This window comes from Pleurodeles waltl, chromosome 4_2, assembly GCF_031143425.1.
Source record: "Pleurodeles waltl isolate 20211129_DDA chromosome 4_2, aPleWal1.hap1.20221129, whole genome shotgun sequence".
Taxonomy (NCBI): domain Eukaryota; kingdom Metazoa; phylum Chordata; class Amphibia; order Caudata; family Salamandridae; genus Pleurodeles; species Pleurodeles waltl.
The window spans coordinates 334535109-334607197 of record NC_090443.1 but is presented as its reverse complement, the minus strand read 5'-3'; the positions used below and the strand labels follow the sequence as shown (position 1 = coordinate 334607197).

Below are 72089 nucleotides of genomic sequence, written 5' to 3'. Positions count from 1 at the left end.
ATCTCCAATTTTTATTTTAACTACACAGATCTCAGTTTTATAGCTAGTTACAACTGCACCACACTCTTACAGCCCACCAGGAATCTCTTAAACAGATAGATACCTGCCTGGAGCCCTCATGAAGCGAACATTCTCATGAGACTCCTAGGGATGTCTCAAACATACAACACACTGGATGTTAATTATTGGGAAGAATGGTTGGGACCGCTGGACTAAATAGACTGGGGGGATGCATGTATTTGTCCACAGGAACTGCTTATCTCATCACATCTCGAACTTATCCAGCTTAAGTACCTACGTATGACTTATTTCACACCTCTGAGGTTGTGGCGAGTGAACAGGGTGCCTGAACCTATTTGTTTCTGTTGCAATAAAAAAAAAGTGCCGGTAATCAGTACCGGCCCATTTAAAGCACTGCCAATGGGGAAAGGAGATTTTTTTTCCATGCGGTATTGGGATGCCTTGTTATTGCAGTGTATGGATGGGGGCACTTCAGCGCACCCCTAAGGGTTCTCTGAGGTGTGCTAGAACCTTCTTCTTGTGTTGCTCTGTTGTGTATTCTGGAGGACTTGGGAGGAGGCTGTGGTGACCGCACTTTGGTTTGAACCATGCTTGCCAAGAAGGACATTACCACACCCTGGAGCTCGGCAGCCTCCCCTTCCCTGGCAGAATGGCGATCAGGAATTGAAAGGTGAGCAAAACAAGAACAGCAGATTTATGTCTCTAGGGGTTTCTCTCGGAAGAATGTTTGGGGGAAGTGTGGGCATACTATGATTTAGGATAAGGCATAATTGGACTTTTAATATGTGTTCCTCGATGTGGAAGTGCTCCTACTGTGATAGAAGTGTGCATACAGTTTTAAAAAAATTCTGGATATAAATAAAACCATCAATAAAGTCACATCAAGCAATCAGATGTGTTTTCCCTGTAAGTCAGAGGTACGGCAGAACTATTTATAGGCACCACAGTACAGTGACATTTGAAAATGAACCACAACATTTCTTCGTCATTTGGGCTGTTAGCAAACCCTTGGGCTCAAACTTGAAAACTATATGGAAAAGGAGGTAAAGGCCTCACGGGTATACTATCATTGGCTGTGTGGGTGCCACAGAAGTGTGGCAGGTTATCCGACTTCCGGCTGGCTAAAAAAATAAGTGCATAATAAGACATGTGTGCAACCAGGTGCTCCATAGGGGTACAACTTTTCAGTATTCCATAAGAACGAGTGGGATGTGTTAGCACGTGTGAGCTATGCATTCCAGCAGGATAGCTTATGTTGAGGTGGAGAGAAGTCAAGCAGCTAAAGGTGAACAGACTGTGCCAGAGGAAGTGGTGCACCAACAGTACGAAGAAGATGCGAAATTGGAGCATTTTGCTACATATTGCTGGCACTGCGTAAAGGTTGTGACCTTTGGAGAAACAAATAAAGCACTGTTTTCCGTGGCCATGGAAGATCATCTTAAGAAAAAAAAACAGCACTTCTGGAGAAAAAACTAAATAAAATAAAAAAAATATGTTATATAAAAAATATTTTAAAATGTTTTTTTTTAATCTACAACATTGAAACAGTATTTAAAAACTATAAAGGCAAAACTCTGCGCCCAATGTTCTCTGTATACAATCACAGGTTGCGTCCCTAGACTGTTAGGTTGGATGCTCAGAGTTGGGTACATCTGGAAAGAGACCAGACCTTGTGACCAACCCTCAAGTGCATATGGCCATATGCAATGTGCAGTGGGGCATCCCATCTGAAAACAAAATCTACATATACCACAGACCTCATCCAACTTACTTAACAAAAACGGAAAATCACTGAAAAAAAAAACAAAGGTAAAAGTGACATTATAGTTATGTGACCAAGTGAGACAACAACTAATGTTTAACAGTCAAAAAACTAAGGACATTTGCTAGTTATAGATTATACTATACCTTGCGCTCCCTCAAATACACACCTTATCACCTCACGTTTTACATCACTCGACATGTTAAATGTCATCAATGATGACATCAGTAATGACAACTCAAAGAGTATCATAGATGATATCATCCAATGATTGTGACAGTGTGCTTGCTACAAGTTTTATCGACTGAAACTAATTCAACATGCTACACCTATTCACTGTTTTCTATCACCAATCAAGTGATAATTGATTAATAGAGAGTTTGTTCTCTGTTCACCTTAACAGCATCATCCTCTTAAACACATCAAATGTTCTGCAGTTGAGTCAATAGGTTGAAACCAAAGAGTACACTGTTCCAGAACACAAAGCAGGGAAACCTAGCTCTCAGGAGCAAGAGCCCTCACACACCCGAATGGGTGTCATGCTTCATGATTGGGGGTGCTCCTCGTCAGACCGGCACTGCAATATCTGACGGGCTCCCCGAAAGGGGGCTCTTTGCCAGAGTTCTTTTGTGTGGCTGCCGTAATTGGATATGGTGGACAATGCCCAAAGGCAGACACTAATATGAGAGAAAAAAGCTAATAAAATTGACTCAGCACCCACAATGACAACACAAATTCAATCAGCTAAAGTAAGGTGTAGGCCAAGGTTAAAAATAGACCGAAAGTGGAAATTGAGTAGTCATGCTCAATCACTTTCAACAAGAGATACATAAGAGGTCAAAAACAATTTAAAGCACCTCTAAGAAGGGGTCAACATGTTTCGCGTCTAGTGGTCCAGCCGGATCCTTCGACACTTGATCAGGACCAAAATTACTTCTCCTATCACCAAAGAAAATTATTTTACTAATATGGTTATCCTAGTTAATACACTCAAAAACAGTCACTTACTTAAGATAACTGTACGTCCGGTCAAAGCTCAACAGTGTTGGTCGCCCATCCCCAATTAGGAAATGTAGCTCCTTGGGACAGCACACGCCTTGGACAGATGCTTGTATTATAAACAGAGCATCCGGTCCACGTTGTTAGACCTACCCTCCGGGAGCGCCGCTGGCAGGATTAGTGTCAACATTTTTTATGCTAATCCTGCAAAGCGCCAGACTAGCATAAAAAGTGATGATGCTAGTACCCCTGACTTCTGCCATGGTGCACCATATTTTAAATGCGGTGCACACATGGTGGCGTTAGGGGGGTACCAAGGGACTCAAGAAAACTGACCCTGCACTAGGTGCAGCGGAAACTTTCATATATCTGCCCCTATATATTTTAAGCAGAGGGGCTAAGGTTCCTTTTCCTCTTACCCTTTGAAAATTAAGGATTGCTCGGGCTGAACTCCTCATTTTAAGGCATGAGCTGGATAACTGGTACTGCCAGGAGCCCAAAGAGGTTACAAAATTACTCCCAAGAAGCAAAAAATGTTTACACTGCTCGAAGACTGACCTCGAATAATAAGCCTTTAAGAAAGAGTACTGCTAGGACCACAGGCCACGATCTATGATTTACGATAGTTTGTTGCTAAATTTAGGCTACTTATGAACTGAATAAAATGAGCCACCAACGTTCGCAGAACATTGGGGTCAGGGCTAACAAAACCGCATCATCGGTGTACAATAATGCAGGTACCTGTCTGTCTGCAACTTTGGGGGTATCAACAGGACTAGTGGTTAGGTAAGAACAAATGTCATTGATGTAGAAGATAACTAATAAGGGGGCCAGGGTACAGTCTTGGCACACTCCGCACATTTTTTTTACGCAAATCTGGCGCAAAATTAACTCCATATTTATACTTTGGCACTAGACCCGTCTAGCACCCAATTTATGGAGTTTGAGTAATTTTTTTACTGTGGAAACCTACCTTGCCTGAACGAGATGCAAGGTAGGCGTTCCAGGGCAAAAAATGACTCTAATGCCTTTGTGCCTTATTTATACTCCTGTGCAAAAATGACGCACAGGAAGGAGAGGCCCTTAAAAAATGACTCTAAAGCAGTTTAGAGTCATTTTTTAATGCATGGGTCAGGGCAGGCATTACAGGACCTGTGGGCTCATTTCCATGGTCTCCGACCATGGAAGCAGTCCACAGGTGCCCTTTCCTGCCCCTAGGGACACCCCCTGCCACCCTCGCTCACCCCTGGAGGACACCCATGGATGGGGGGACTCATCTACGGTAAGTAGAGGTAAGTTACTTTTTAAAGTGGCATAGGGGGCCTAACTTGGGTCCCCCTACATGTCATTGTGCCCAATGGCTATGGCCAGATGACAGAAGTCCCCTAGTTGTAGCCATTGGGCAGGGGGGGCAAGACTCCTGTCTCTGATAAGACAGCAGTCATTTCCATAGGGGTTGTGCATCAAAAAATGACGCCAGTCAGGTTTGAATCGATATTTTTTACTCTAACCTGACTTGCACTATTCTTTGACGCACAACCCCCATTCTTCCCTATGCCTCCGCTGCCCGGTTAGACTCATTTATTTTGATGCTAACTAGGCCACAGCGCCGGCTAACGTCATTCCATAAATAAGGAGCCCGTCTGGCACGTTGGAATGGCGTTAGCCGGCGGTAAACTTTTTGACACAAATCTGCACTAGCACTGATTTGCGTCAAAAAGTATAAATATGGGCCTTTGTCTACCAAATCATTATGCAGATTAAACAACAGATTCACCACAGGTGTATCAATGCCCATGTCCAACAGCTTCAGCCACAGCTTGGGCACATTAACTGAATCAAAAGCTGTTGAATGATCCATAAAGGCCAGGTAGAGAGGACAGTGTCTAACCCGGGCATACCTGTCAAAGTTTAAGCTCAGGCTAAGACACTGCTCTACTGTACCCAGCCCAGAGCAAAACCCAAATTATAATTGGAAAAGAATGTGTTGCTCTTGCACCCATTCAACCAGACGATTGTAAATCACCCTACTGATGATTTTGACTGTACTATCCAATAAAGAAATTGGTCTGTAACAGTTATGGTACATGCAATTGCCTTTTTTTAACAGGCATTTGTAATGCAATAGGGTCTTGTATTTCTCCGAGTAAGAGCTATTAGCAGTTGCAAACTCCCAACTGGATTTTTCTTGCCACATAAAATGGAAAAAAACAGAGCAATCGCGCTGCTACAGTTCACTCGTAGTGAAACCTATCGGAAAAATTGCAATTATCTACGTAACCAGCAAAAGTGCAATTAACTATGTAACAGGGTCGATGTTATGCAAAGAGCTCGACTCCTGCCAAGCGAGATCGATCTGCGAAAAAAGGATAAAAAGTAGTCCACAAACCTGACGGGAAACAGCAAGCCTCGCATGTTTTAGGTACTTGGGTGTTGCGCTCAAGGAGGGCTAACCACCGGAAAAGGTATGATGGATGCCTACCTCCCACTAATGAAAGCAAGCAGATTTTAACAGGCAAGCCCATGAACCAATGAAAGACACTGATGTGACATGGACGGGGCTCCGAGCCCATTTCTAACTCCTAAAGCGTCTCGCAAGCGCATGCAACACAGGCTCGACCCTAAAAATGGGCACAATAGTTGAAAGTTTCCAAGAACTAGGAATTTGTGTGTTCAAGGAACTTTTGAAAACGTTGGCAATCAGGGGATCCCCATAGGGTGATATTGCACCTTATTAGATCGATTGGGATCCTGTCAGGACCTGGCGTCTTACATCCTGTACGCTGGCTTATTGCAAGTTCCAATTCTGACAGGAGTGCTACGACTGGTGATGCATTATTTAACCTCCTACATAGAGAGTTGATCAGCTCAGTATTCTCCTCGAGGTGATGGTTCGCTGAAAAATGTGCCTCCCAGTCAGAGCCTAAGATGTTACATTAAGGCAGAGGGCTTTCAGGGGCGTTCCAAGCTAGAATTCTATTGACTACGCCCCAAAATTATTTAATATTACCACCCATTGCTACAGATTCCAGCATTTCCCAATCCAATTTATGCCGGGTCTCCTTCCTAGTTTTAAGGGTGAAGTTATATGCCTGTTGGACAGCTCTTACCTCAACAGGCATTCTTGGGGAGGCAGCCAATGTGCGCTGTTGGTGTAGATTGGCTACTGAATAAGCCCAATCAAACCACCTTGGGTCTGCTTTATTTGCCCGCAAGGGTTTGAGGAGGAATTGTCTAATGGCTTGATTTAAAGTGTCAAAATGGGCCATTAAAACGTTGCCACTAGCAGCTGACAAGCAATTAAGGAATAATCTCTGATGTTGGTTCAGAAGTAAACCCAAGGTTGCTAGAGGGTCTTTAAGGTGCCAGACTAACCTTAACCCATCTGTAGAGTGCTGTGTAGGGATAATATTGGAGGGGGAGTCTAATCCTGCTTATAGGTAAATGTCAATAGCAATAGCAAACAAGTAATTATGGTCCTCCCACCCAGTCTGAACAATCTCCTCGCTGATGAACTGCTGTATCAGGTTCCTACTTACAAATACATAACTGATGGTGGACGGGTATCTGTGTCCCCTATAAGTTGGCTGAGGATGCTCTATGGCACTTGGGGTTGTGATTAAATTAATAAAATCATACTTGGCCAAGTAACTCACCAGCTCTACTCCCCTCGCATCCCTCAGATGCTCCATAGTTTGCCCCTCCTGAGCTCCTCCCAACCACACAGGACCTGGCAGTTTGGTGTCAAAATCACCACATAACACAACCAGAGCCTGGGTCTTAGAACTCCCCTGCAAATTGGAAAGGTAAGTAAACAACTGCACGAAGAAAATACAGGACAAAATCACAAATTCATTATTATAAAAATTGACCAAATATAAAGTAAAACGTGAGAGGCTCAGTGTCCTCAATTTGCTGTGCTTGTAGGCGGCACACCCAGAAAAGATAGGCAAAGAAAAGATAGGAAAAACTTTCACACCTAGAGTAACACGAAACCAGGTAGCAAGACTTCCCATAGCCCTTCCACGGGAAGAGGGAATTAATTGACTGTGATAACACGCATACCCCTCAAATAGGATGGAAGAAGTGGGCCAAGTCTCCTGAGGCTCAATGGGTGTGTTGCTGCAGCCCTTTCCCCCCCTGCTTGGACTCTAGGGTTGCTGACTTGCCTGGGGTGGGACTACATCCCTCAGGCTATACTTCAAGGAGACGGGGCAACTGGATAAGCACTTTAAAGCGCTGAAGAGTCCCATAGCGCACGTGTGTTTCTGCCGCTCCCTTCCCTTCTGCCTGGACTCTGGTGCTGCTGACTTGCCTTGGGTGGGATTGTGTCCACCTTGCTACAGTGCAGAGAGGTGGAGACATTGGATAAGAGCTTTAAAGTGCATGCCTGAGCCAAGACTGGGCCAAGACCGGGCCTGTCTACGTCTGTCATCGGCTGGAAGAGACTGGGCTGGACCGCGACTTTTGGTTTTTCTCCCTACAAGGTACAACCCTGTATATTTACTTTTGAAATCCATGAAAGCGTCCTTCATTAGTAGCAAGCTTTTGATTAAGCTTCTGTGCCTTTGGTTGCCACTTTACAGCAAACTCTTTTCAGCTAACCCTCATTCTTTAATAACAATAGAGAAAAAGAAGAACACCGATAGCTGGGCCAAGGCTCCATATGTAAAAGCAACTCTATTGATAGCATGTTGGAGAGTGCTGTAAATGTCATTAGCACACCAAAAGAAGATTGTCCTTATGCACCAGCACTACCCTGTTTGGTGGCATGAGTCCTAGCTTGTTGGTCACTACCCCCAAGGCCAGTTAATTTGCCCCCTGAGTGGACACGCAAGGTAGCTTACGGGTCATTCACCAATGCCATCCACCTTGCCGACCACAGCAAGTTCACACCCCACATGGAGTATGGATTTACTTGCTGCACCCCAAAGAAAATCTAAGCATGCCATCTATCATAAGCAGTCTAATCCCAAGGCAGTCACAAAGGCCGTAAATAATGACTTACTTTGAGCAGCTTTGCGTCTGTCTCATATCTGAGCTTTCACCACTGGTGACTCGCCTAGAAGCACTGGAAGCTAAGATAGTGTCACCTCTATCACTTCATTGACTCTCTGAGCCCATGCATAATAGTGCTGCCTCTCATTCCAGCTTTCGCTCACACTCGAGCTCAAACTCATTTCATGAAAAGCCTCCCAAAAGCCATAGCAACATCAAGTTCAGAGGTGTCTATGGCCCTAGTTCCTAATAACGAAATTGTGAGAGTGGAACAGATGTGCCTGAATCAGGCAGAGCGTCAGTCTCTTGGGGAAGGGCCCGGGGAAGTACATGGAGGTGTGCTGCCAGTCACATGAGCTTCACCTGCATTACCTTTAAAATCACCAAATGATTCTGCAGCACTTGATCTGTATCCCAAAAGAGACATGGTGAACCTCGTGCCTGCCACAACCCCCCACGTGGCTGTTTTCTCTTTGGGGTTCCTCTCTTGTGTAGGCGCCAGAAGAAACCCTATGTGGAGCTCTTCAACAAAACTTTGGATTGGTTAGTGTGGCACAAAGGCTTCCCAGTGGTCTCACAGAGACATCTTAATGATGCGTAGGTGTGCTTGGATCGGAACTGATCCCGACGACCATATAAGTGATTGTATCATCACAACTGTTAGATTTCTGTTTTTAGCCCATAACCTATTGTTTGCTCTGCACACACCTTGTGTTCCGAGGAGCGGTATTAGCCTGGTCCCTTGGGTCATTTCTATAAACCTTCGTATCATTACTTGGGGAACAGTTTCCACATCCAGGAAGGCCCTACTAGTTCATTCAAAGGTAGTAATCATCATTATCTTGCCCCTCTCACTTTATGGAGGATCATGGCCCTACAGCCTTTCCCCAGGGGTTGGCCTCTCCCTTCACCATTCCTACAGTCAACAGATTTGAAGCCCTCACGGATATAAATGGACTTTGATCAGCAGAAGGACCCATTTGTGTTACCACCACTCAGCAAAGCTCTGTTTTTTGTGAGAGTGATATCGCTGGCACTAAAACAGCCCGCAATTATGCTCTGCTGAGCAGGAACATAGCAAGTATGAAAGGAAAAATAGACAATCCAGACTGTGGGACATTTATTCACAAGCAACAATTATGTCATTTCAGATGTAAGCAATGATGTCATCATTGATCTCCATTAACATGAGTGAGGAAATATATAAGATCATATGCAGTAGAAGGGGGGTGCACAAGTTATAGTCTTTTGACTAAACTTTGGCAAATTTCTGTGTTTTTTCAGTTTTTAAACATTAGTTATTGTCTCACTTCATCACATAACTATAAAGTGTTTTTTTTAGTGAATTTCTGTTTTTTTTTAAATGTCAGTCTTTTATCTATAACTAACCATATCAACAATGGAACCTTTATTTTTTCAGTATATATATCTATATATATATATAGATATATATATATATAAAAAAATCACTGACAAAACAGAGGCTAAAGGTAGGTGAAAGGTAGGTAAAACTGTCAGTTAACATGCTTTTTAAACTAACAAAACCTCTGAAATTCACCAGTTATAGTTATCTCAAGTAACTATAAGTCATTCCCTGGAGTAACTTTAACTTGTGCCCCACCATGCACATTGTTGTCATTGATGATGTTATTTCTGATACTGCATTGATGTTATCAATGATGCCAACAGAGCATGTCTATGAGTCACGTAATATGTGAGGTCAGAAGCGGTGCATGGCAAGGGTGCAAGCCATAGTTACTTTAGGGCACGACTTATAGTTACCTGAGATCACTATAGCCAGTGAATTTCAGTGGTTTTACTAGTTTAAAAAATCATGTTTTAACTGACATTTTCACCTAGCCATAAAGTTTCATTAACCTGTTTTTTTCAGTGAATTTCTAAAGGTTTTTTCAAGTAACGTAACATATTATAATTTCTATCTATACCATCCCTTTAACCTTTGTTTTTTTTCAGTGAACATTTATGTTTTTTTCAGTACAAAGATATTCATAGCCGTGCGTAGCGTGAGGTTGGGCACAAACCTGCCAATGGTGATCAGCAACTGCACATGGCGTGCAGTCAGAACCTATGCCCAACCCACTGCGGGCTCCCGACCCAATGTAGCGCCTTTGGCTGTGCGCAGGGGGAAGATTAACATAGGGCCTAACAACAACCCCCTGCCATGCACAGTAGGGGTTTGGGCACAAGTAGTGGCTGACTTTGTTTACATTATAAAGGGTCTTTTTTAAGGAAAGCAGACCTACTGGCTTTATCAAAAGGTAAAAATGAACAAGTTACTTACCTAATCTAGCTGCAGATTCCTCAACCTTAGAATAATCCACAGGAATCAAGCATGGATCCGGAACATTTTGTTGAGCAGTACCTCATGCGTGCTGGTAGGTGGCGTCATTCGGCTTCATGTGGCGCCATCATCCTTGCAGGAAGTGACGTCAGTTTCTTTTTTCGAATTTCCATGCCAGAAGCATGAAGCCTAAATGAACACTGGCCACTGGTGTGCATTTCTAGGGCCCTATCAAAGTGGGGAGGAGGGGAGGGTCGGTAAGGAATTTGTGACTTAATAGAGTTCCTACCAGAGAAGGAGTTACCAAAGGTAAATAACTTGTTCATCTGATAGAGACTTCTAGACGCAGATTATTCACCTTAGCATAGATACCCAAACAATACCTCCACTTGCGGTTGGGCTGCGAAATGGATTATACCAGAAAATCCTGCAGGATTTAACTGGTGAAGTGCCCACCACAACAGACCTGACTGTCTAGAGTTTGTGAACTTCTGCAAAGATGCCCACGTTGCTGCCTGACAGATGTCCAGGACAGGGACTGCACAAGCTAACAAAGTGACTGCAATTTTGGCTCTGGTGGAATGAGCACACAAGCCTTCCTGGGGTTGCTTCTTGGCCAATGCATAGCAAATTTAGCTGCAGAGTACTATCCATCATGATCTGGTACATCCTGCACCACCTTTCCTTTCTTAGCCCCGACATATCCTACAAAGAGTTGATTGTCCACTTGGAACTCTTTAGTCTGATCATAGTAGGACAAAAATACTCTTTTTGGGTCCAGGCGGTACAGTCTTTCCTCCTCTTTAGTAGGAGGTGGTGGGTGTAAAAGGTAGGCAGAGTGATGGACTGACCTAGATGGAATGAAGTTATCACCTTTGGCAAGAAGGATGTTCGAGTCTTAAGGACTAGCTTGTCTGGATACAACAAGACATATGGAGAGTTAGCAGGCAGTGCCTGCAACTCACTGACCCTCCTGGTGGATGTTATCCTCAAAAGGAACACCATCTTGCTGGTGAGGAGTCTGAGTGGGTAATTGTGTAGCTCAAAAGGATTTCACAATAGGAATGTCAGAACCAGGTTGAGGTTCCAATGAGGCATAACAGAGGGCATCACTGGAAACACAGGTGGAAGACCTTTCAAAACCTATTTACAGTAGGGAACTTGAAGAGGGATGGCTGATTTGGCAACCCCAAAAAGGCAGAAATGGTAGAGAGGTACCCTATGATGGTGTCAAAAGCCGAGCCCTGCTAGGCTAAAGAAAGAATTTAACAAGAAAACTTGAGAAAGAAGTGCAGATAAGGGATCAACTTTGTTCTCTGTACACCATGTCACAAACTTGTCCCAACAGGAGGAGTATACCGTCTAGATGGACGCATGGCTACTGCAATAACATTGCAGACTTTGGGTGGCAGGTCAAAAGCTTTCAACTGTTGCCGCTCAATCTCCACCCATGAAGGCAGGGCATTCACAGTTTCAGGTGCAGCATTCTGCCCTGTTGCAGTGACAATGAGATCCACCCGAAGAGGCAGCCTGATCGGAGGACCAATGCTCATACTCAGGAGTTCTGGGTACCAAACTGTCCACGCCTAATGCCAAGCCACAAGGATGACTTGAGAACTCTGGGCAGAAGTGGCACTGGTGGAAAGGTATGCAGGAGGCCTGAGTTCCATTTGAGATGAAAAGCCTCTCTGAGCAAGAGCTGCCTTGGAAACTTCTGCACACAAAACTACTTACTTTGCGCATTGTCAGCTGTGACAAACAGACCTAACCAAGGCTCTCCCCACTCTTGAAAGAGGCCTTGTGCCACCTCCGGATGAAGAAGCCATTTATGATCTGCTAGGCCATGACAGCTGAGTTTGTAGGCTCTGGCTTTCAGAGAGCCCACCAGGTATTGAACCACTAGGGACATTCCCTGCCATTCCAGCCATGTGCAGAGATGCACATCTAGTCAAAGGGTTCACAACCCCACCCTACCCTGTTTTTTGCAGTACCTGAAGGCGGTGGTATTATGTGTGAACACATGCACCAGCTTTCACCTCAGAGAAGGAAGGATGGCCTTCAATGCAAGTCAGATGGCCCGAAGCTTCAGAAGAAGGCTTCTGATCTCTGCCTCTCCAATGTGGTTGCCCCAGCCCAGGAGTGACTGATCTGTCACTAGTTGGGGAATGGAGAGTGATCTACCACTGACTCAATCACAGTTCTTCAGCCACCACTGCAGATCTTTGCAGTTCCCTCCAAGATCTGGGTCATTTCAGAGAGATTTGACGGATGCTCCCCCTCTGGAACTTCAGGTCTCGCTGCAGAGGCCATGTATGCCCAGGGGCATAAGTCACTAGCATGATGCAGGAGGCCATGTACCCAGCAGCCTCAGAGTCAGTCTCACTGAAACCCAGGGTAGAGGCTGAAACATTGGTATCATAGCATGGATATCCTGGACTGGCCATTCGGGCGGATAGGCCCGAAACTGCACTTTGTCCAGAATAGTGAAAGGGAGTGCCTGAGTGACTTTGTCACATTGATTGTGAACCCCAACGAGTGCAGAAGGTTCGCCACAGTCTAGATGTGTGAGACAAGTGCCTGAGGCGAGCTTGGCTTCGACAGCCAATTGTCGAAGGAGGGGAAGGCTGGAACCCCTGGCCTCTGCAAGTGTGCTGCAACCACCGCCATCACCTTGGTGAACACCTGAGGTGTGCTGGTAAGGCCAAATGAAAGCACAGCAAACTTTTTATGTATGCGTCCTGCAAGTCCAACACAACCATCTACTCTCTCGAATCCAGGGCAGTCACAACTTGAGCGAGAGTGAGCATCTTAAACTTCTCCTTCTTTAGGAAGAAATTGAGAAGGCGTAGGTTGAGGATAGGATGGAGGCCTTGTCCTTTTTAGGTGCTAGGCGGTAGTGGGAATAGCACCCACGCTCTACTTTGGATGCCGCCACCCTCTCTATGACTCCTTTGGCCAAGAGAGGCAACACTTCCTGAAGCAAAGAAAGATGGTTTTCCTCAGCTATTCATAAGTGGGTGACAAGGGTGAGAGGGGGTATCCTGAAAAGGCAGGGAGTGGCCCTTTTGAACAATTTGCAAAAGCCATCGGTCTCATGTTATTGGCCGCCAGTGGTGCAGGTTATAGCGTGTCCTGTTTCCCACTGTGTGCCTATGGTGATGAAAGGGCAAACTAAAGAGGTTTGGAGGCTGCGGCTTCTGGGGTTGCGGCGGACCAGCTCAACCTCAGGCTGGAAGCCTCACGAAGTCTGTGAGGACCATGTCTTTGCCATGGGAAGGTTGGGAAACCTGTTGGCTGTGGTGGTTGGGCTGGTAAAGATGGGGTTGTAAGCCCCATTATTGGTCATGAAAAGGAGAAAAGGTGGACTGAAATTGACAAGGGACCATGGAAAGGCTCAAGTGCCTGGCAGTAGCCCTACTGTCCTTGAAGCCCTCCAGCGCCGAGTCTGCTTCAGTCCTGAAGAGATGAGTGCCATCAAAAGGCATATCCGTGAGAGAAGCCTGGTCATCCCCTGAAAAGCCTCTGGTTCTCAGCCAGGCACAGTGGCTCAATGCCACTGACTATGAAATTGCTCTGCCCAGGGAGTCAGTCATATACAGTCCACATCTAATGTTGAACTTTCCTGCATCTCTGCCATCTGCAATCACCTGTGACCAGGGCCGGCTTTAACACTGGTGGCGCCCTGTGTGACAATCTTTTTGCCACCGCCTCTCATGACCTCTTGTAGTATTGTGTTTATTTCTAGAACAATATTGTAGGCAGTGTTTTGTTATAGTATTTCAAAGTAGGATCGTATTGTATGTTTTAGGAGTATTTGTATTATTTATGATCTATGTGGTATCTCCCAACTTCACCTGTGGCATTTGGTATCCTCCTCTGCTGGACAGTATTCCGTGCTGAACAGTTGATGGTGCTGGAGGCTTGAGTGAAGACTGGAGTTCCTGTTTTATTATTTATGAATGATAACTGAAATAAATCTGATTTCAACTTCATCTGCGTGGACCTACTCTCATCTTCAAGACTGATACTACATTTTGGCGACGAGCTGGCGAACTCCATCCTACAACAGGAAGTCAAGTTTATTTTGGTCCTGGTATTGTTGGAATCTTACCTACTACTAATTTTCCTTTTGTACAATACTTACTCTGTGTACTTCTTTCATCTATGCCTTCTTATATCTTGACGTCTTTCCTAAATTTTACTCTCATTGTGTTTATTTCTGTTTTATTTTTATTTATTTTTTCTTCTTTTCTTTTTCTTTATCAGTTTTGTGTATCATTTATTGATTGTAGGCTACATTAATTTTATTTTTTCCCCGTGTGATTTCTCCGTTCCCCCTTTATTGTTTAATATCGCTGTTCCTATTGTTGTAATTCAAACGTTTTATATAACGCGCTTCATTTCGTTGCTTGGCCGCGTGTACGGTCACTAAGCAACAAAAGACACGTTATGTTTCCTTAACTCTGCGCATGTGTTCGTGCCGCCAGAGTAAACACTTAGGTCCGAGTGCGTTGTTTTGGTCCCGTTGCTTGGCGGCGTGTCGGTCACTAAGCAACGTAGGACGCTTACATTCTCCGGGCTTCATTTCTTTAAATTTCCTCACGTGTTTACTCTGCGTTAGAAAGCATTCTGGTGCGCATGTGTTCGTGTGCACATTACCATTTCTTTCAAATGTGTGCTCTTCAGGTGCTTGTAAATTCACACACCTGGATTGGATAATCAGCCAAGTGAGCAATTTTAAGTGCCATATACGTTACATTTGGTATCCTCCTATCCACTTGTTTTTTTTAAATAGAAGATCTTACAATAATCTTCTATAGCCATACTAAAACCGGGTTTTCTGCTTTTATTGGAATTTGCAATGTTTGATTTTATTGTACTTGGACATTATTAAGAGATTGTTAACCGGATTTCAGTACAATATTGTACTGTTTTAAATTTAGGATAATAGAATATTTGCTAGTATTTTCAGCTTTTTTGTAAACTATTGGCACTTTAGTTTATTTTTATTTTCTCATTGTCGCTTACTGGTTCGTCTCTTTTCATTTATTTTTTTTCTTTTCTTTAATTATCTTATTTCTCACTTACGTTCTATCCTCTGTATATGATATTCTTATCATTTTTTTTCTTTCATTATGCAAAATATATCTCTCCTCCTCCTTTCTTCTTATCTTCTCCGGGTGAACCAACAATTCCTTGGCCAAAATGGAAAAAAGTTTTCTTAACATATTTAAAAGTTTGTGGTACAAACTTATCAATTGAGAGGAAAATGTCACTTCTTCAACACTGTTTAGGTGCGGAAGGGCAAGAAATATTGGACACCTTACCTGCTGTGTCAAATTTGGATGGAGCAGTTGGTGATGCTCCATTGAATGACTTTGATGAAACCCTTCTTCGTCTTGACACACATTTCTTACCTAAAGTATCTATTATTCTACAAAGGTTTTATTTTGGAAAAAAGCAAACAGATGGATGAAGAATCAATTGAAGATTATATAACGAAACTTCGCAAATTAGCTTCTCTTTGCAACTTTGGTGCTAACATTGAGGAATGCATACGAGACCAATTTATGTTAGAATGCAAATCTGATAAAATCAGGGAAGCTCTATGGTCGAAGAGTGATCCGTCTCTCGATGAAGTATTGAAAGTTGCTAAACAAATTGAGCATTCTCAATCCTGTATTGAAACGTTGAAGAGTTCTAAAGTTTCTTCTTCCTTAAACAAAATAGATTCCAAACCTAAAAGCTCCGTCAACGTAAAGAACAAAACTAAAACATTTTGTTTTAGATGTGGTTCACCTTCACATTTAGCAAACTTTAAAGACTGTCCGGCTATCCAAGTTGTCTGCAATAGGTGCAACAGAAAAGGTCATTTCGCTAAATGTTGCAAGTCTGTTAACAAGAACAATGCAAAAATTAATGAAGTTACTGATGACAACGATAATCAACCTTTCATTCTACAAGTAGTAAATGATGTTAATTGCATCTCCACCATTCATTGTGAGTACCCAAAAGATCTTGTAATGATTAATGAAATTCCTGTCACTATGATGATGGACTCTGGTGCAAAGTTGTCTCTAGTGTCTGTACAAGATTATGTGACACTTTTTGAAGGCAAAGTTGATCTACTGACACCTGATGTTTTGCCTTTTTCGTATGGTGGCAAACTTATTGAATTAAAAGGATATTTTAAAGCGAAGATTAGTTTCAAAGGCAGTGAAATAAATGGGAAAATATATGTTCCTGTAGTTGGAGATACCATTTTAAGTTGGCCCCATCAGAAAGAATTGGGAATAATTTTGAATCCTAATGCTGTACCGCTAGTTATGGTCCAAGAAGTGTCTGATCTTGAACGTCAATTGTGGAATGAATATCCGGAGGTATTTAATTCCAATGTAGGATGTATAAAAGGCTACAAGCATCAGATTGTTTTGAAAAAAGATGCTCAACCCATAGCTTCCAAAGTGTGGAATATTCCCATAAATTTAAGAGGAAAAGTGAAGCAAGAACTTGAAAGACTTAAGGACAGTGGGATTATTCAAGAAGTAGGTCGCTCCCCCTGCCGCTGCAGCTCCTCCAAGTTCCCGAGTTCCTGTGTTCCTGAGACCCACCTAACTGTAAGTACCCCCCTCCTCCCAGCCCCTCGCCCTGCCCTGCGCCACTCACCTTCTCTCCTGCTCCTGCTTCTTTTCCTCCTCTCTGTCTCTTCCTCCTCGCTCCCCCTCTGCAATCTTCTTCTGTGTTCTTCTGTTCTTCTCTTCTGTTCTTCTGTTCTTCCCTTCTGTTCTTCTGTGTTCTTCCGGTCTTCTGTGTTCTTCTTCTCGTTTCTTCTGTGTTCTTCTGTGTTCTTCTGTGTTCTTCTGTGTTCTTCTCTGTTCTTCTGCTCTTCCTGTCTTCTGTTCTTCTGTTCTTCTGTCTTCTGCTCTTCCGGTCTTCTGTTCTTCTGTCTTCTGTTCTTCTGTCCTCTGTTCTCCTGTCTTCGGCTCTTCTACCTCCTCCGTCTTCTTCCCCCGAGCCTGCCCTCCTGCTCCTTCCTCATCCCCCTCCCTCACTCGCCTCCCCCTCTCTCACCCCTAGCTAACCCGTTCGCTATCTACCTCCCTCACTCCTCCTATCTTCCTATCTCTCTAGCTCCCTATCTCACTATCTAACTCCCCCACTCTCCACCTCCTCCTACCTACCTATCTGTCTATCTATCTATTTCCCTATCTATCGACTTCTCTATCTATTTTCTCTATCTATTTCTCTATCTCTCCCCCCCTCCCGCCACCCCCTCTACTACCTATCTCCCTATCCTCTCACTCTACCTCTCTCCCTCACCCACCTCTACAACCCCCCCTCCCCTATCTTCACAACCCTACTCCTATCTCTCTCCCTAATCTCCAAACCTCCTAACACTCACCCTCCTCCACCCTAAACCCCCTCCCCCAGCTCCTCTCACTCTACCTGTCCACCCCCTCCCTCGCGCTTTCCCGCCGCGACCTCCTGCACGCCCCGCCCCCCAGCTCCCATTCGCCCCCAGCTGACCCCTCCCCCCCCCCCTCCTACCTCTTATGGCGGCCGCTGCGCGACAGTGGTAGCGACCCTTGACCCAAGGGTAGGTCGCTCCCCCTGCCGCTGCAGCTCCTCCAAGTTCCCGAGTTCCTGTGTTCCTGAGACCCACCTAACTGTAAGTACCCCCCTCCTCCCAGCCCCTCGCCCTGCCCTGCGCCACTCACCTTCTCTCCTGCTCCTGCTTCTTTTCCTCCTCTCTGTCTCTTCCTCCTCGCTCCCCCTCTGCAATCTTCTTCTGTGTTCTTCTGTTCTTCTCTTCTGTTCTTCTGTTCTTCCCTTCTGTTCTTCTGTGTTCTTCCGGTCTTCTGTGTTCTTCTTCTCGTTTCTTCTGTGTTCTTCTGTGTTCTTCTGTGTTCTTCTGTGTTCTTCTGTGTTCTTCTCTGTTCTTCTGTTCTTCTTGTCTTCTGTTCTTCTGTTCTTCTGTCTTCTGCTCTTCCGGTCTTCTGTTCTTCTGTCTTCTGTTCTTCTGTCCTCTGTTCTCCTGTTTTCGGCTCTTCTACCTCCTCCGTCTTCTTCCCCCGAGCCTGCCCTCCTGCTCCTTCCTCATCCCCCTCCCTCACTCGCCTCCCCCTCTCTCACCCCTAGCTAACCCGTTCGCTATCTACCTCCCTCACTCCTCCTATCTTCCTATCTCTCTAGCTCCCTATCTCACTATCTAACTCCCCCACTCTCCACCTCCTCCTACCTACCTATCTGTCTATCTATCTATTTCCCTATCTATCGACTTCTCTATCTATTTTCTCTATCTATTTCTCTATCTCTCCCCCCCTCCCGCCACCCCCTCTACTACCTATCTCCCTATCCTCTCACTCTACCTCTCTCCCTCACCCACCTCTACAACCCCCCCTCCCCTATCTTCACAACCCTACTCCTATCTCTCTCCCTAATCTCCAAACCTCCTAACACTCACCCTCCTCCACCCTAAACCCCCTCCCCCAGCTCCTCTCACTCTACCTGTCCCCCACCCTCCCTCGCGCTTTCCCGCCGCGACCTCCTGCACGCCCCCGCCCCCCAGCTCCCATTCGCCCCCAGCTGACCCCTCCCCCCCCCTCCTACCTCTTATGGCGGCCGCTGCGCGACAGTGGTAGCGACCCTTGACCCAAGGGTAGGTCGCTCCCCCTGCCGCTGCAGCTCCTCCAAGTTCCCGAGTTCCTGTGTTCCTGAGACCCACCTAACTGTAAGTACCCCCCTCCTCCCAGCCCCTCGCCCTGCCCTGCGCCACTCACCTTCTCTCCTGCTCCTGCTTCTTTTCCTCCTCTCTGTCTCTTCCTCCTCGCTCCCCCTCTGCAATCTTCTTCTGTGTTCTTCTGTTCTTCTCTTCTGTTCTTCTGTTCTTCCCTTCTGTTCTTCTGTGTTCTTCCGGTCTTCTGTGTTCTTCTTCTCGTTTCTTCTGTGTTCTTCTGTGTTCTTCTCTGTTCTTCTCTGTTCTTCTCTGTTCTTCTCTGTTCTTCTGCTCTTCCTGTCTTCTGTTCTTCTGTTCTTCTGTCTTCTGCTCTTCCGGTCTTCTGTTCTTCTGTCTTCTGTTCTTCTGTCCTCTGTTCTCCTGTCTTCGGCTCTTCTACCTCCTCCGTCTTCTTCCCCCGAGCCTGCCCTCCTGCTCCTTCCTCATCCCCCTCCCTCACTCGCCTCCCCCTCTCTCACCCCTAGCTAACCCGTTCGCTATCTACCTCCCTCACTCCTCCTATCTTCCTATCTCTCTAGCTCCCTATCTCACTATCTAACTCCCCCACTCTCCACCTCCTCCTACCTACCTATCTGTCTATCTATCTATTTCCCTATCTATCGACTTCTCTATCTATTTTCTCTATCTATTTCTCTATCTCTCCCCCCCTCCCGCCACCCCCTCTACTACCTATCTCCCTATCCTCTCACTCTACCTCTCTCCCTCACCCACCTCTACAACCCCCCATCCCCTATCTTCACAACCCTACTCCTATCTCTCTCCCTAATCTCCAAACCTCCTAACACTCACTCTCCTCCACCCTAAACCTCCTCCCCCAGCTCCTCTCACTCTACCTGTCCCCCCCCTCCCTCGCGCTTTCCCGCCGCGACCTCCTGCACGCCCCCGCCCCCCAGCTCCCATTCGCCCCCAGCTGACCCCTCCCCCCCCTCCTACCTCTTATGGCGGCCGCTGCACGACTGCGCAGCGGGCGCGCGCAGCGGGCACGCCGCTGGCGCGCCGGAGGCGCACCAGAGGCAAGCCCGTCTGCGCCCGTCCGCGCCTGGCCCGCGCCCAGCGCCACGACCCCTGGTCCCCAGCTCCCCCAAGCCCCGCTGATCCGCTACGACCCCACCACCCTCCACGCCCTCAACCCAGGGCGCTCCAAAACCTGCTTCCTAGCTCACCCCAAACGCACCCATGGACCCTTCGCCTGCAACTCCTGCAAACGCATCTTCCACCACGCAACTACCACGACCACAAGCCCACGCGCCATCAACCACCTCAAGTGCATCCTGGTCAACGCTCGTTCCGTCCACAAGCACGCCGTTGAACTTTGGGACCTCCTGGACTCCACAGCCCCGGACGTCGCCTTCATCACGGAGACATGGATGAATGCCTCCTCTGCTCCAGACATCGCTACCGCCATCCCCGAAGGCTACAAGATCTCCAGAAAAGACCGCACCAACCAAGTAGGAGGAGGTGTCGCCATCATCTTCAAAGACTCCATCAGCGTCACCACCTCCACCGAAGACCCCCCCCTCGCCGCTGAACACCTGCATTTTCAGATTCGCACCGACCCAAGGACCACCCTCAGAGGATCCCTCGTCTACCGTCCTCCCGGACCTCGCGCCTCTTTCAGCGACGCCATCGCCGACTTCATCTCCCCGCACGCCCTCGCCTCACCGGACTACATCCTCCTAGGTGACCTCAACTTCCATCTGGAACAAAACAACGACCCCAACACCACCACCCTGCTCGACAACCTCGCCAACCTCGGCCTCAAACAACTGGTGAACACTGCCACCCACATCGCCGGACACACGCTCGACCCTATCTTCTCCGCCAGCAAACACGTCTTCTTCAGCCACACCTCTACCCTACACTGGACCGACCACAGCTGCGTCCACTTCACATTCCGACGCGAGACCTCCCACCTCCGCACTCAACCCATCCCTCGTCGACAGTGGAACAAGATCCCTGAAGAGCAACTCTTCTCCGCTCTCGCCGCCAACCAACCCACCCTCACCACCGACCCCAACGACGCAGCTCTCAACCTCACAAACTGGATCTCCAACTGCGCTGACAACCTTGCTCCCCTCAAACGCACGCATCGACAGACCAACACCAAAAAACCTCTCTGGTTCTCTGACACCCTCAAAGAATCAAAGAAAACTTGTCGTGCCCTTGAGAAGGCCTGGCGCAAGGACCACACCGCTGACAACATGACCGCCCTCAAGAACGCTACACGTGAACACCACCACCTGATCCGCACTGCCAAAAGGAACTTTTTCACCGACAGACTAGACAAAAACAGCCACAACAGCAGAGAACTCTTCAGCATCGTCAAAGAGTTCTCCAACCCCAGCGCCAGCGCCAACGCCGTCACGCCCTCACAGGATTTGTGCGAATCCCTCGCCACTTTCTTCCATCGCAAGATCAGCGACCTCCACGACAGCTTCGGACACCAGACCCAACCATACACCACTGAACCCGCTTCCCCGGACATCACCCTCAACAACTGGACCCACATCAACACAGAAGAAACCAAATCCATCATGAACTCTATCCACTCCGGCGCCCCTTCGGACCCCTGCCCGCACTTCATCTTTAACAAAGCCGACGACATCATCGCCCCGCACCTCCAGACCGTCATCAACTCTTCTTTTTCTTCTGCTACCTTCCCCGAATGCTGGAAGCACGCTGAAGTCAACGCCCTACTAAAGAAACCTACGGCTGACCCAAGCAACCTGAAAAACTTCCGCCCCATCTCTCTTCTACCTTTCCCAGCCAAGGTAATAGAAAAGACCGTCAACAAACAGCTGACCACCTTCCTGGAAGACAACAACCTGCTCGACCCTTCACAAACCGGATTCCGAACCAACCACAGCACGGAAACCGCCCTCATCTCAGTCACAGACGACATCAGAACCCTGATGGACAACGGTGAAACAGTCGCCCTCATTCTCCTCGACCTCTCGGCTGCCTTTGACACCGTCTGTCACCGCACCCTAATCACCCGCCTACGCTCCACCGGGATCCAAGGCCAGGCCCTGGACTGGATCGCCTCCTTCCTCGCTAACCGCTCCCAAAGAGTTTACCTCCCTCCGTTTCGCTCAGAACCCACCAAGATCATCTGCGGCGTACCTCAAGGCTCATCGCTCAGCCCGACACTCTTCAATGTCTACATGAGCCCCCTCGCCGACATCGTACGCAAGCACGACATCATCATCACCTCCTACGCCGACGACACCCAACTTGTACTCTCCCTCACCAAGGACCCCGCCAGCGCCAAGACCAACCTACAAGAGGGTATGAAGGACGTCGCAGATTGGATGAGGCTCAGCCGCCTAAAGCTGAACTCTGAAAAAACGGAAGTCCTCATCCTCGGCAACACCCCGTCCGCCTGGGACGACTCCTGGTGGCCCACGGCCCTCGGCACCGCACCGACCCCCGCAGACCACGCCCGCAACCTCGGCTTCATCTTGGACCCTCTTCTCACCATGACCAAGCAAGTCAACGCCGTGTCCTCCGCCTGCTTCCTCACTCTCCGCATGCTCCGCAAGATCTTCCGCTGGATCCCCGCCGACACCAGAAAAACCGTGACCCACGCCCTTGTCACGAGTCGCCTGGACTACGGCAACACCCTCTACGCCGGGACCACCGCCAAACTCCAAAACCGCCTGCAACGCATCCAAAACGCCTCGGCCCGCCTCATCCTCGACGTACCCCGCAACAGCCACATCTCCGCACACCTGAGACACCTGCATTGGCTCCCAGTCAGCAAAAGGATCACCTTCCGTCTTCTCACCCACGCACACAAAGCCCTCCACAACAAGGGACCGGAATACCTCAACAGACGCCTCAACTTCTACGTCCCCACCCGCCCCCTCCGCTCCGCTGGCCTCGCACTTGCTGCCGTCCCTCGCACCCGCCGCTCCACGGCGGGTGGGAGATCTTTCTCCTTCCTGGCGGCCAAGACCTGGAACTCCCTCCCCACCAGCCTCAGGACCACCCAGGACCACTCCGCTTTCCGGAGACTCCTAAAGACTTGGCTGTTCGAGCAGCGATAACCCCCCCTTTCCCCCCTAGCGCCTTGAGACCCGCACGGGTGAGTAGCGCGCTTTATAAATGTTAATGATTTGATTTGATTTGAAGAAGTAGAGGCAGCACAATGGATAGCTCCTATAGTAGTTGCGACCAAACCTTCTGGAGACATTAGACTGTGTATTGATCTACGCAACTTGAACAAAGAAGTGGTGGAGGACAGGTTTCCTTTACCGAACATCAATGATATGATAAGTACATTAGGAGATGCAAAGGTTTTTTCCACTCTTGATCTTACTTCTGCGTACCATCAAGTACAACTGACTGAACACTCTAAACTTCTTACCTCTTTTATTACTCCGTTTGGAGTTTTCAAATTCAATCGTATGCCTTTTGGTTTATGTTCAGCGGCAGCTGTTTTTCAAAGACTAATGCAAGATATTTTAGGGGGTTTGAAGGGGGTGTGTTTTTTCCAAGATGATGTTCTTGTATTCACTAACACTCAAAAAGAACATGTTACGAAACTGAGAAGTGTACTTTCGTTGTTCAAAGCCAAAGGTATCACACTGAAAAAAGAAAAGTGTAAATTTGTCCAGTCTCAAATAACATATTTAGGACATGTTATATCAAGTGAGGGTGTTAAGCCAAAAAATGACTTAGTACATACTATCATGGGTTTATCTACTCCAAGGTGTAAGAAAGATATTCAAGTCTTTTTGGGGATGGCAGAATTCTATGCCAGGTACATTCCAAACTTTGCTAAAAGATCACTCTCCATTAGATCCCTGCTCAGGAAGGGTAGTGAGTTTATTTGGTCCACAGAGTGTGAGATGGAATTTCAGGACCTTAAGGAAGCCCTGACTTCTGCTCAATCCCTAAGTAGCTTTCAACCTGGTTTTCCATGTTATCTTATTACTGATGCATCTGATAAAGGTTTAGGATGTGTACTGAAACAACTAAGGAATGGTGTTTAAACTACCGTTGCGTTTGCATCTCATAGTCTACATGGTGCAGAGTTTAATTATTCTACTATTGAGAAGGAGGCACTGGCAATTTATTGGGCTATTAAGAAGTTTAGACAATTTCTTTGGGGAATTTCCTTTGAGGTACGATCCGATCATAAACCTTTACAAGAGATTTTTAGGAAGAAAGGTTTAGACAATGTATCTTCTCGCATCTGTAAATGGATAGTTGGACTCCAAGACTATCAATTTACGGTAAAATATGTTCCGGGTAGTGATAACAGGACAGCTGATTACTTGTCTAAGTTAGTTGCGGATGATGTGTTCGATGAGTGTGATAGCTTGTCGTGGTGGACAGAGGACGAAGTACAAGTTTGTACTTTAACAGATGGGTGTGTTTCAGAAAGTGAATGGCGTGAGGAGTTAAGTAAAGATGATGATCTTTCTAAAGTGATGCATTTGTTGTTGTCAGAGGAATTGAAAGATTGTCATGATATTTCACTTTCTCCTTACAAGAAAGTGTGGAATGAATTGTGGTCACATGAGGGTTTGTTACTAAGAGGTAACAAACTTGTTCCTCCGTTATCTCTACGTGATCGGCTCCTTGCTCTATCACATTCTGGCCATCCTGGTATAAGCAAAGCTAAGGAAAGAATGAGGGTATCGTATTGTTGGCCAGGAATGGATATTGCTCTAGAAAGGAGAGTACGGGATTGTTATGAGTGCTGTTTGGCGGACAAGACACTTAAGGTGAGGACTCAACCGTTAATACTTAAAGAAATACCAAATTAAGCTTGGGAAGAAGTTGCCATTGACATTATGGGACCTGTATCATCAAGGTCTAGTCCTAAGTATATTATTGTATTAATGGTATGCTTTCTCGTTGGCCGGAGGTTTGCATAACCTCTGAGATCACTTTGAAGGTAGTTGTGGATTTTCTTTCTAAAGTTTTCAGCAGAGAGGGTAATCCTGCTGCTATTCTGTCTGACAATGGTGTTCAATTTACATCAAAATTTATGAGAGATTTTCTTTCTTCTAGGGGAATTGTTCATAAAAAATGTGCACTCTATCATCCAGAAACCAACGGCATGGTGGAACGTTTCAATAGAACATTGAAAGAAACGATACAGTTGGCTAAAGTAAATGGAGTTAGTTGGGAGAGTTGGGTGGAAACGAAAGTGGAAGAGTACAGATTCACTCCACATTCCAGCACGGGTCAGACCCCTTTCTTATTGTTTAGAAAACGTGTGCCACATACTAAAATTGATCCTCCATGGCTTAAGAAACATCTTTCTTATGTTATAGATAGAGAGACTATTGAAAGCAACGCTAAGAATAAGGATGAACACCACCAACTAAAAAGAAAGGAAATCTATGATGTTCGTAAATCGGTGAAACAAAATATTGTATGTATTGGTGACAAAGTTAGAGTTAAATTACCTGGAACAAACAAGTCTAGCACATCTAGGTTCAGTCCTATATATGAAGTTGTTAAAATATATAAAGGGGCTGTCAAACTTGATGATGGGCGTATTTGGAACTTGAATAGAATTGTTGTGGTATAATTTGTGTGGGGAGGAGGGTGGTGTAGTATTGTGTTTATTTCTAGAACAATATTGTGGGTATTCTATGTTTTAGGAGTATTTGTATTATTTAGGATCTATCTGGTATCTCCCAGCTTCACCTGTGGCATTTGGTATCCTCCTCAGCTGGACAGCATTCCGTGCTGGACAGTTGATGGTGCTGGAGGCTTGAGTGAAGACCAGAGTTCCTGTTTTATTATTTATGAATGATAACTGAAATAAATCTGATTTCAACTTCATCTGCGTGGACCTACTCTCATCTTGAAGACTGATACTACACCTCTTTTTTGGATTACCGCACTATCGACTGGAAAAAGTGCCGCTCATCCCTCCATAGCCCCTTACTCCCATACATATTTTGTTTTAAAGCTCTGGTAAAGGCTGGCTTTCATAATCCACTCAACTAGCCACTTAAAATACAGATCTGTTTTTTGCAGCAGGCATTTCAACCCTCTGCGCTACTTTATGTTGATCAAAACTGTCACTGGACGAAACTCCATCTCTCTCTCTCAGGAGCTTATAAGAGTTATGTTGACATTTTTATTGTTGCCTGATAGCTGCACATGGAACTTTGCTTCAGGTGCTTTTAAACTATAAGTTATTGCTAAACACAGCACCCCTATCCCTTAGGTCAGCGCCCCCTCCAGGTCAGCGCCCAGTGCGGCCGCACCAGTCGCATTCCCCTAAAGTCGGCCCTGCCTGTGACCATATGGCTTGGGCCTCCTCTGAGAACATTGGAAGCACCTGCGCAACTTAATCCCAGATCATGTGGGTATATCAGTCCAAAATGCGTGCAGAGTTCACCGACCGCAATGGTAGGCTGGCGGAAGAGAAAACCCTCTTACGAAAGGTGTCCAGCCACTTGGATTCCCTCTACAGTTGAGTGGAAGAGAAGGCGCCAAGGTTAACTTGGGATGTGGAGGCCTGAACTACCAGGCTCTCCAGGGTGGGATGCAGGATGAGGAAATTTGGACTCCCCTGCAGAGCAGGGCAATGGTAGTAGGCAACTGTCCTATTCACAGGAGCCCCTGTACAGGGCTTGGATCAGGCCTCAAGAAGGACATCTGTAAGTGCTTAATTAAAAAGGGGTAAAGGTTTGGATGAGGTAAATCCCAGCTGAAGTACTTCTGTCAAGATGTTTCTCATGTGCGCAGTCCCTAGTCACAGTTGGGAACCCTACTGCAAGCGCCCCAGTTAATCTTCCTGAAGGGCGGGTGCCTGTGGCTCTGGATATGCCTTTATCCTCTATGCAGGCGTCCGACTACTCATTGTTGGGGACAGAATGGGAGCGTCTTGTCTCCGCTAACCTCATGGGCCGGCATCCACAGCCCACGCCACCCGTCGGCATCCGCTCGTGCCTCTGCATGCCATATGAATTTATCAGGTGTGGCCTCCCCCCCTCCACCTCCATTACTCAAGCCCTATTGAGGCCCTGTGTTCTGGCTGCCGGGCCCCAGCAGAGTGTGGCCACTGCCCACAAGCCAAAAAGCAGAGGTGCAGGGCATTATTCCCGTTTCACTTGCCGGGGTAGCAGATGGCATCAAACGGGATCAGGATGCAAACTTCACGCTCTGCTGGTGAGGGGTAGTCCCCGGCACTCCTTATCAGTGATTTGCAAGGGAGATAAAGATGGATAAATTAGTGCAGTGGGTTGGAGAGACTGCCCTGACCGCCACCTTGGACATGCCCCACATATTTTGAAGTTATAGTGTTTGATGAGGAGGATTAAAATTCCTTTTAGTGTGCACGCAAAAAAGTTTGCAAAAAATACAAACTGCAACAATGTCTGGGCTAACTTTGCACCACTAGGGTTTAGGCACATAGTTGCACTACTACACTGTTCCAGAGGGAAGGTTAACAAATTACAATGGAGCCAACTATAGATCATTAGAAAATAGCCGTTTCCCAATAAGTTGTTACAAACAATAAATGAAGTTCAATACCAGGAGCTGTCTGCTAAATAGATTATTGTCTTAATGTTGGCTTTGTAAATTTGTTTAGGTCTATGGGTAGGCTCCCATTTTCTGAGGTCGAGCATACAAGCGCTTTCCCCTGTTGTAAGTATTGTGGGCTTTTAACCACGTCCACTGCACGCCCATCACACTCACTGGGCTTGCTTTTCAAACACCCTTTGTTATCATTGGTAAATGTTTTACGTTTGTCCTTCCTTGGGGAGGTTTTGTTATCGCCTTGCAGACTAAACCTGTTACATGGATAATTGCACGATTGCCAATATGTTTGACTGTAAGTGAACTCCTTTTGTGTCTCTCCTTCACGCTCATGCCATGACTCTGAATCTGTTCGCTTATGTCAACTAATGTTTTACTTTTCATTTTCAATTTATGTGGCAAGAAAAGTCTACTTAGAAATTTATAGTGACAATAGCTCTAACAGGAGCAAATGCGAGACCCATAGCATTGCAAATGCTTGTTTAGAGAAGATGTCTACCCTAAATCTCATAGGTCCTGCAGCTGACCTTAATTTAAGACAAGATGCATAACAATTTGCTTATTTCACATCGCCTTCCTACACTTCCATAAGACAAAACTGCAACAAGTTGTTTCTCATGCAATACCTTTACCAGTCCATGGCACCTGACCACTTATCATCAACTGGACAGGCATGGGGTGACGGAAGAGATCTGCCACATACCCCTGGCTTCTGGTGGACTGTCACACAGTCCGCCACTGCGGACCCCACTAACTATACCCGAGGACTCCTCGAAATAGATATAATCATCATGTAAGGGATGACTTTAAGGCAGACTATCCTGCCAGACATCTGACCATCCCTCCCTCTCACTTAGTCTTCTAAGTGTCATTAAACCCCAGAATGGACGACCCCGTGCGATAACCAGCGTAGACGACGTGAACCTAGAGAATACCTTAGACGGGCCCGGAGAACTGATCAGAGCCTCCACCTTATTGCCAACCACACACTGCACAGCTATCTCTCACACTTCCTTGTTTATCCCATAACACGACAACCACTCCTCAGTGGTCATCGAGCTTGGCATGGAAGCGTCTCACAGGCATAATAGGCGCTATGTAAATGTGGCAATACTGGGCGCCTCTCTGTCCTATGCTGTTGCATTACTTCTAATCCATTCGGCGCTATTCTGTGGGGTTTTATGCGCTCCTGCACCGTGGTACCTCCTACGTTACTTATGATATGCTGTGTTCACCCTATGCAATGTCCAGTGAGGAATGCCCCTCAAGCAGCGGCGGGGGGGGGGGGGGGGGGGGGAGGGGTGGAGGGGGAGAGAGGCGGGTTGGGCCAGAGGACAGACACTGTGGAGAGGGGCTGGCAAGCCTGTGAGGGGAGGACGGGAGGCTGGGAACTCGTCCTGCAGCTGGAGAACATCTGGACCCAATCCTTGGAGCCCCGCAGCGGACAAGCCGAAGCAGTGAACGGGACCTTACAAGCAGAGAGGCACGAGCCGGAGCAGGCAGAGAGGTATGTCGAGATTGAGACAGCAAGAGGCCGAGCAGGCAGAGAGATAAGGTGAGAGAGGGCAGGCAGCGAGGTAAGAAGAGAGACGAAGAAGCAGGCAGAAAGGAAAGAAGAGACAGGACATGGTCGGAGCAGGCAGTGGTAAGCGAGCGGTAGGGGCATGTATCAGGCACAGGTACAGACAAGACAATGGGAGAGAGGAGTCTAGGAGCAAGCAAAAGGTAAGGACAAAAGTAAGGGAGATGCAGGCGCACTGGAGCAGGCAGTGGAAAGGGGAACAAAGAGCCCCGAAGCACGTATACTGGTGAGGGGCGCAGGCAAACCTTTTTGGGGTATGAGAGGAAAGGCAAGAGCCGCTCCTGTAAATATGTGTGGAGAGGCCCGAATGGTGAATTTCTACCCTCAAAACATGACACGCCGTCGGTGATGCAGAGGTGGGGATTTTCGCCACCTCAACACCTGATAGACCTAGGAGGATGTCCCTCCGAGGTTGGGAGGGGCAGGTTGCAGGTGAGGTCAGGAAACAGGGCAGGCAGGAGCTGCTGATCTCTCCTCAGGCAAGAGAGTCTGCGAGGAGAGGAGCGTGGGAGGAGGGGGGGCGGGCAGGTAGAAGTTGGTAGAAGGACAGCGTGTAACAGACGGAAAGAACGGTGGGCGGAATATTACAGGGTAGATAATGCGGGAAACGAGAAAGAGAGACGGAGAGAAATCGGGGTTTGTAAAAAGACAGGACAAACGCGCGAGAAACTGACGTGGCGAGAGAGAGGAGGGGAAGAGGGACGGCAGAGAAACGTGCTGAATGAGAAGGGAATGAAATTAAGAAGAAAACGGAAGAACATTAGAGAGAGAAGTGACAAAGAGACAAGACTGAGAGGGGGAGAAAGAAAGGGGGAACGAAAAAAGAGCGAGAATAAAGCAGGAACGCGGAACAGGGAGCGTGGCACCAGACAAGGAGTGCACTGGAAGCCTGGAGACACCAATTTGGAACGGAGGTATAGAACGAAATCGTGTACATTTCAGAGGGGCAAACGCTAAGAAGAGTGAAAGAAGTTAACAGGGTGAGGAAGGATTTACAAAAGGAGAAAAGTGAGACAAGGTCGACGTGGCAAAGGAAAGAGTGAGCAGCCCAGGCCAAGAAGAAGGGCGAACAAAACAGAGATAGAGCGAGAGGGGAGGAGGTGTAAGAAGAGATCCTGGGAGAGGAAGAGAGCGCTGGCGCAAGGAACACGTGGTGAAGGATGTGTGGAGGAAGATCAGGCCTGGCTCCAGGATTCTGGACACAGCAGGGCTATGAAGAACCCTGGGTGGACCATGAGGATGCATGGGTCGAGCAGGCAAAACCACCATAGCACGTTTTGTCATCTGCTGTTTAGACTCTGACAAAATCTGCCCAACAATATAGACATGTCTAAGAAACTAGGGGAACAGGTCGTTAGTAATGTTGGATTTAGAGGGTTCAATCAGTAGCCACGTCCAGTGCCTTTTTTTTCTCTCTGACGTCTAATGGGAGCTTGCATTCTCTGTCTTTAGTTGTACTGGACTGCTGTGGCATACCCTGCTATTCATTTGTGAATGGGTGATGGATGACTTAACATCAAAGTTCCTCCTCACTGAACTCAGCTTTATCCCACAAGGACGCTAGCCAGGTTATTTTGTGAGGTCATGGTGAAGACTACTTGCCGGATTTATTGTTGCTTCTTTGTGAAATGTTTGTGCCAAATTTTTCCACGTTAATCGAGTCAAAGATGAGAGCATGTAAATAAACTTTTTTAGGAGTTCTCTTTGGGAACTTTTGGAAACAAGAACGACTAATGGAGCTTTTTAGAACAGTGTGGGTAATAATGATCAAAGCAAAATGTTATGTTGTTATAGGAAGATGGGTCCCCCTAAGGAGTTTTTGGTAAAACTGGTGAATAGTGCATTTTAATGCATAGTGGCATAGTAAATGTACTTAAAATCCAAGAGGAGTTAAAAAAAAGATTGCACATGGGACTTGATGTTTCCCTCTAATAATTACTTAAAGAAAAGGCACGGTGCTTCAAAGCACTTGGGATAGTACCAGTGGTCAGCACGTTAAAAGGAGGTGTGAGGAAAAAGCACAAACTAGACTGATTTTAATATTCACTTAGAAATAGGGTGATTTTTTAAGAAGTTGGGATGTATGGAAGCAAGGGTAATTTGGAACTCATTCAACCACATATAGAATGGCAATATCATTGAAGTATTTCCTGACGTGATTGCCTTTGCCATGCCCTATAAGCCTTTTAGAGACACCATCTGTAATGAATCCATACCATTACTCATCAATGGTGTTGTAGCACCTCTGTGGTGCTTTCCGCACCCCTTATTGCGGCCTCAAGGGGCTCTCCAACTGGTCTCCTCGGCAGGACTCAATCTTCCAGTCCACAGGTGTGGATGGGTGTTGGTTGTGGTGTCATCTGAAGAGCAGAGTGTTCATGTCATGCTTGAGGGCCCTGACAATGTGCTTCAGACTTGTCATAGCAGCATGAAAATGGATCCCACTCATAGGGCATTATACAAAAGTGAGTGTGAGTGTCTTTCAAGGTCATCTGTATTGCTTTTCAGGAGTCACCTCTTTGTTGCTGGTGTAAATAACAGTAGCTTTGACGTTTATTATTCTTTATGGATGAGAGAACTAATGTTTGTGTAGCAGGACACGATAGGGCGCACCAAGAAGGGGATATTTTTAGAATTGGCCTGGAACAAAAACAGCCTTAAAGAAGTGTTAGTCCAACAGTAAACAATTTATGCAGCCTAACAAGTTGCAAAAGAAGGCAAACATCTGGTGGCACTGTTATATCACCAGTAAATCACTGTGTGGAGTCCCACCATGAGCCATAAAACCCCTCCCACTGAAGACCCTTTCACACCACCAGTAGGCCACTTCATGGAGTCCACCCAGTGGCAGTTGAAGAATGCAGCCTTCTCCTGCTACAGAGATGCGGAGGGTGAAATCTTTGCACTGCACCGTGCTGTGTCACTTTTCAGAGAGTGTCAGAGGGTGTAATTGAGTCCTTATGTGCTTCTTCTGGGTGCACCTCCCTCTCCTCTGTTCTCTCACATAAAACCCTTTTATAAATGACAAATCATACACACATTGCTGAAGTCGTTACATGACATTTAACTAATAGCTTCAGCGCCTTGATAAGGCCAGTAAGCATTATACGCGTTCCCGTACCATACCATCTCCACCTCTCTGGGGGCTTGAACCTCTGCAGTTCTTCTGGTGAGGGCACTCGGGGCGCCTCGAACGCCACGTGCCACCCCCTCTGGGGTGTAGCTGGGTGGCTGGCTCCATCTCTCAAAGTCCTTGTAAACCTCAACCGACATCATCCAACTCTTCCGCCTGGGCCGGGAGCCCAGAGAGCAGCTGCGCTGAGAGATGCTGCGCCAGACCAAAGGTCTCCTTACCTTCAGGAAACTTCTCAAGACCTGGCTGTTCAAGCAGTAGCAGCACCCCCCCCCCCCTCCTTCTACCCCCTCCCTTCCTCAGCACCTTGAGACCCTCACTGGTGAGTAGTGCGCTTTACAAATCCCTGATTGATTGATTGAAGGACGGAGGGGAGCGGAGGGAGGGGTGAAAGGGAGACAGGAAACGATGAGAGGAGTGAAATGAAAAGAGAGGGGTGTGGGAGAGGAGTGTATGAGAAGAGGAAGATATAGGGAAGGGTGAGGAGGAAGGGCTGAACTGTTAGTAGGAAGGGATTGAAGGGAAAGGTAAGAGAGAAGTGGGATGGGTGAAGAAAGGGTGTGAAAGGGAAGGCGAGAGAAGGAGAAGGGTACGATGAATCGGAGGGAGGGGGAAGAGAGCTAGGAGAGAAGGAACGAGGAAAGGGGGAGGAAGATGTAAGGGAGGGACAGAGGCTTGCGCACAAAGGAGGAAGGGATTAAAGGAAAGGGGAAGAAACAGAGAAGTAATAAACAGTGCTTGAAATGGAAAAATAGAAGTGCCGGTACTCTCCCTCTCAAAATAAAAAAGTGCCGGTACTCAGTACCAGACAGTACTGGCCCATTTAAAGCACTGGTAATAAGGGAGTGGATGAGAGGGAGGAGAGAAGGGAGGAGGCCATGGAAGAGGAGGATGAAGGGAAGGAGCAGTGAAAAGGAAATAGTTTATAGGGAGGGAGAGAGGGATGGGGAGGGAGAAGAAAAGAAGGGATGTGCGTGTGAGAGGGATAGATGTGTGAAAGGAAGAAGTGAGGAGAAGGAAAAGGAGAGAGAGTGAGATGGGAAGAGAAAGGGATTGGTTAAGGGGAAGAAGATATGAGGGAGAAGAAGACAGAGGGGATGGGAAGGAGAAGGCGTAGAGGGGAAATGGAAGATAAGAGTGAAAGAATGAGAGCAGAGAAAAGAGGGAGAAGAAGAGGTTGCATGAGAGAGAGAAAATGAGGAAAGAGCTAAAAGGCAGAAAAAAGGAGACCCAAAAAGAATGAAGAGAAGGATTAGTAAGAAGGGATAAAAAGGAGAGAGGGACAGGGTGAAAGAGGAGAAGATTGATGCCAAAGAGTAAGATTAACAGGGGGAATGGAAAGAAGCTTATCAAGGAGAGAAAGCAGGAGAAGGAGGAGTGGAGGAAGGAACGGAGAGTGTGTGTGAGAGAGCGCGAGAGAGAGAGATAGGGTTGAGCAGCTAAAAAGAAAGGATGAAGGGGAAGGGAAGAGACCGGTAGAAGTAGCAAAGGGGAGATTAAAGGGACCAGAGAAGGGGGATCGAGAAGAGAAGAATGAAAAGAAAGAGGGAAGAGGTGTGGGAGGGAAGGGAGAAGAGTGGGAGGGTTGAACATGTGAGAGGGACGAGTGGAATGGAAGTAGAGGAAGGAGACAGAGGGATGAAAAGAAGAGAAGGGAGCTATGAAGGGAGCTGGTGGCTCCACAAAGGTAGATGGAGGGACAGAAATGAACGAAGGTGACAGGGTGGAAGAAAAGGAGGGTGGGTGAGAAGGTAGAGATGGGGTGATGTAAGGGACACAGGTTGAAGAGAGGATATTTTCGAGGGGAGGAAAGGGTCAGTCGGCAGAGCACAGCAAGAGAAACGACAGATACCAACCTTTACAGCCCTTTAAACCCAACAATAACGCTGCACTCTCGCCCAGGGAGAACATCCTGGAAGTTTTTGTTTCCTGTGCTACCTCTCATAGTTTGAATTTCTCACAGTTTAAAAAAAAGTTGCCTTCTCTCGATTCACTTATTCTGTGCATAGGGGGGGGGGGGGGGGGGCTTTTGGGTTCTAAATGTCGCCTCTTATCTTCATCGCAAGAACCGCGAAGGACAGGAAAGACACTGACGAACATCTCAGTTGCGACAAATAGAACAACCCTAGGCCCAAAGGAGAACGCAACTGCCCATGGCCCTCTGTGTTCTTAGTACATGGTGGCTGGGGGAGACACCAACAGAGCCGGCAGCGTTGTCACTCACCTTTGCTGAAGTGACTGCCACCAGGTCAAGCCTTTCTGAGGAAAATCATGCCTGTGTTTAAAAGGGGAATCTACAGTGAGGGTTAAGGCTGGGGGAAAATGTCAAGGAGGGGCCCTGAACAAATCTAAGTACTACAGCAAACTTGAATAGAGAACCTTCAACAGGGCCACTGGAACTATGCAGCAGGGGAGGACCATGTGGCAAGAAGAGGCAAATTATGCGGGATATTACGGCACATTTGGTATTAGTATTACCTCAATGTATTGGAAACTTTACAGGTAAACACTATCTAGGAAAACGTTTCACCTCATTAGCACTACTTTAACACACAATTCTTGAAATATGCAACAGCAAGACGAGCAATCCCCTGCTGGGCAAAAAGGGTCACTGCGCTTTTGGGAATTTTTGATCCCTTTGAGCTAGAAACATTTGCATGTTGAATTCGGCAGATTATGCAGCAGATAATAGGTTATGTGGCAAATGCGCAAACTAACACTCTCTCTCTCTCTCTCTCTCTCTCTCTCTCTCTCTCTCTCTCTCTCTCTCTCTCTCTCTCTCTCTCTCTTTCTCTCTCTCTCTCTCTTTCACCGACCTCCGACCTCTATATTCAGACCCCATTCTGCTTTTGAAAATTACTTTTGTAGCGAATGAGGCGAATTGTCCGGACACTGTAGAGAAAACAAACAGTCTACCTATTAAAATGAACTGCTCTAGTAGACTCTCCAGCACATCAAAGGATGAAGTGAAATTAAAGCTGACCGCCCAGTCCAGAAAAAGTGTGTCACCCATTATTTTCTATTATAAATCCATCAACCAGAACCGGTAACATTTCTGGCTTACTCATTTCTGAAAGAGCCATCCCTTGTTTCCTGGATCTGCCCCCATTCATGGATTGCAGCTCCTAGCTTCTTCAGTTAATTTGCAAATGCATTCTGAATCCCAGTTTGATCAGCTGCTGATAGATCAATTTCTCTGTCTCCGGCCCGACACTATTGGCTCATTGCTTGTTTCAAGCCCATTCCTTTTTCTCGATGTAAAACATCATTGTCATGTCTGAATGTACCTGCACATGCGCTCTTTCTAATGGTGGTAGAGAGGCCTTAAGTCTAGCAAATCCATTCTAACTCCCAGAAACTATTTATGAAGTCTGTGTTTCTGTCTCGACCATTGATGCCAATATAATCTAAGTCAGCTTCCCAACTGATGAAAAGTTCACTTGTCACTATTGTTGGGCTTTGATAGGCTCCTCCTTTAACAGGTTAGAGGAGACACTCCACCACTGCAATTTGAAAATGCGGGTTGAAAAACCATGTTTGAAAGCCGATGGTAAGACACATTCCATTGTAGCCTGGATTCCACTATAATGGCTTCATCTGGTACTGAGCATGATAAACCAGAAAGACAGCAGGTGTCATCGAGCCCGGGTGCTTTAGAACTAACTTAGTTGGCTGAAGTTGTGCACTAGTACAGCTGAAAAGCAGCAATTTAAAAGGCCTGTGGTTTAGGTAACCGCAGATGTGCACGCCTGATGCTGAAGACTGGCAACTACCACCACCATCATTTTTGTCCAAATCTGGTATTTGAAGGGAACCCAAGAAGAATGACATCGAACTGAATGTAGTCAACTCCCCCACAAACTTGAGGCATCTTTTGTGGCAGTTCCTGGTAGGAATGTGGAGGTATGCATTTTAATGGCCCAGCAATACAAACCACACCTATTCTGTTCTTCCAAAGCCTATAGAATCGGCTGCAGCGTCACCATCTAGATTTTTTTCTTGCAAAGAGGAGAATGAAGATTATTTCTGCCTTCCTCAACCCATTCCCTTTTCCCCTGAAGCCCTCATTATGAGTTCCTTGTTTTAGGTACCTGGATACCAGGACCAGAATCTCTGATTCCAGGCACTACTGCCACGCCTAGATAAGAGGATTACAAATTGGAATAGGGAATAACATGCAGATCTGTGAGCACAGGTTCATTTCTGTGTGCTTTCCCCATTCCGGCGAATATGAGGTCCGGATCTGCATCCATTTACCGCCTGAATGAAGACGGTTGTAAATTGCGTGCAGTGACTGCTTTGGGACCGTGGGTGGTGGGGAGTGGGGGAGTGCTTAATTAGAGGGGAGTGTCTGCTGCTCCCCACCATCGTGCAGGTGGAGGTTGGGTAAGGGCCAGGCACAGCAGCTTTCAGCAGTCCCCAGCTCTGGGGCTGCTGTCTCCTAGCCTGGGATTACCATGTCCAATGTTTGTGGATCTAGTAGTTACATGCCCGGAGATGCCCAGCAAGCTGGAATAGTCCAGAGCGGTATCTTTCAGGATTACTGCTCCAGCCGCTTGTAACAAGGGCCTGAGGAGGCGGAGCCTGTTGCTTTGGGTTTTGAACTGGTGACTCTGACCTTGACATGTCCTGTATGGTCGATGTCATTTCCTTGAAGGGGAGACTAATGCTAAATATTGTCCCGGTGATGATGTGTTATTTACATTTAATTATGTTGAGAAAAATCTCACTGTAGTAATCAATTCAAGATTACACAAGTAGAGGATGAAAAATAGTGGGTAAGGAACAGGGAATAAGGGCATTAAAAGGGGAATCGTGTAAAGGCAGGGTTTGCCTAAAAAGAAACAAGAAGTAGTTTACTTTAAGAACAGTTTACTTAAAAAATGTGTACGAGGTTTGTACAGGAAGCAAACCAACTGAAAGAGAGAAAACACATAATGAAAAAGAGTAAGAAGGATTTAAAAATGGGGGGAGTGGGGTTTGGACTTTTCCAGGAAATAATAATAATAAAAGGAGATTTGAAATTAAACTGAGAATACCTGAATCCTTGAAGATGATTAACCAAAACAATAAAAGCATTCGACTAGCCTAAGGGGCAATTTGGTAGTGCCAGACGGGCTGGTCTGCCAGGTCAGTGTGGAGCCCAATTTTTCGGATGTTTGTAGGTGCTGTTTTATGGTTTTCTGGGGCGTTTTTTACTTTTGATTTCCTTGATATGACTATAAATATTGTCTGTAGCGAGCATAAATTCATGCAGTCTTTTGTACCTTGCAAAACTATGCTGAGGGTAAACTACCCCGATTTGCAAGGGTGGCCATTTTTTTATTAGCTATTTTATTCGCTAATTGAAGCCACGTTTATTTGGCTGCTGTCCTATTTTCGTCCCAGTCCGACCCTAGGCACAAGACAAAACAGAAGGTAGCTCTTTCGGTTTAATGTCCTACAACTCCGGAACCAGACCAAAAGAGCAATTTAACGGTTCTCTGGACGTCTTTACGAACTTCTTACATCTGTCTACCACATCCCCCGAAGCTTCAAGTAGGAAAGTAAAAAACATAAATAATAACAAAACCCAGCCGCCCCAAAATCCTTTGACTATAGGTGCACTGGAGACAGCTATCGAAAGAAAAAAATATCCTTAGAAGGGGTTTACATAAGTGCTGTGTAAGAATGAGTAGGCATTAAAATATACACTTTCCATACACTTGCTCTTTCTGTCTGGCAGACCCCCAAATCGCCATTTAGCATGTATTTTTTTAAATTGTTAAGCAGCAAACATTTTAACATTTCGCACAGAATTTTTGTACAAAGCATCAGTTGTTGGACATAGCATTTTGAACTGGTGGATGGTAAATAGAAAATGAGTTTTTGCTTGTATGAGAGAGTTTTGCACACTGTTTATCAGTGTTGGTAGCGGAGAGACAGACCTATTCTTATTATATTATCTAATTTTATAAAGCTGCAAACTACCCAAAAGGTATTGTGGGGCTAAACCATTCTGCTACCCCTCGACCAAAGACCATAAACTAAGGAGACAACTAGAAGATCCTTTCGGAAAGCACCATGGTTAAAGATAGTGCCCAGCTATGGTTGCAAGGCCTTCCATAATCTAGCCGCAAGTCTACTCGCAGTTTATGAACTTTGAGCATGGCCAACTAACTGGAAGTGGCAGATCTCAAAGACCGGGTAGGATGATGAACCGAGACACGTCTGTGAGTAAAGCTAGGGCGTTTGTAAAATAAAAATAAGCTTTGGCAAAGCCAATAGGTCGGCATTCCCTTTTTAAAGAGGTGAATAGTGGCACTTTGCCAGAAAACTACATTTTTGATATTTCTATATGCTTCCTTCTCTGTGCTCCCTTCATGTAAGTGCTTGGTGGTGCACTGTACTTGTAGTCATCCCTTGAGGACGGGCATGTCCTTCTGTGGGGGAATATTTCCTCTCAGACCAGCACAAGAGGAGTCTCCTTTCTTGGTCCTAAGGGTGTCTGAAGGAAAGCTTTACAAATGTCACTGCAAGAGCCTTTATACTTGGTGTACAGACAGTGTAGACACTTCGGGGACTATTCACAGACTGCATTTTATAGCACAATTTTTCATACTACCATAGTATTAGTAGGATACTGTAAAATGTTAATCAATAACCTCGTGTGGAGGTCTCAACCTCCGACTCTCCTATCTTTTATTCCAGATATCGCCGCCCGACTGTGTAGATGTCTCTTATGTAGGTACATGTTTTAGTAGTAAATGTGGGAGGGATGGGTGTTGTGGCTGGAAAATTGTGAGCAATTAGTTCTAAAGGAGGTTTTTTTTGGGAGGAGTAAAGATGGTTTGGAGGGGAGGGTTTTAGGGAAGAACATGCACTTACCCACAAAAGAGTAGGCTACTTCTATTCACAAACTGCACCACAAAGGACCCAAAACAGTAAATGTATTTCATCACAGAGAGGAAGAAAGTCCAACACCACCCATGGTCATTCAACACTACTGCAACACCCTCCCGTGGAAAATAAAGAGGCAGGCACTTAAAATGACAAGCACTTGCAAAGCCAATAGGTTTTGCCTACACAAGACCTATTGTCGTTGACGATGTCTTTTAGCCACAGCAGAGTGGAGTGCGTAGAGTGGAGTGGAATAGGGTGGCCAGGAGTGGCATTGAGTAAAGAGGCATACAGTTGAGTGGCGTAGAGTGGTGTAGAATAGAGTGGCATAGAGTGGCGTACAGTGAAGTGGAGTGCTGTACAGTGGAGTGGACTGGACTGGCATAGAGTGGTGTAGAGTGCAGTGACATGGAGTGGCATATAGTAGAGTAGTATACAGTGGCATAAAGTAGAGTGAAGCAAAGTAGAGTGACATAGAGTGGCGTGGCATAAGGTAGTGTGGCACTGAATGGAGTGGGGTACAGGGACACTGTGGAGTGCTGTAGAGTACATTTCCTAGAAATTTGAGTTCTGACGAAATTCCTTGCATTGAAATTACTCCCACAAGAAAAATACATTATTATCAGACAAGCTGATAAGGGTGGGAATGTGGTCTTCATGAATAAACTTAATTATGACAATGAGATCTTATTGCAATTGAATGATGTGTCATGTTATGAACATGTGATGGGTAATCCCATTCCTGGACTTACGAGCAAGATCAATAGTAGGTTACTCACCTGGCACCAACAGGGATTACTGAACAAAGATGAATACTTATATTTTAAGGAAGATCATCCTAGGTTCCCTTGTCTATACACATTACCTAAAGTACACAAAAAATTACCCTTTCCACCGGGTCGACCAATTGTTTCTGGTATATCTGGCCCAATGGAGAAACTCTCTGAATAAGTGGACTCATTTCTATAACCATTGGTATATAATGTTCCATCTTTTATCAAGAACACTACACATATTCTTAGCATTTTAAATGATGTTGAATGGGAAGATAATATGTTGTTGGTAACATTGGATGTGGTCTCATTGTATACTTGTAGTAACCATGACTTGGGACAATTGGCTGTACAATACTTTCTTAATAGGAGATCAGCAAGTTTGTGGGAGCACACCGATATGTTGGTTGAGATGATGAACTTGATACTTACGAACAATTTTTTTCTATTCAACAAGGAATGGTTTTGACAGAAGCAAGGTGTGACGATGGGCTCCAGATTCTCCCCCTCATATGCTAATCTTTTCATGGGGTGGTTTGAGAATAAGTGCGTTTGGGGCCCGGAGTCAACTCAATGGCAGACTTACATACTATATTTGGGTCGCTACATCGATGATTGTCTCATGATTTGGACAGGGAGCATAGAGAGATTGACTGAATTTTGTGACTTTTTGAACTCAAATTCCATGAATGTCAAATTCTCTAACCAGTTTAGTTCTAAAATCATTGAGTTTTTGGATGTGGAACTCTTCATAAACAACAATCAAACACATATTAGGTTATTCCGTAAGGCCACAGCATGTAACTTAATTCTACACGCTGCAAGTGCACATCCAAGTCATCAAGTTGTTTCTATACCCTACGGTGAGCTGGTGAGAGCCCGATGTACTTGTAGTTTAGACAATTAATTTTTGAGTTGTATTGAGGAGATGGGTAAGAGATTTAGGTCACGGGGTATTCCAACCATGTAATTAAGAAAGCACAACATAGAGCTAAACAGATAGTCAGGAGTGACACTTTGAAACCAAAAAGCCCAGACATATTTGACATTGAGTCCAATAAGGTTTGCTTTATGATTCGTCTTTGATTTTAAAGAAATTTATGAACAAACACTGGGGTATTCTACAGCAGGATGAGGTTTTGAAGAATTTCATACCAGAAAAAGTAGTGACAACTTATCATAGAGGTAGAACCCTGAAGAGTGTTCTCAGCCCTAGTTTCTCGACTGTTACACCTGTTAAAACATGACTATCCACACGAGGGGTGGGCTTTTTAAAATGTGGTCAATGTGGGGCATGTCGGTTGGCCTGTCATGGCATTAGTGAATTTTCTACACCTGGACAGAATGTGTTCAGGATTAAGTCAACGATTGACTGTAACACCTCGTATGTTATTTACATAATAGGGTGTAAATGTACTTGTGTGTATGTTGGGAGTACTATACGCCCACTCAAAACCAGGATTGGTGAGCATGTTAGGGCACTCAAAAATGATGATACAAAAAATCCTGTTGTGGCACATATTTTAACGTGTGATTCACAAGATACCCGAAAAATCTTTGAATTCTTTGGTTTTGAACATGTCCAGAGGGACCCCATAGGAGGTAATAGGGAACTTTCCCTATGTAGAAAGGAAGCATTATGGATAATGAAACTGAGGGCGGTTGAGTTGGGCCTCAATTCTGATAGAGAGTTGGAGTGTTCATTGAATATGTTATGTTATGTTTGACTTAATATATACTCACATTTGTACTTTATGATATATGCCTGTACCAATAATAATGGTTCTTTTCATCTGGACACATTTGAGATGGTAAACACAATGTATTTATTTTTTGATTGATTGGTAATGTTCATGGGTCATGTTATTTTGTGTTTGACTAAATATATGCTTATATTTGTATTTTATGATACATGTTTGTACCAATGATAGCTGCTCTTTTCATCTGGACACACTTGAGATGGTAAACACAATGCATTATTTTTTTTAAATATATATTCTGCATTATGATATTACATTTCTCCTCGAATTGAATGGAGTTTACGCCCCCCTATCATTTTCATTTTTGTCTATTGTTTCTCTTTTCTCTCCTTTTTTTCTACTTTTTCTTTAAGGTCATAACCTAAGACTATGTGACACTGTTCACCCATATATTTGATGCTCAGGTTACTTTATGTTTATATTTATATTCATGTTGGTTACCAAATGCATTGTTATCTGTTTTGTTTTTGATAATTTTATGCGTTTATTCCCAGTAGTTTGAAATTCCATAATTTTGGTCTCTTTATACACTCCCCTTGTGTTTTTTTTCGTCATGACTGCTTATAGTTTTTTTTATGCACCATTGATCGGTGGGTTGTGGAGGTATAATTTATGGTTCTTAGTTGCTGGGCATTTGAGAACATTGAGTCCTACTTTTATGCCTATTACGTTGGTCCGTCATTTGTCTTCTTGATAGTTTTGCTTACTTAAGCACTTCCGCCTACAACTATCCGTGGCTAGCGTACTCGCTGCACGGATGGCATTCAGATACCACGTTCGCGTACATGGCAATTACGAAGGAAATGGGTAATTATATGTTGGTCTGATTGAATGTGTGACAGATGATTCTTGCAGGGCATGAGTTTGCTATTTTAGGTATAGATTCTTCGGTTCATATTATTATGTTCTATGTTTCCTAGATACTTGTGTGCTCCGATTTACATAGTTACAGAGAAAACAGTTCAACATTTACAGCTGTTGGTGATGTTTGGATCTCTGGATTTCTTTGCATTCAATTTCTGAGTGAGGTATTGTGGATCATTGTACTTTATGCACACGGGGAGGTGGACATGCTTTGAGTTTTTGCACACGGTGTTTTCGTAGTAATGCATTACGATATACTTTATTTGTATTTCTTAATTCTAGCCACTCAAGGGCCTTGATGTCTAAGCTACGGAGGTTACAGGAAGATTGGCACAATATATAATAGTCAACGATTGTTAGATTGCTCTATTTATCCTTGAATAAGGCATCTATGGATTACTTTAATTTTTCACAAGCATGGGGCTAGACATGTTGTTTATTTGATGCACATAACGGTTCTCACTACATGATTTCTTTTCACATGGGAATGGACATTACTCATGGGTGACTTTCCCTCACAATTTGCACCTTGCTGTTATGTGGGTTGAATCACTATGTTAATTAAGGATACGTCACATTGGATGTTACAAGAGGGTTTTTGCTACAAGGATAATGTTTTTGTAGAATCTGGTTGGAGAAGTTAATATTACTTTTTGTGGTTGTGTTGTGGTCTCTTTCACTATGCAGTGGTGTTTTCTCTATTTTGGCATCCAGGCATTTTGTACTATTTGTACTTTTTCTGTTTCTTTTTTACTCATCTGTTGAGTCTTTGTTCACATTGTCATTTCAACATTTTGTTTCTCAACTCAAGTGCTTTGTTTGGTGAAACTACAGCCCTGAAGAAGTCGGTGGGGTCATTTCCCCAAGGCGAAACACGTGTTGGCATTATATTCAAGAATTGGCTGAGCATTGTGTTTGAAAATTGGCTAAATCTTCAAGGAATTGACCTATTGGACTTCGTGTTCTGAGATTAGCAGATATTTCAAGAGTTTGTCAAACTGAATGTCAGAAATTTATCTTTAATAAATTATAAGGACTGGACTATGCATCAAGAACTGATTCCTGATTGTTCGTTTGGACTGTGAAACATTTCGTTGGAGTATTTGTTTACTTATGATTTGGATGTCTTTACCTAGTTAATTTGTTAGGTGCCTCACGCAGGTTTGTGTTTAGCTTCTGTGTACTTTGTAAGCATTTTTAGGGATTAGGTGTTGTCTCTTGTGAAGGCACCTTATGTTTACTTTGTGCCTTGTACTAGCCTTGAGCACCTTTTTCTTCCCTCACAATCACACCCCATTTTTTTGGTCATTTAATGTAGAGTATAGTGGCATACAATGGAGTTGCATGAAGTGACATGAGATGGCATACAGTATAGGGGAGTGCAGTGGCACAGAGTGGCGCAAACTCAAGTACAGTAATGTAGAGTGAAATGATGTAGAGAGCTACAGAGTAGAATGTAGTGGTGTAGAGTGTAGTGGCGTGGACTGGCATAGAGTAGCGTGGCGAGGAGTAGAGCAGGTTTACACTGTCTGGAGTGGCATGGTGTAGAACAGAGTGACATACAGTTGAAAGGCATGCAGTAGAGTGGAGTGCAGTGGCATTGAATGCTGTGGCATAGCATGGCATGGAGTCCAGTGGTGTGGAGTGATGTAGAGTGGCATAGAATGCAGTGGCTTACATTGAAATGGTGTAGAGTGCAGTCAGTGCTTGAAATGGAAAAAATAAAGTGCCGGTACTCTGTGCCAGAGTACCTGCTTGTTTCCGAGAAGTGCCGGTACTCTCCAATTAAAAGTATTACGTTTTTCCTGAGATGTGCCGGTACTCGCCCTCTCAAAATAAAAAAGTGCCGGTACTCAGTACTGGACAGTACCGGCCCATTTAAAGCACTGAGTGCAGTGGAATAGAGTATAGTGGCGAACAGTGCAATGGCATAGAGTGCAGGGGCATAGTGTAGAGTGGTGCAAAGTATAGTGCAGTGGCATAGAGTAGAGTGGTATGGAGTAGAGTTCAGGAGTGTAGAGTCCTGTGGCCTAGAGTGGCACAGAGTAGAGTGGCATAGAGTGCAGAGGCAGAGTAAAGTGGTGCAGAATAAAGTGGCATAGAGTGCAGTGGCATAGAGTAGAGTAGCTTAGAGCACAGTGACATAGAGGGGCATAGAGTCCAGTGATGTAGAATGATGTAGAGTGGCATAGAGTGCAGTGGCTTAGAGTAAAGAGGTATAGAGTGCAGTGGCATAGAGTGTAGGGATGCAAAGTGCAGTGGCATAGAGTAGGGTGGAGTGGCCAAAAGCAGAGAGGTGCAAAGTCGAATGCAGTGGCGTAGAGTAGACTGGTGTAGAGAAGAGTGCAGTGGTGTAGACTGATGTGGCCTGGAGTGGAGTAGAGTAGAGTGCCATAGAGTGGTGAAGAGTAGAGTGCTATAGGGTGCAGTGGCAGAGCAGAGTGCTGTAGAATAAAGTGGCATAGAGTGCAGTGGTGTAGAGTAGAGTGGCTCAGAGTGGCGTAGAGTGCAGGGACGTGAGTCGTGCACAATAAAACAGCATAGAGTGCTGTAAAATAGAATGGTCTAGACTGCATGACATGCAGTGGTGTAGAGTGCAGTAGTGTACAGTGCAGTGGCGTACATTGCAGAGGTGCAGAGTGGTCCAGAGTAGAGTGCAGTGGCATAAGGTGCAGTGTTGCAGAGTCCAGTGGCGCAGAGTGCAATCGGGCACAGTAGAGTGATGCAGAGTGGAGCGGGGCAGAGTAGAGTAGTGCAGAGTAGAGTGGCACAGAGTGGAGCAGAGTAGAGTGGCATAAAATGCAGTATCAGAGTAGAGTGGTGCAGAATAAAGTAGCATAGAGGGCCGTGGCATAAAGTAGGGTGGCTTAGAGCACGGTGGTGTAGAGGGGAGTTGTGCTGAGTAGAGTGACATACAGTGCTGTAGAATAGAATGGTGTAGAGTGCATGGCATTGAGTGGTGTAGAGTGCATGGTGTAGAGTGCAGTGGCATAGAGTGCAGTGGCTCAGAGTAGAGTGGTGCAGAGTGGAGTGGCACAGAGTAGACTGGCGTAGAGTAGAGTGGTATAGAGTGCAGCGGAGGGGAGTAGAGTACAGTGATGTAGAGTAGAGTATAGTAAAGTGGTGTAGAGTAGAGTGGTGTAGAGTGACATTCTGTGGCAAAGCCTAGAGCGGCACTGTGGGGTGTAGAGTAGAGTAGAGTGGCATAGAGTTACTGTGTGGAGTGGCGCGGCAAGAGTAGAGTGGCATACAGTGGAGTAGCATACAGTAAAGTGGTGTGCAGTGGCACAAAGTGGAGTAGCATAGAGTAAACAGGCGTAGAGGAATGTAGAGTGGTGTATACTGCACTGGTGTAGAGTGCTGTGTCTTAGAGTAAAGTGGTGTAGAATGCAGTGGTGTAGAGTGTAATGGTATACAGTGCAGTGAAATAGAGTGCTGCAGAGTAGAGTGACGTAATGCAGAGTGGTGTAGAATGGCATAGAGTATAGTGAAGTAGAGTGCTATAGAGTGGCACAGCATAGAGTGGCATAGAGTGATGTAGAATAGTGTGCAGTGGTGCAGAGTAGAGTGGTGTAGAGTGGTGCAGAGTGGAATGTACTGGTGCAGAGTAGAGTGGGGTGGAGTGGTACAGAGTAAAGTGCAGTGACACTGAGTAGAGTGGCGTACAGTGGTGCAGAGTAGAGTGCAGTGACACTGAGTAGAGTGATGTAGACTGGTGCAAAGGAGAGTGCAGTTGCGCTGAGTAGAGTAGAGTGGCACATAGTAAAGTGGCATAGAGTGCTGTAGACGGGAGTGGTGCACACTAGAGTGGCACAGCAGAGAGTGGCATGGCAGAAAATACAATGGCGTAGAGTGCAGTGGCATAGAGTGTAGTGGCATAGAGTGCAGTGGCGTAGACTGCAATGAATATGACTACAGGGTGCTTCACAGCAGCAACATGCAGGCAGCGAGGGGGGCTGCTTTCATGTTTAAGATTCCAGCTGGGCCCAAAGCAAAGATGGAATTTAGTGGGCCATCAGCTCTCCTGTTTCAGGGTGAAATGGCTGGGAGGATCCTGAGTCTCACACATAGGTGCCATCACAATGTAGAGAAAACAAAAGTATAGACTATCTTTTCAGAAGTACTAAAAAGAAGCTATGATTGGAGGCAAGGTTTTGACTTTGTTCATTTGCTGTGCATATGTATTCATGTTAAGCATGTTCGATGTATTGGCCTGGACAAGGACTCACACTCATAAATGTAAATACTAATACTATTTAAATACTACCATTTTTTAAATGTAAATCTTTTATAGTGCTGTTCATTCCAAATGTGGTATCTGAGTGCTTTACATCACACACACACATTTAAAATTGAAAATAAATCTTACAAGTGTGTAAATCAATGTACAGGATTGTAATTGTGTTTATCAAGTGCTTACTACCCCTGACAAGGCATCTAAGTGCTTTTCAACGAGTAGCATGCTACCCCGGAACCCAAAAAGGATTAGTAATGGGAAATATGAGGATGTGTTAGAGATAGTGAGGATTACAAATTGTAGGAGTCACACGTCCTTCACAGATCACTGCGCTATATTAGAAGGGTTGCAATTTATGAACTGAAAGTAACAAAAGGATCTGTGTTAAAATCAGTAATGTACTTACCTTTTTACATAAAATAAAAATCGGTCATTTGCATTTCCAAGGTGTGCTTTACAGAAAACACATTAACCTTCTATGCTACTTTGAATCAAAACTGGGACTAGACAAAACAGCGACCTCTCCAGCAAGTGCACTAATCACAAGAGTAATCTTACCATAACTATTATTTCATGAGATTTACTGGACAAACAGAGGTCTCTGCAGCACGTGCCTTAACCCCAATAGGATATTTTAAAATGTAGTCTTTGCAACCCATTAAACCAGAACAGACTTATTGTCACGTTTCTCATTGTTGCCAATTTTTTGTAATAGATTTTAGTTTAAAAAATGTATGGGTTGGATGTCAGTTTGTTTTCCATGACTCCACCCCTTGTGAATCAACTACCTTTCCATTGCCACACCTTGACCCCAAAATGATGGGTTCCCAAAGTCAAGATTTTCCATCTCCAACACTGCTATAAGGATTACACACACAGCAGTAGCAAATCCGTGAAACAATTTCACCCCTGAGACATAGCTTCATGGGGTGGGGGAGATGTGGTGGGACACCTCCTTAATAATATTTTAGTCATGTCTTGGCCTGATAGTGAAAGTCAGATCCACCGTCGCCAGCAAAAGTGACAACAATGACATTAAATCATCGCAGACTGAATATTGATGGGTGAGCCACTATATCAAAATGGAGAACTGAGCAAAGGGTCTGGCCTGGCTCTAGGCGCCTCACATGAGCAGAGCCATGAGAATATTTGCTAGGTACATAAAGCTGTATAAAAATATGATAAGGTTGCTTCAAAATGTTTAAAAATATATTTTTGTAACATGTGGAAGTTTTTCACCTTAGTAGTTCAGATTACATCACTGCATTTCTTAAAAGTAATAGTTTGAAAACATGAACTTAGAAATATTGCCCCCCTATGCTGATAATTCAACTAGTGAAATAACAGTGAAGTATATGAAAAAGTGATGGATGAAATGCTTGTGGGTATTCTGGTGGTACCGTTTCCGGTGAGAGCTATCCTTCAGTTGGACTGGTGAATGTGCGGTTGGTTTAGATAACGTTATACCAAGAATAAGAACAAGGGAGGTATCTGCTGCTAAATGTGGGTGACAACATTTTAGGGACAGTGTGTGCCGAGCTTATAGTGGTTTATCTACTGTAGTTAGTGAGACACCAAACTTCATCAACATTTGGGCTGTTAATTCCTTTAGACAGGGCACTCAAGTAACAGGCTTAAGTAGTGATCAGCTTTCATTTGTGACATCTCGTAAAGTGCACAAATGTACTCATGATAGACCTGCTAAACAGATGTGTGAGGTCTTTAGATCTAATATCATTTATTATGATTTCACCTCCTGTGAGGTCATGGGTCGTTATGCCACTTTCTGTAATGTCATGCTTGATGTCACGCGTGTGATGTAACTTTCGCATTACCTTACTTGGTTAGTCCCCCCACTTCTTTTTTAGGGACTTGTGCCCTGGATACACAGAAGTGAGTGCAACCTTTCTTCTGGCCATCAGAGAGCACTGCAAGGAAAAGAAGAGATACGCATATATCTTAAGGAAGCTAACTCAAGTCAGCCAGGAGGGAGCACCATGGGACATAGGAGAGATGCAATGGGAGAATGAACTGTAACATAATTCTATGATAAAGTTACATTTTCTTTTCTCCAACTTCTCTTTTATTCTTTCCACTTTCAATCATCTTTCTTCCTCTGTCCCTTTTCACCCCATTCCCTTCTCCCTTTACATATTACATGTCTGAGAGTTCTTTTCCCCCCTCCTCCACCCCTAGGTCATCATGGGACTTGCTGCCTTCCTGTGGCCTTTCAGCCTCCTGTACCTGACAGCCATGATCTGTGGGGCCCCTTCCAATGAGCCTGTCACTGAAGACCCTCTGATGACCTCACCGCAGGCCTGCCGACGCTGCTGTGACTCTGAAGACCCCCAGCCTTCATCTACGACTAAGTCTTCTTCTGCCCCCCACCAAAGCCCTCATTACCTTCTGCCAGAGGTCCGGCCCTACATCAACATCACCATCTTAAAGGGTGAGTTGTCGGGGTACTTAGGATATAAACTGATCTTCGTGCTCTGTGTTACACTTGCTTTGTGAGGCAATTAGGACTTTAAATCCTCAGACTTCCAACCTAAGGTAAGTGAGTTTGGGGAGAACTGTGATATTAGAAGTCAAAGCTCGACCCTGGGGCGTGTGAGTGGGTAGCATATTGAACCTAGGGCTGAGGGCATTTCATTTCACTTTTACTGAAAAGGCCATTCCTAAAGCTACTGATAGGAGGCACTCTTTTTGAGCGAGCAAAGATAGTGACTGACTGCCTCAGAGAAGTCACTCTGTATTGTGCTATATTTGCATCTATGTATGCTTCATACCCATGACAAGGAGCGAAAGCGATTCGCCAGACAAGAGGAGGGGCTTAGTTGAAGTGTGACCTACTAGTAAAGGGTTCCGGAATCATGCATGATGGCAAAATATTCTGCTCTTGTTGTGTTATATGTTGCTGCATCTAAGTGCTGAGTAGAGCAGCAAGGAGAATGATATAGAATGCTTCACTTCAGTCACCCTTCATCGACATCCAATATTACCCAACATCCACACTAAAATGTGCGCACTCCTCCGCAGATTTCACAACCACATTACTACAGAGAATTTATATGACTAGAGATATGGTATGAATTATGTAACATGGCACTGAAGAAAGTCTAAATTAACTACATTCTTCAGTTAATTTCCTCTCCATGCCCAAAGTCTCGACAACCCAACTGTAACACTAACTACCTCCTCTTCCCAGCTCTCACACCTCCTCTATCTGCATCAGACGTAGACTCATACTCCTCTAAAACTGCAAACAAGAATACACTTAGCTCATTAATATTAAACACACCACACTCCTCCTACTCCCCCCTTTAACACCATGTAATGCTACTAACAGACTGACATTGCATCCAACGTCTCCTTCACAATTGATCCCCATACTGAAATCAGCCAATTCTTCACGTCCACCATCTGGTCCTTACAGTCCCTAAATTGTAAAATCCTAAAATCTCTCATCTCAAGTTTTGTCTTGCTTAATCTTAAACTCTATCTTCATCTTTTGCAGATCTGGCTAATACGTGTGGAAATTTGTGTGTGAGAGGAGTTGTATGAGTGGAATACATTTGAATGGTTGTGCTTTAATAGAATGTGAGTATGGCACTTCCATGTGGGTATGGAACGTGTAAATGGACGGCTGAGGACAACTGGCTGCACTCCTGTGACTGAATAATATTCTTCTGAGCAAATACCTATTGTTGGAAATGGCCATTTTGGCAGGGTTATCCCCAAACATTTTGCCTCTGATCTCCTATTTTTCACTGTGTGCTGCACTTCGTTTTTGCTGGCTTTAGGACACCTGGCACTTTACCACTGCTGACCAGTGCTAAAGTGCAAGTGCTTTCTGTATAAATGACATTGGTTATTGGTTTATCCCTGATTGGCATATCTGACTTACCAGTAAGTCCCCAGTATAGTGCACCAAATGTGCCCAGGGCCTGTAAATCAAATGCTACTAGTGGGCCTGGAGCGTTGTTGGTCCACCAACGAGTAGCCCTGCAAACATGTCTCAGGCCTGCCATTGCAGCGTCTGTGTGTGCAGTCTTAAACTGTAATTTCGACCTGACAAGTGTGCCCTTTTGCCAGGCCCAAACTTTCCCTTTTACTACATGTAAGTCAACCCTTAGGTAGGACGAAGCAGCCCATGAGATGTGTATTTAAAAGGTAGGACATGTACTGGTGTGTTTTACATGTCTTGACGGTGAAATACTGCTACTGCTAAATTTGGTTGCAAAGACAATCTCTCCCATAGGGTAACCTGGCGATTGCCGTGAAATATCTTATAAATGTGATTTCCCATTAGCAGCAGCTAGAGATTTGGAGTTTGGGGTCTCTGAACTCACATTTTAAAAATACTTCTGTTGGTGAAGTGGGTTTTTAAATTGTAAGGCTCTGATTTATACTTTTTTTGTGTTGCATTACCGTCATTTATTGATGCAAAAGCGGCGCAAACTTACAAAATCCAATTGTATTTGATGCTTTTGCATAAAAAAATGACGGTAATGCGGCGCAAAAAAAAGTATAAATCAGGGCCTAAGTTTGAAAATGCCACTTTTAAAAAGTGTCCCTGCCTGACTGTGGAATACACGTCTGGGTCAGGATGACATTTGAGATGTTTGTGAATTCACTGTAGACAGTCACACAAAGGGAGCTGAGGTGTGCCCTACATATCCTGATGGGTATTCATGGGCTAGAGTGGTGGGAGGCGCTGACATTTGCACCTGAATAAGCCTCTGCTTGCCGTTACACAAAGCAGTCTCCAACCCCCTGGAGTGTGTCTGGGGCCAGAGTGGGAAAGGCATGGTCTTGTGCACTACAAAGAATTTTCTTTGGAGTTTGCCTACTTCAAAGGCAGAAATGAGTATAAGTACTGGTTCTCTGACCCAACAAATTTAGAATCCTTCTGGAATAAGACGTTCTGCCAGGAAGAAGAGCTGGACATGTAGGAGGGACTATCTCTCTGCCTGTTGACTTGCCAAGTGGTACCCTAATTCAGTTCCTGGGCCCTTGGGAGTGAGTTTTGGTGTAACCAAGAAGAAACAAGCACATTGACTCCAGAGCGTCTTTGGAACTGTCACCACTGTCCAACTCCCTGCTGCTACCTGCACCGGACCTATGATCCCCACTGAGTGCAATGACTGAGACCGATGCCACGGACCCGATGCTGCCACAGCACCTCTGAAGTCCTGTCACAGTATGCTCCCCGAGTGCCATGTCACTAACATCAATGACACTGACTCCGCAGTTGCACCTGTGGCCCCGTGGTGTGATCGCAACCCTGTGATGTGGACACCTCACGACCTGCTGGATTCATCGACCTCGCCAAATCATAAGGAACCAATGCCTCACCACCGACACCACATCACCTCCCCTGCAACCGTAAGGAGCCAATGCTTCACCTCCCCTGCCCAGCAGTAAGGAACCAATGCCTCAACTCCCTGGTAGCAAAAAGGAACTGTCACTGTACCCGCACCAGTGACTCCTCACCTTCCCGATTCCATGCAACATCTGTTTCCTCATTTTCCAAGGTACTGTACTTGGGGTTAGTGCGACTTCTTGACCGGCCCACAGTCCCTCACAATTGGTGTCGGACTGTTGGGAACTACTCTGTCAAGACGTCTTGATAGCCCCAGTTGGAGCTATTGGGTTTCTAAGCACTATACTAAGATTGAATCTTTGAAAATGTGTATCTTTGCTTGTGTATGTTGGATTTCTGTAGTTTTGGTCTGGTTTTACTCAGCTAAATATTTGATATTTTCGAAACTGGTGTGGAGTGCTTTTGTGGTGTTTTCACTGTGCTACTGTGTGTGTGTGGGTGTGTGTGTGTGTACAAATACTTTACACATTGTCTCTGAGATAAACCAGACTGCTCATGCCAAGCTACCAAGTGGGTGAGCAGGCGTTATCTTAGCTGAGTCACTCCCTTACCCTGACTAGAGTGAGGGTCCCTACTTGAATAGGGTGCAAACCACTGCCAACTAGAGACCCCATTTCTAACACCTATCTATAACCAGTCTGTGTGGTTTTTCGTCTTTTGGCCTCCGGCACTAACTTAAGTCAGAAGTGGCATTCTCTCTTGTAAAGAAACTTTCTGATAACCGATCAACCTTATTCAACTATCTCCCAACGTCCTTGCTTCTCCAAAGTTTTGGTGCATCTTGTCTTCAACTGTTTGATCCTGTTTCTCACCTCTGTAAGTCTATTTCACTCCTTACAATCAGGTTTTTGAGACATCCATTGTACTGAAATCACATTCTCTCATACTGTCTATCCTCATACTACTCGCAACTGTGTTTGAAACCATAAAATCACTTCACACTCAATATCTAACCTTCTCAAGCTAGGCATCATCTATGTTCTCCTTCTATCTTTTCCACCACACTCTTTCTATCTCATGGTGCTTATCATTCGTACTATCAATTTAATTACTAGTTAGCACCCAAAGGGGGTCAGATTTCGGCCCTCTTATTTAATACATCTCTTGGTAACATTATTTCCACTTTTGATTTCTCGTATCATCTTTACATAAACAATGTTCACAACGCTTTACTTCTGATCTTCAAGATCGACTCCTTGATTTCCTCACAACAATCTGCAGGATGGCTCTCTAGTCTGGTATGCAGAAGTCTTTTAAAACGAAAATTACATGTTTCCTTTCTCAAACGACAACTACATCTTTTGCACACATTGAATTCTCCCAGACAGTTTCAACACCATTGGTGAGAAACTCTGGCATACTTTTGAAGCTTACTATGTGCCTGGACTACTGCTACCGCTGCTCTACACCAGCTACTTAACATCTACGAAATCTGTCATGATATCCCCATCCCTACTGCTTGTAAACTGATCTCTGCACTGGTCCTCAAAAAGCTGGACAAATACAACAGTTCCCTGGTACTCCACAGGTATTCATTACTCCCTCAAGACTATTAGAGTCATCAAATCGAAAATATTGAGGGGCTATACACAAAAGCACATTTATATGTTAGTAAAGACTTAAATGTATGACTTTTTGAGTTTTTTACAATTTCCAAGCGTAAAGTCATTCAAAAGTGTAGATTTGTATGTCCCACCTCAAGAAACAGGATGTGGAGTCAGTAAAACATCACGTATGACCTAAAGTTACTAGTAGTAGTGACTTACTATAGTATTTGACATCCTGCATACCTGGCAGAGTCCTCCATAATTAAAGTTGGGAACTTCCTATAGGAAAGTATATTTGTAAGTTAAATATTAATTAACATTTTTTAATGTAGAATACATTTAAAAAAATCCTTTTACTCTAAGCTTTAAATAAAAATGTAATTAATCTGATTAAATTAAAATTCTTTTTGAATGAGTTATCAAAAAACACTCGCCTACAGTAGAATGTTTATATTTTGTATAATGTATTAGAAGTTGCTATAAGTTGTGTATAAAATTAATATAGTTTATTATAAATATTTTTAAAAAGAATTACCTTTATTTTAAAATTAGAGAAAAGGTCATTAAATTATTTAAAAATAAATTAACATTTATTTATGATTTATATTGTTTTATTTTAACATTGAAATAAATGTACACTTATACTTAAAACGTTTAAATAAATTAACTCATTTTAACATTATTTCCTATGGAGTTTTATTTTGAGTCCAGGCCTCTATTATTTTCTATTGGAGGGTGTGGAAGTACGTGTGAGTGGCAATGGGTGGTGCTAGATATACTCTAGCTCTGTGCTGGAGTACATTTATGACTATTTTGGGTCCCTTGTGACTGTAGTAGCGATATAAGTACAGGTTATGGAAATAAATGGTCTTACACCTTTGAGGGAAGGTGAGCGTCCTGCCTAAACCCCTCCCTCACCTTCGCCTAACCTCACTTTACTGATAATAAAAAAACATCTTTTCAGCAGTAAGTATTTCCCATTTTCCAGCCACTTTCCTCTGCCCTTCCAATATTTACCTCTAAAAGATATGCCTATGTGTGTAGAGGTCGCCAAAGTTGGAGCGGATAAAAGATAGGAATGGCAGAAGCAGAGACCTTCACATGTAGATCTAAGAATAGCATTTTGTAGTATTTTAGTACTACCACAGTAGCATTTTTAACGTACTATGAAATGCTTTTTGTGAATAGGCCCCTGAATTTCTGCAACAGCGGCCTGAAAATATCGGTCCTGAAATTAAGCGTGCTGTATACATGCTTATTGAAATGTGGGGAAAAAAATAGCCGTAAATATTTTAGGATGTTACTCTGCATAGGCTTTGCAAGTGGTGGATCGTCAATAAATCTTTTCAGTTTTTTGGTACACTGGGTAGTGATAGTTGGGTAAGCAAAACATATGGAAGAGCAAACATAACCATAATGAGAAAATGAAGGAAAAGGAGATGTGCTTGCTGTTCCCCAGTGGCATATGGGTTCCCAGGCAGAGAACATGGAGCACCCCCCGGACTCACAAAGGCAGGTGTGTGATGAGGGGGTCCCTGGAGCCAAGACCCCCCTGCACCACGAGGGCTGCGTGGCCTTTGTTACACCCCTGCTGTTTCCTCTAGCTCTGAGCTCCAGCTATGCTACTAGCCCATCCAAGGTCCTATCCAAGTGGTGGCAAAAACTGCCATGCTTGAGCGCGGGGCCACCTTTAAGAACCCGTGACACACCCCTCAACACCTTCCTTCTGTCTTCATACTCTCTGTTCTGTGTTACAATGTTTTTCTCTATCTTCTAGGAGACAAGGGTGACATCGGAGACCGAGGGCCACCTGGCAAATCAGGCAAAGAAGGTGCAGCTGGTCCACAAGGACCGCCAGGAGAGAGCGGCAGCAAAGGTCAGAGGGGAGACCCTGGAGATCGCTGCAAACATCAGTATGCTGCCTTTTCAGTAGGTCGTAAGAAGGCTCTTCACAGTAGCGAGTACTACCAAGCGTTGGTCTTCGACACTGTCTTTGTCAACCTCTATGAGCACTTCAGCATGTTCAAGGGCAAGTTCTACTGCTTTGTGCCTGGCATCTACTTCTTCAGCCTCACGATCCATACCTGGAACTTCAAGGAAACGTACATGCACATCATGAGGAATGAGGAGGGCATGGTGATTCTTTATGCCCAGCCCAGTGATCGCAGCATCATGCAGAGCCAGAGCCTCATGCTGGACCTGAAGGAGAATGATGAGGTTTGGGTACGACTCTATAAGCGGGAGCGGGAGAATGCCATCTACAGCGATGATGTGGACACATACATCACTTTCAATGGCTACCTCATCAAGCCCAGCCTGGAGCCCTGAACAATGTGCCATTCTGAGCTCTTATCTCTCAAAGGCCACGCCCAGCCTGGAGCTGAAATACAATCACTCTTTTGCAAGTCCTCTATTTGAAACTGAGTGCATCAGTGCTGACAGCCCTTCTTTTCTAAGGATCAAGCTAATCCTGGAAAACCGTTCACTTAGGATCTTCTACATCTGTATCCATACCTTCCAGAGACTTGGCTGCAACCCCCTCAGAACAAACTCTCCCTGGAACATGTCTTGGCCCTCAGAGGACACACTCTGCCATTAAGGACCAAGATCAGAATCACGATTTTCTGATATTGTGTTTAAGGACTACCTATTGCCTGGGGCATGTTGTCCCTATTCCTTCTTTTTGGCCACATCCCGCCTGAACTCCTCAACAATAGTCTTCTTGGGTCATTGAGGCCTTATGTCCCTCATGATCAATCAACCCCTTAGCTTTGCCATCTGTAGGGCATTTTCATAATTTCCTCTCTCCTGATAAGGTCTCTATCTCCTTTCTTCCTCTTCTTTTTCTCGTTTTCTCTCTCACTCTCTTTATTTCTCTATGTCTCTCTTTTACTCTCTCTCTCTACTCTTTCTCTTTCACTCTCAGTTTCTCTGCCTTGCTCTTTCACTCACTTTCTCTCCCCCGACCCACAACCCAGATCCAGTCTGTAAACCTAAGTCCAGTACTCCTGAAAACCATCTCATTGCCAGCCTCTTCCCATCACAAACGTCTGACGTTCTCTATGATACCTCGAGATTTACTTAAGCTTTTAGGGGCAGATTTAAGAGCCCCTTGCGCCATTTAACGACACATTAGCTGAATTTTTTTATTCTAATGTGGCGTTAGAAGGCACAAAACGCTGCACTAGATTTACAAAGTGGCGCAATGCATGCATTGTGCCACTTTGTAACCCTTTGCGCTACATCATGCATGTGCCATGCATAATGTATGCAAAGCGGGTGTTCCCCCGTTGGTGGGGGAGGGAGGTGAAAAAATTGCCTCAATGGGCTTTGTAGGATTAGCGTAAAAAAAATTAGGCTAACCCTGCAAAACTTCAAAACCGCCATGGCGCGCTGTATCTTAGATACAGCGCACACATGGTGGCATTAGGGGGGCTCTAAGGGGTGCAAGAAAATTGGCACTGCACTGGGTGCAACTCCACTTTTCTTAAATCTGGCCCTTAGTTTGTGCACTCTATCGCTCTCTCTCTTTTGACTCTCCCTTCACTTTAACAGCCTTTCTCCTTCCTCCAGTTAATACTGTTTATTACTAGTGATTTAAAATTTTTTGCACTCCTAACATGTTTAAACTTTTCTTTCAAGTCCTTATCACATTTTGTCTCTGTCTCTGCATATCTCGCCCATGTTCCCTCTCAAAATTACACAATGTATTTTTCTTAACATTCCGTTCAGCATATCCATTTGTTCTATGCCCGCTTCCCCGTACTTATTTCTCGTTTCCACTGTCTTTTTCTGTTTCAACAACTCTTTTTTCTTTGTAACTCCTCCCACCATACATTTCTATTCTGCAATTTGAGTATAGTTCTTCTCAGCATTTTTAAAACCCAGTCACATTTTCTCACCGCTTTCTGGTTCTCTCACCAGAATTGCTTCCTCCCCTTTTTAAAGTCGGTGACCCATTTTTCATTTGTCTGCTAGTCTCTCACTCTTTTTGAAGGTGACCTCATTTGTGTCACCACGTTGCTACACATGGCAATACTACAAAACCAACAATGAGGGTGGGCTGTTGTTCACATTATCTTTAATGTGTACGGTCAAGACTATTTAAATTGTCTTCTGTCTCCCAACGACTGATACTCTTGATAAGGAATAGTAGTGCTATACAGAGAGTTGGCATTTTCTTGAGGTTCAGTTTTGTTTTAAATGCATCTTTGATGAGAGTTATTTGGTAAATTGGCTTTCCTTATGGTAGTCTTTCATTTTACCATCTTGAAATGAATGTAGTTTGGCAGACTGGTTCACCTAAAGTCTGTCCTTCATTCTAGAGTTGATTTTTGCTGATGATGTGTTCTAGTGTTGACCATTTCTTAAGTATTACCTCCAGATGATACATTCTTTGGACGGTTTGGGTCACATTGGGGTGAACATGTGTTCCATGTTTGACTTTATGTTAATGGTCAACATCAACTTGGAGAGGAGTTCTTTAGTACAATGGTTTTCTTATGGTTGTGGTATATTCCTTGCTTGCATTTTTGAGGGCTACACCATTTTGAAATAGTGTTGAGTCTCGCTAGGGCTGTCGAGATTCCAGAGATTTACATTTTCTTGTGGGTCACATCTTGAACTTTAAGACTGGGTCTTTCTATGGGTGGCAATCTGCCTTGAATTGGTATTTTCATAAATCACAATATTAATGTGACTAGTGCTTCTTAGGCAGGTTAGTTCTCCTATGGGCAGGGTGCTTTCTTGTGTTCATATTTTATTAAAAATCAATCCCACCTTGGATGGAGATTCTTGGCTAGGTTGTTTCTCTTTATGGTTGGCTTTCTTTTTGGGGATTTTCTTTACTATCACTTACATCTTTGCTAAGGATACTTTGATTGGTTGATTCTTCTTTTGTTTTGCAGGGCTTCTAGGGCTGGCATTTTCTTAGGGGTCATTGCTCCCTGAGATGCTGGGCTAGTATTTTGGGATTTATAAAACGGTGTATCTTTTGAGAAATAAAGTTATAGAATGATCAATCCATTTTGGAAGGGGTTGCTGTGTCTGTTTAATTGTCCTTACAATTGACTTACGTCTCAGTATCAATATTATTTCAAAGAGAATCCTGTCTTGGATGTGGGTTCTTCTGTAGGCTTGTTCCCTGAAGGATTGTTACTTGTTCTAACGTTGACATTTTCCTATCTATGTAATGGAGTAAACATGACATTATTTTCTTTTTCCTTTGTGTTTAGTGATCAAAGTACATTTTCCTGAGCACCAGTCCTAACTTTGATAGGGTGTTTGTGACTGTTAGTTTTAGTTGGAGTTGACTTCTGTTGTAGCACTGACATATAACTGATGGTAATACCATTTTGGACATGGTACATTGTTTAGTTGAACCACCTGGAGAATGTTCCGGAGATGTGAAGATCTGGATGGGTCCCTTTTTGTGCTCAAGACTGTCCTTCCAAAGGCAGTGAGCAGACGCGAAAGTAAATGTCATGCCACGCCTAGAGTGAGAATACTGAACACTTAAAAGTGAACTGCCGCAAAGAATCAGAAGTTCAACAACTGATGATGATGGCTGTATGGGGGACAGTCCAGGCAAAGTTGGAGATTACACTGCCATCTGTGTATAGGGTGATGCAAGCTTTATACTGGACGTCATGCTGACACCCTTAATGCTGAGGCTGAGTGTTGGCTATACACTTAATTCTTTTCACAAGCAGTTGTATGCCAGAAGACTGGTAGCAAATATTTCTACTTGACAATATTTTGGTTACAATTTTCTAGTACCATACCCCTTACAGCATGTAGAAGAGAGATAAAGTGCCCAGCATTTCTAAATAAGCATGTTGCAGCTAAGCAAAACACATAAAAAATATATTACCATGAGGAAAAGTGCCTATGTAGGGCCTCCAGTATTCTTATGTGTGTTCTCTTGATAATTGAGGTTCTGCGTGACATGCAGTTATTTCGGAATCAATTTTATCTCATGTCTCTCCATCCCTTCTTGACTTGTTCACATATGGTTTTGTACTGTCTTTAGGATTGCTGATTATTTGGTCAGTGGCTTTATCCTGAGGATGACTGCATTTGCTTAGCTTAGGTTTTTGGCATGTTCAGGTGCTTTGGTTAGATAAAGGTTGGTACTCAGTCTAGCTTAAATAATATATTGATGGTATTGATGGTATATTGATGTCCAGTTCAGTTCACATGTTTAGTGGAGCATCAATTTAACTTTGAGGTTTCCCATGTTTTCGTAGTTCTTGGTCATTCAAGGATGTTTATGCAATTTATGGTTTGTTATCTCTTGTTGATCAGCAGCTATTTAATGCTGCAACCCATCTGTAGCTTGTTAAGCTACTTGTTATATGCTGGTTTTGACTCAAATGTTCTCCATTTCTTGAATATATTTGTTCACTCATAGTTTGGTAATCACTTTAAAGTCTGCAATCTCTTGAAATATGTAGAACATATCGTGCTGACATATTAGTGGTAGGGAGGGATGCTATTCAGTATCTTGTTCTTAGACATCTATTTCAATTTGACGTTGGTCATCACATGTAGACTGATGTTAACTTATAGTTTTGTATTGTCTTTAAGGTATGTTTCTGATTGGTGATCATGATCTTTCTACTGATAACTTCCCACTTGCATATTATTGAACCACCCAGAGCTGTGCCTTGCTAAGATTGTTTTTTTCCCCAAAAGCTTTGATGAATCTTTGAGGCAGGCCACTTCTTGCTCAGTTGTTGTTCATTTATGCAATTGCACAACCTTTAGGTGATCCATGTCATTCAGATGATGACTGCCCATTGCTGGTTGTTGATCTATTAAGTTGCTATGCTTTCTTGAGCTTTAATTTCATCTTGACATTATCTATCTCATAAGGGTTGTTGTTCACTTCTTTTAAAGTTGCCAATCTTATGATGAGCCGCAATCACCTTATAATACTAGTTTTGCATATTACAGTCTTACTTAGAATCTGTGATTTTTATGGACTGTCGGTTAACCTTGATATTCGACTTCTCTTGACATTGGTTGAATACTAGTGGCTTGGAGCATCCTTTTGGTTTTGTATTATTTTTTAGATTGTTTGCCTCTAGTTGATTACTGCTTCTAAGCTGCCGTCTTCTTGCTTGAGCCTGTGTCTTGAGGGTTGGTTATTTCTTGAGGCTGGCCATCTCTTGAGGGTTCGCGTTCACTCTTTGCTTGTTGCTGGCTTTAACCTTTACTCTCTGTGCAATGGATGTTCCTCCATTGGGGTTTGTTGTCTTCTTTATTGGGGTTCAGTTATTGGTTGGGATCCTGACTTAGGGTCTGATTTATATATTGGCAAAGAGGGTACTCCGTCACAACTATGACGGAGTTCAATCCTGCCAATTTAGTGGTAAGCCTGCTACATTTACAGGGTGGGCAGACCTTAGGGTGAATAACGGCGGAGACTACTCCGACTCTGCCATGATCCAGCAGCCTTGGGGAGTAAGGGCCATTGGAGAATGGCTACACGCCTACCCACCCAATTTGGACAGGTGGACATGTAGTCATTATTTACTGTTTCTTACCATCAGTAATACCTGGCAGTAAGGAACAGTAATATCATTATATGCTCCCTCTGCCTTGGCAGAAGGCTTCTATGACGAGGAGAGCATTATATTTTTTATTTTCAAAGAAATCCCATTTGGGGATTTTCTCTTTGAAAACATATATGAAATACGCTATGCTACAGGGCTGCGTCCTGCTGATGCAACCTCGTAACAGAGAGTAAAATGCAGTGACAGGAACCATTGTCACAGCAATTCATGGCAATACTTTTATAAATGACTGCCTGCTTGGCAGTTATTTTTAAATCTGGCGGGCGGTCGTTCTACCAGGGCAATTGAGTAATTTACTCCATTTCTCTGGGGGACCCACAAGCCATTTACAGTTCTCTCAAATTTTAGTATTAGGGTGGGGGGTTGGAGGACAAAGAGGCATTTCATCATGGTTTGCACTTCTTTGCAGGACTGCCCTGGCTTCTTCTTCGATTATGCGTTCAGAATGGCTGTGCCCCACCAGGATTGTCTTTTTAAAACAATGAACACTCACTTAAGGGTTCATGTTCTATCTTTAAAACAGTTGACACTAACAATCTCTTGTAACCCAGTTGTTCTCTTTCTTCTCTACTAATGATTCTGGCACTCATGCCTGGTGGTGCCTAAAAGCAGCACTTGAGGTGGCATTAGGAACTCTGGCATAGATCAGGAAGTTGTATGCCAGAATATCATGGATGTTACTAGCCCTATGGGAATACTGTAGCCATAATATCAAGTAGTAAACTATATTCAGGTTAAGAATATAGATGTAAGTATAGAATTACTGTTTTTAACTCCACATATGCTCATATACATATGCATCCACACCTCTACATACCTTGACAAAACATACATATGTATCCTCAATGTACACAGATATGGCGTTAAGAATAGTGAACCTGTACTCATCAATACTTTGGCTACTATATTTTTTCAGGACAATACATCCATAACATTATGTTACCATAATGCATCAGAATCCCTTCTGCAGCCTTGCACTTCCAGCTGATTACCCTGGCCTACAACAGAGCGAAGCAGGCCACAAGTTTGAAGCGTACCTTTTCAGACTATTTTGGGCGACAGCCATTGATATATATTGGGGGGTAGCCAAGGGATCAGAGTTTGGCTTCCCTCTCTTGTCTTACATCACCAACACTCTACAACAATTGCTGAATCTGTGAGAGACTAGCCTCGCCTAAGACCTGGTCTCACAAGGCTATCAACAGTATTGAGATACCCTAAAATCAACAGTCTTGTGACATTCGAAGGAAGATTCTTCACTCAGAACAAGGCTGCTCACAGTGCAGATGGACATACTCAACAGAAGCTGGCACTTCAGATGGATGGACCTTAGTCCAAACAAGAGAGTCAGCATCCCTCTAACAGAGGCAGAATCCCCCCCCCCCTCCCACCCTCCCAAAACAAGCAGAATGATGTCCAGTGGGAAACACTCACCTTTAATCTCTGGGAAACGATAAGCTTGGCTGAATTTAACTTCTGGTGCTAACGTTACATCTATCACTGCTTCTCTAGAGACCACATATTCCAGTCCTGGGTTTTCATCTAACACAGTAATAAACTGGATTTGGTTCTCTTCAATAGAAGCAATTACACTCACATACCTGAAACCGATGATTTGTTTAGAGAAAACTCAGAATTAGAATGTATAGTCCCCAGCCCCACACTCAGCGCTCCCATTCCTCTCCTTGACGAAGGTGCTACATATATAGGTGCCAGAGGGTGGGCGTTAAGGTGCTACAACTCTTGGACAATGATTTCTGTATGTTGGAAGGAAACACAATTATAAGAAGTTTATAGGTTCATATTTTTGCAGAAGTTTTAATTAAAGAATAGTTTTCACATTTTGAAAAGCAGACTGGAATGCATTTATGTTCTTACTCCCTAGCTGTCTGTCTACTTATACATCTGCCTATCAGTATGCCGGTCCAGAAAAAACATGTTGCTCTATCTGTCTATATGTAAATGTTTATGTCTATTTGTATTGAGCTCATCTTTCTCTGTCTTGGCCTTCATATATTTTTCTGCATTCTTTTTACTTCACCTCTTGCCTTTTTACATCTCCATCTTTTTTCACCTACTGTCTGTCTCTTGATGAGTGTTATATTGCTGTTTCTTTCTTACATTGCTTCATATCCTACCGTTATCCCTCTCGCTCTGTCTATCTTTCTCTCTCATTGTTCCCTCTTTCTCTCTACCTTTGTTTCTCCCTCTTTCCCCCAAACCCAATCCATCTTTCTTTTTCTCGCCCTTTTTCAGTTTCTGCTTAGGTCTCTGTTCTCTTTTGTTGCTTTTCCTTGCTTCCAACTATTCCTCTTCCCTTTGGCTCTCCTCAAGACGTCTCCTTCTATCTCTTCCTCTTCAACTGCATTCTCTTTGTGCATCCTTCCTCGGTGCTCTGCTCTCATATCTCCACCTCCTTGCCTCTCTTTCCACCTTTTCTACTTTCCTCTATCACTATCTCCATTTCTCCCCACACTTCTCAGTTTTTAGATCGAAGCCTGTCCGGATTGCTAAAAACAGCTTGGGGACATTCTGAAAGCTTCCCTAGGAATGCATACCACCCATTGCTTACCATTTGCTTTGTGGTTTGCAACTCATATTTTCTGGCTTTCTATTTGCTGGCTTTATTTGTTTTAGACTGTCCAGCCTGAGTTCATCCCTCCAAGGAGTAAAGTCTTGTCACACTACTTCTTTTATTCTTCCATGAGTGCTCCTTTTTGTTCATTTTAAAGTGTGTTGGAAACAAATATTTTAATATGATCAAAACAAATCAATACACTAGGTGATGCCATTCCCACACATTATCATTTGGGCATCATATAGTTTTATTAGCAAAACTGTACGTCTGTGCAAATGTAATAGTCATTTCAATTGAAAATATTTTGTCTATAATGGCAGTGTTCTACCGCACCATAGATAGTCTACTCTACGCCACTCCACTCTACTCTGAACCAGTCCGTGCCACTGCAGTCTAGTCTACACCATTCCTCGTTACACCACTCCACTGCACTCTGTTCCACTGCACACTACACTACCACCCTCTACTCCGCTCTGCACCACTCCGCTCTATGCCACTGCACTCTAGGCTACTTCTCTCTATGCCACTTCTCTCTATGCCTCTCTTCTCTACTCTGCACCCCTCTACTCTATGTCAATGCACTCCATGCTACTCTATATGACTGCACGCTACACCTCTCCATTTCGATCAATCCACTCTACTCTGCACGTTCCATTCTACACCACTCTGAAACACTGCCCTCTATGCCACTGCACTGTATGCCAATACACTCTAGGCCAGTGAATTCTACTCTGTACTCCTCAACTCTACACCCATCCACTGTACGTCATTCTAATGTACTCTGCATCACTGCACTCTACACTGCTTCACTTTGTGCCATTACACTCTACGTCTCTCTACTCTACGCCACTGCACTCTACTCTGCACCACTACACTCTACACAACTTCACTCTGCACTGAAACAATCTACACTACTGCACTCTATGCCACTCTACTCCACACCACTCCACTCTATACCACTGCACTCTACACCAATCTACTCTAAACCACTGCACTCTATGCCACTCTACACTACGCAACTGCACTCCATGTCACTTCACTCCACTGCACTCTACTATGCACCACTCTTTTCTACACCACTGCATTCTACAACACTGCATTGTACATTGCTGAATTTTATGCCGCTGCACTCTACGCCATTGCACTCCACACCACTGTACTCTGCAACACTCTATGCCAATGCATTCTACACCAACCCATTGTACTCTATACTACTTCACGCCACTGCGTTCTACTCTACTCTGACCACTCTACTCTGCGCTACTGCACTCTAAGCCACTGCACTCTACTCTGCAACACTGCACTTTATACCACTGTACCCTGCACTACTGCATTCTATGCCTATGCACACTACACCGCTGATGTCTGTGCCGCTGCATTCTATGTCACTAAACTCTGCAACACTGTATGCTAATGCACTCTATACTACTCAATACCAGTCCACTCTACTCTACGCCACTCCACGCTGCGCCACTCTATGCAACTCCACTCTATTCCATTCCAATACACAACAGTCTATTCCCACTCCTCTCTACCACACTCTACTTCAGTCTTCGTCATTCTACTCTACGACACTCCACGCCACTCTCCTATGCGCCACTTTTAGCCATGCTGCTGTACAACATGGCTAAAACACATTGCAATAGACGATAGCTCTTGCATAGGCGAGAACTATTGGCTTTGCCAATGCTTGTTTTACTCCAGTGCCTTATTCACTATTCTCCTTTTGTTTTTTTCCCTTCTCTACCACCTCACCCCGCCCCCTCGTTCTGTGTGTGTTTTTTTCTTTAGTTATTACCAGGACTCTTAAGTACGAAACAGAAAAACCTCCACGTGGCAGCCCCCTCAAGACACGAACATGGTCTGAATTCCACGTATCTCATGGTTTTCAGAGGAACTTTTCTTTCTGCTGCACTTGGAAATATGTGCTGAACAAGGCGAAATAGGAGGACGATGCTGAGGGGAGAACATGAGGGGAATGAGGGAGGCATGGCACGAGAGGGGGTGGATGAATCTGAGAGAAAGAGAAGGGAGGGAATAGATGAATGTTGGAATGCGAGTGCCTGTCCTTACACAGCAAATATGCAGAAGTAATAATGTACAAATGTGATGCTCCCTTGTATACGTGTGATGTAATCATTTTGGAAATGTATTGTATGTTTGTTAAAGGAAAACAGGCGGAGAAAGCGAAAGGCGGGCGTCAAAGGAGAGCCAGATGGAATGCGTTAAATAAACAGAAGATAAAAAACAGATATGTAGAGGAAGGGGAAAGGGTACAGAAAAATGATGGAAAGACTGCGAGGATGAGTAAAATAGTGGACGAAGAGACAGGAAAGTGGTGGGAGGGAGTGGAGTAAGAAAAGGAGACAGTGTGAGGTAACGGGCCAGCGCGCGACGGAGGGGCAAGACCCTAAGAAAGACAAGTGACACGTCGACAGAGAAAGATGGGGGGAGAAAAATGTAAAACAAGGGAGGGTAGGTGGAAAAGAGCAAGGGTGTAAAAAGCAACAACTGGGTTCGGGTGGACTGTCAGTGCCAATATGCTTCCTCTCAAGCATATCGTTTTACTCTTCTTGATATCTGCATCTAGGGCGAGGTGAGGCATCAGAGTGACTTTTATTTACTCAGCATGGCATAAGGGAAGTGCCATGGTCTCTCCTGAAGCTCTAGAATCTGTGAGAGGTGTCCAGGGTTAAGCTGGGGCTTATTTAAGAGACTCATGCTCATATTTCTACTTTTTGACGCACAACTGCGCCAAGGCAGTTGTGCGTCAAAAATTTTACCGCCGGCTAACGCCATTCCAACGCGCCATGCGGGCGCCTTATTAAGGGAATGACGTTAGCCGGCGCTGCGGACTGGTGTGCGTAAATAAAAATGACTCACACCAGGCAGCGCCGTCGTATGGGAAAATGGGTGTTGTGCGTCAAAAAATGGTGCAAGTCAGGTCTGAGGCAAAATTCAGGCCTCAAACCGGATTTGCGCCATTTCTTTTGACGCCTAAACTCCATTGACATGACTCCTGTCTTAGGAAAGACAAGAGTCATGCCCCCTTGCCCAATGGCCATGCCCAGGGGACTTATCTCCTCTGGGCATGGTCATTGGGCATAGTGGCATGTAGGGGGGCCCAAATCAGGTCCCCCTATGCCACAAAAAAAATCGGAAAAAAATACTTACCCAAACTTACCTTTACTTCCCTGGGCTGGGTCCCTCCATCCTTGGGTGTCCTCCTGGGGTGGGCAAGGGTGGCAGGGGGTGTCCCTGGGGGCAGGGGAGGGCACCTCTGGGCTCCTTCCGAGCCCACAGGTCCCTTAACGCCTGCCCTGACCCAGGCGTTAAAAAACAGCACACATCAGACTGTGCGCCGTTTTTTAAGGCCCACCCCCTCCTGTGCGTCAAAATGACGCCAGATTATAAATAAGGGGCACAGGCCTTAAAGTCATTTTTTGGAAGGGAACACCTACCTTGCATATCATTAACGCAAGGATGGTTCCCCCTTCCAAAAAATGACGCACATGGTGGAATTTTGACGCCCGTGGGGTCGGACGTCAAAGTATAAATATGGGGCAGGGTTTGCGCCGATTGTGCGTCAAAAAGTTTGATGCACATTTGGCGCAAACAGAGTATAAATATGCCCCTCAGATGGGAGTAGGGAGGGGGAGGGGTGGACACGGTATTTTCCAGCACAGGTTTGCAGTCCAGCCTGTCTTTTAGACTTAATCACATGTAAGCTTCAGAAAGCAAGCTTCGGCACCATGCTTATTATAAGACGTGAGCGGAACTCACGAAGTTTCTTGTGGAGTTACATAAAACCTCAGCAAGATTCCACGGAGTCCCACCAAAGTGTGAAAAAATGCATGCTCCGCTGCAATTTAGTGCCCATAGTGCGACCAGCACTGAAAAATCAGCAAGAACGACACTATGGGCCTGATTCAGACCCTGGCGGCCGGTGACCGCCAGGGTCACCGGCCACGGGAGCACCGCCGACAGACCGGCGGTGCTCCAAAGGGCATTCTGACCGCGGCGGTTCTGCCGCGGCCAGAAAGGGTAAACCGGCCGTCTCCCGCCGGTTTACCGCTGCCCTTGGAATCCCCCATGGCGGCGCAGCTTGCTGCGCCGCCATGGGGGATTCTGACACCCCCTACCGCCATCCTGTTCCTGGTGGTTCGCCCGCCAGGAACAGGATGGCGGTAGGGGGTGCCACGGGGCCCCTGGGGGCCCCTGCCGTGCCCATGCCAATGGCATGGGCACGGCAGGGGCCCCCGTAAGAGGGCCCCACTGTGTATTTCAGTGTCTGCCTAGCAGACACTGAAATACGCGACGGGTGCAAACTGCACCCGTCGCACATGCCCACTCCGCCGGCTCCATTCGGAGCCGGCTTCCTCGTGGGGAGGGGTTTCCCGCTGGGCTGGCGGGCGGCCTTCTGGCGGTCGCCCGCCAGCCCAGCGGGAAAGCCAGAATGGCCTCCGCGGTCTTTCGACCGCGGAGCGGCCATATGGCGGTTCCCTCCAGGCGGGCGGCGACCGCCGCCCGCCGGGGTCAAAATGACCCCCTATGCGTTGCCAAGAGTCGCATGGTCATTCGAGTTGATTTTGCTGCCGCTCTACTAGAAAATCTTCTCGAGCTTCAGCAAATCCATTTGAGATGCAGCTCTCTGACTGGCGCGCGCCCGCCTTAGAAAATCCCGTCAGGGGATGCCAAATCTTGCTCTTGCTTGCAATTCTGGAGCCTCGCAGGAAAATATTCCGCCATGTGGTGATTGGCACTGAACTCCGCGTTACAAGAGTAACAGAGTCACCAAATTCTGCCAATTCCGCGGGTGGAATGAAACATTCTGCCCACCTCTACTAATTATGGAATTATATGGCTCAACAGAAACAGAATACCTGTTATTCTGATGTGGTGAAGCATCCGGAGGAGGAGAAATGCTAGGATTAACAACAGGGTCGGAATGGGATGAAAACATAGGTCTGGGCAGCAAAATAAAAGTGCCCCAAATTAGAGAAATAGATAGCTAAAAAATAATGTGGCTCACATTACCAATTCGGCTCAGTTTTAAACGTATAAAGGCATTCTGTACAGGTACTTTTCAAATTATGGGGGCCTGCATGCATTGTGCTTGTTACAGTAAATGTTTCTGGTTTTGTCAGGGAAATTAACAGTAAAAACTAGCCCATTAGACCATAAAACAGGCCCATGAACAAAAAAAAAAAAACACACGCTGACTTAGTAAACCAGCCCTTCTGCCACTGCCAGATTGCCCCACAGGCCAGTCTGATTCTGATTAATCGTATGGGAAAAGGCACTTAACATCCAGTCAGAGGTTAGTAGCAGTAGCTGGACTGGATAGGGCCAAATAAATTGGAAAGAGAACAGATGGGCAGGACCTCTGACCACAATCCTACCTTCTAAACTTTTCCTGCACGTCCTGGACAACAGTTTGCTCCAGGGGCGAGAGGGCATTCTTGATAGGTTACTTTGAATACCTACCTTTTGCCTACATATTATATCCTAAATGCCTCATTGGCCCTTATTTAGAATTTGGTGGATTGGTTACTCTGTCACAAATGCAACGATTATCCAGTCTGCCTTACAAGTGCCACAAAATATAATGTACTTATAATAAGTCAAAATGGACATCCGTTCTGTTTGTGGTGGAGTACACATCCATCAAACACTAAATCATGTCCTTAGGTTTCACTGTGGCCAGCTGATGATCCTTTAACTAGGGAAACTGCCATTCTGGGGGGCTCCAGTTGACTACAATGATAAATTACTTAGCAGGGGGCAACAGAGAGGTATTCAATATGTAGTGTCAGCTGATGGATTCCAAAGACATTGGCCGCGACCTACAGTAGACTTGCAAATAACAGGAGAGTTCTCTTTGCTGGCTGTGAGTCCCCTGACCCAGGAGTCTCCCTGCCTACTCTATGCTTTCCCAGCCAGCATGCGTGGGCAACAAATGTTCCTTCCCTTGTCTGGACTATATACAAGTGTCCCAGGAAAGAAAATCACAACCCTGATATGTCCTGGGTTCAATGGTGGCGATCCTTCAGGGCCAAATGCTAGGCACTTTGTATAGTGTTGGAGAATTAAGGTTGCTGGACAATTCCGCAAGGTACTGGCAGATTTGGTTCTTGGTGGAAGCATCCAAAAATGCCTTCTTTAGTAATATGTCCAGCAAATGTATGCATGCTTTGCAAATTAGCCTTATAAATTGAGGGCTTTTTTGAGACCTAAATGAAGAGAAAGCCACAGAAAGGTCACTCAAATCATAGCAGGATCCTAAAGTGGCAGAGAACAGATAGGTTTCCAGCTGCTTACAAACATTACCTAGGTTGGAGTTGATCCTCATCCAGAAAGGCCAAGAGTTCCAAGAGATAGGCCCAAACACAGGAAAACTACTGACCCCCATCAACTTATGAGGATAGAAAGGGGTCAGGATAAGAGTCATCTAAGTGGATCAAAGAACCCTAATGTGGCCTGTCTTAAGACAGTCACAAAGAAAAGTGAGTGCTAGACCATGAAGACAATTTTGGATGGTGTGAAGGTCTTTAACTTCAGTCTTGTTTGAACTGGTGACCGATGGAGTTTTTTTTAAGCAAGGGTTTCGTATAGCTGGATCTATCTGCACCAGTATCCAGGGTGTATTGTTCCGATGCAATAAAAACAAGTAACTTGATACCTAGGTAGCCCATGGTAAATGGCATTGCCGTAATCCAACCTTGTGCCAAAGACTTCAATGATTGGAAGATGATTGCTCTCCCTAGTAAAGTAGGGCATTTCTTTGTGAACTATCTAAAACTAGTAGAAGCACAAAGATGTAACCTCTTAGTTATTTGGAATTAAATTGTCTATGATCTTATGTACCACAAATGAACACCAAACCTTCTTGGTGCTTAAGAGAAAAAGGCAAAAGTAACCACAAGATAAACCATAACTCCATATACTCTGATAAATTATCAAATGTAGAACTGTAAGAGACAATACAGGGAAATCAGAGGATAGGAAAAAACATGACAAATTGGTGTTAGATTTTACTGCCAGGAACTTGACAGTGACAAAATGAAGGGGATAATTACCCCTAAAGGTAGGAGAATGGCTGGCAACTACAAGGAGTTCTGTTTGGTCGGAATTCAGTTTGAGACAGTTAGTACACATACACTCCATGTACTCCAGTATAGATAGCTGAACGCATCAGTAAGCATACCCAAATTACCTAGTTTTATTAAATGTTGGGCATCAACAGCACACAAGTAAAACTGGAGACATCACAAGATGATCACATTGTCCAGAGAGACAACGTAGACACGGAACAGATACATCAGGAGGTGCAATTGTACTTAAAATAGAGTAAAGATTCCTTCCTGATGAAAAAGTCAACCAATTCTTTTCAACATAAAAGAGTCAAAACTGAGAAGCAAAACACCCCTCTTCGACCTGAGAAAATGAAGCATATTGGCTGGTGCCTAAGTGTGGAAATATAGAACTTGTGCAGCAGTAACTGAAAGGCAGAAGTGGTTTGATTCCCTGCCTGAATGAGATGAGCATCCTGTTCCATTTTTCTTGGTAGAACTGGAATTAAGTCAAAAATGTAAATTCTTCAACAGGAGGATCCAGTTCATCAATCCACCTCTTCAAATGGCCTGACCTTTGCAAATGTGATGTTGTCTCTGCAAAACCAGACTTTAACCACTCCCTTGATTTTTTTTCTCCCTGAAATCCTAGTACATTTCTTTACCTACATATGCTTAATATCCATTCGGATTTTATTTGGGACTGTGGGACATCTAGCTATTTTCCAATCGAATATGAATTCATTTTCAGGGTTTAGATTTTTACATTTCTTTTTGACTTCTAATACCAGAACCTTGCTTGTTATTTCTGTACTGCGTTCAAACCCAATGAGAATTCAACTGTACCTCACGAGCTCCTCTCCAAGATATCAAATGTTGGGAAATTGTTTCCTTTCAAACCAGCACATTCCTTGTATGCAGGATTTCTTTAGTGCATTTGACATCAGATATGACCCAGTAGTTGCTGAGCCTAGACCAGTCATTCAGTATACCAAGAGATATCTTTACAAATAGAAGAGGACAGACAAAGTGAATGAGAGTGTCAGAACCCCTTTCAGAGGGTCACGGGGCAAGCAGGAGCTACTAGGCCGAACCATGGGGTTGAGACCTTTTTCTCCTGATGTCCCGAGGCCTGACTTACTATGGATCCTGAGCAACAGGGCCAAGTACCTCTTCAGCAATTGACACTCAGTAGTAGTATGGGTCATGCAGTCCAAGGTGTTTTAGGGGGGAAGGTAGATACAAGGAGTGAACACTGCCACACAACTCAAAATATGTTCAGTAGCAGCAATAAATGATTGTCTAGTCAAATACTTCCTTTCACAAAAGGAGTAGCGTATTTATATATGACTCAAAATAAA

The 72089-nt window shown here is 44.8% G+C and overlaps 1 protein-coding gene across 2 annotated transcripts; it reads left to right on the top strand.

The window, feature by feature from the left end:
- The first annotated feature begins 28694 nt into the window (after window positions 1-28694).
- On the top strand, window positions 28695-62927 carry C1QTNF6 (C1q and TNF related 6). 2 transcript variants are annotated; one of them, XM_069231362.1, is made up of 3 exons: window positions 28695-28843; window positions 48761-49013; window positions 55275-62927. In XM_069231362.1, the coding sequence occupies exons 2-3, from the start codon at window positions 48767-48769 to the stop codon at window positions 55823-55825; spliced, it is 798 nt and encodes a 265-aa protein (XP_069087463.1). In that variant the 5' UTR covers window positions 28695-28843; window positions 48761-48766; the 3' UTR covers window positions 55826-62927. The 2 variants fall into 2 exon arrangements, with proteins under 2 accessions (XP_069087463.1, XP_069087464.1); XM_069231363.1 differs by lacking the exon at window positions 28695-28843 and adding an exon at window positions 29510-29832.
- Window positions 62928-72089: the final 9162 nt, after the last annotated feature.

Bases quoted from the DNA above. Each gene is read 5' to 3' on its own strand.
- C1QTNF6 (XM_069231362.1), top strand. From the start codon at position 48,767: ATGGGACTTGCTGCCTTCCTGTGGCCTTTCAGCCTCCTGTACCTGACA. The intron at 49,014-55,274 runs GTGAGTTGTCGG...TCTATCTTCTAG, and splicing joins CAACATCACCATCTTAAAGG to GAGACAAGGGTGACATCGGA.